At 38.2% G+C, this 72089-nt stretch overlaps 1 protein-coding gene across 1 annotated transcript; it reads left to right on the plus strand.

Annotated features, from left to right (window-relative positions):
* The first annotated feature begins 37478 nt into the window (after positions 1-37478).
* LOC107795071 (pyruvate dehydrogenase E1 component subunit beta-1, mitochondrial-like) lies at positions 37479-51290 on the plus strand. Its single transcript, XM_016617639.2, has 15 exons — positions 37479-37605; positions 37972-38050; positions 38130-38198; positions 38288-38368; positions 38478-38504; positions 38618-38680; positions 38776-38862; positions 40027-40152; positions 48182-48315; positions 48401-48473; positions 48554-48619; positions 49410-49448; positions 49554-49678; positions 50132-50246; positions 50950-51290. Exons 2-15 carry the CDS (start codon positions 38000-38002, stop codon positions 51028-51030), a joined length of 1137 nt encoding a protein of 378 aa, XP_016473125.1. The 5' UTR covers positions 37479-37605; positions 37972-37999; the 3' UTR covers positions 51031-51290.
* The last annotated feature ends 20799 nt before the right edge of the window (positions 51291-72089 follow it).

Below are 72089 nucleotides of genomic sequence, written 5' to 3' on the forward strand. Positions count from 1 at the left end.
AAGGTATACGGGCTTCCTATAAAAACATTCCATCGTTATAGGTGTGGAATGCAAAGAATAGGGACTTCCTTAATGGGCGAGGAACTTAATAAGGAGAGTCTCTCGGCTATGCGGGAGACAGTGTCAAAGCTTACATCTGAGCTAGAAGCGGCCAAGGAAAGAGAAAGGCTTAGAGATGCTCAATTCCTTGGTATGCAAGCTCAGATCAGAACTCTCCTTTATAGTGTAGCTTTTCCGTTGTCCCAGTCTCGTGAGTCATCGCCAGAGGCTCGACCTCCACGTGATCGTTCCTCCCATCCTCCTCGTGATCGTTCCTCCCGCCATCCCCGTGATCGTTCTTTTCGTCCTCCACAAGACTGTTCTTTATACCATCTTGTAGATGAAAGTTCATCAGATGGTGATGATGTTGTAGAAAACACCCCTTGACCAATACTTTGATATACTTTGAACTAGACTAATAAAAATAGTTTTGGATTAGATTGAACAATTTTGAACTTGTTGTAATTAGTTTTTGCTTGGTTTTGGATTGTGATGCTCAATTGAACTTTAATTTGTTAGTTTTAAAGTATTAATTGGATGTTTGGTTGTTGTTGTTGTTGGATATTTGGTTGGATTTATGGTGAATTAGGGATTATATGTGGTGAATTGATGATTATTATATGTGAATTGGTGGTATTGGTATGCTGTTTTTATTTAGCAAGTGGTGTAGCTACCAAAACACACATTTTTTGCAAAAATTAAACCCACAAAACTAACCAACTTTGGTCGGTAAATAAAAAAAATTAAATTGCACATTACGGACCAATGTTGGTCGGTTAATGTAGAATGAATTCCCAGAATTCAACATTACCGACCAAGTTTGGTCGGTTTTCTGCCTGCACTGTCTAGTTTACCGATCAAAGTTGGTCGTTATTTTTAAATTTTAATTATTTAAAAAATATATATTTTTCCAGTACCGACCAAAGTTGGTCGGTTTTTTTAAATTTTAATACTTTATAAAAAAAATATTTTCCAATACCGACCACAGTTGGTCGGTAGGAAAAATTAATAAATTTAATACACCGACCAAGTTTGATTGGTAAAATTAAATTATTAAAATAATATTCCGACCAATTTTGGTCGGTAAGTCAATTACATTGTCAGATGGTCGTGTAGAGCATACCGACCAACTTTGGTCGCGTTTTGGATGGTTATTGGCCATTACCGACCAACTTTGGTCGGTTGTTTTGTACGGCTTACCCGGATTTCTAGTAGTGATATCATGTGCATTATGTGAGGTAAGGTTTTGTGATGACATGATAGGCCATTTTGAATTCTAGCCCTTTTTCCGTGTTCCAAGTTCTTGATTAGCTCCGTTTAGTATTTCTCGATTTGCATGCGCAATCCGTATCTTTTTCCGAAAAGATGTTATGTGAAAATTTGAAGAAAACATGATTTTTAGCTTTAAAAATGACTTGAGTTGACTACGGTCAACATTTTATGTAAACGACTCTGGATCAGTATTTTGACAATCCCGGTGGATCCGTATTGTGATTTTAAACTTGGGCGTATGCTTGGAATTGAATTCGGAAGTCCCTAACTTAATTTGACGTGATTTGTTAAAAATTGTAACTTGAAGGTATAAAGATTTCCTAGGTTTGACCGTAGGTTGACTTTATGGCTACCGGGTTCAGAATTCTGTTTCGGAACTTGGTATAGGTTCATTTTACTATTTAAATCTTGTCTGCAAAATTTGGTGCAATACGGATTTGGTTTAATAGGATTCGGACGCTCGGTTGTGAGTTTGGAAGTTCTTGAGTTCTTTGAAAATTTCATGCATTTTGATATTCGATTTGTAGTTCTAGATATTATTTTGGTGTTTTGATCATGCGAGTGAGTTCTTATGATATTATTATACTTGTGTTCATGTTTGGTTTGGAGCCCGAGGGGCTCGGGTAAGTTTCGGATAGGCTACGGACCATTTTAAACTTAGAAAAAATTAGGTTTTTGACTTGTGATGACCCAAAATGTCAACTCTAAATTTAATAAGTAATTCTGTATTCTAAGACCTCGAAAAGCACCATTTATCATTCCTCGACTTGCAAGCGCAGTCCGTATAATTTTTCGGAAAGTGTTTATGAGAAAAATGGATTAAAATGTAAAATAGAGCTTTAAAACTCAACTGAGTTGACTTTGGTCAAAATTTTGAGAAGACGGACCCGGATCAGTGTTTTGACAATTTTGGTAGGTCTGTATCATGATTTGGGACTTGGGCGTATGCCCGGAATAGAATTCCGAGGTCCTTAGCCCGAGATAAAGAATTTTGATAAAAAATTAAAAGATTGAAAGCTTAGTGATTTTTAAGCAATTACTGATGTTGGATTTATTGACCCGGGGTCTGTATTTTGGTTTTGGAGCCCGGTAAAGGTCCACAATAATATTTATGACTTGTCTGCCGAATTTGGTGAGAATCGGAGTGGATTTGACGTGATTCGGACGTCCGGTTGTAAAATAAATATAAGTTTTAAAGTTTTCTTGAAAATTTCCTTTGATTTGGCGTCTGATTCGTAGTTCTAGGTGTTATTTTGGCGATTTGATTGTGCGAGCAAGCTCGTATGATGTTTTAGGACTTGTGTACATGTTTGGTTTGGAGCCCCGAAGGCTCGGGTGAGTTTCAGATGGGCTACGGAATGATTTCGGACTTAGGAAATTTGGTTTTCTATAGACTTCACGCTTCTGGTGTGTTCTTCTTCGCGTTCGCGAAAGTACTCTCGCGAACGCGAAGAGCAAATTGGGGCTGGCATGTTTTGTGCTTCGTGTACGCAACAGAGTGAACGCGTTCATGAAGGCTTGAGGTACAAAGCTTCGCGTTCGCGATCGAAGCCTCGCGTTCACGAAGGAAAAGAGGCTAATCAGGAAATTGCCTTCGCGTTCGCGAAGGGCAGCTCACGTTCGCGAAGGCCAAGCCAGGCAAGCTTCGCGTTCGCGAAGTAGCCCTCACGTTCGCGAAGAGTAAAATTGGGCAGCACAAACTTTGTGCTTCGCGAACGCGAGGCACTGACCCATTCGCGAAGGGTAGAAATCCCAAAAACAAAACTTAAGTTCTGGAAATGGGGTTTCGACCCATTTCCAACAATTTCCAATTTTTGAGCTCGGGTAAGGCGATTTTCACGGAAAAATATTTGGATAAGTGTTTCTTATCCTATATTGATTATATTTCATGATTTCATACTCGTTTATATCATGAATCCATGAATTTATGAAAGAAAAATCAGTTTTTTATAAAATCTTCCAAAAACGAAAATTTAAGATTTGAAGGTCCATTTGACATCGGAATTTGATAAATTTTGTATGGTTGAACTCGTATCAGAACAGATGTTCGGATTTCGTAAGTTTTCCCGAGATTTGAGATGTGAGTCCCACTGTCGAATATTTTAATGAATTTTGAATTTTTATCCGAAAAATTAGTAAATTCATATGGAATTAATTCCTATTGTTCGTATTGAATATATCGAATTGTTTGTGAATTGATTTGAAACTTTTGGAGATAAATTTAAAAGGAAAAGTTGTGGTTGAGTAATTGATTGGAATTTGCAAAGCGAGGTAAGTGTCGTGGTTAACCTTGACTTGAGGGAATAGAACCCTAAAATTATTTATTATGTGAATTGCATGTGAACGACGTATAGGCGAGGTGACGAGTATCTATACGTTGTCGAATTAATTATTTGCATAATTATTTGAAAATCATAAATCATTTTAAATTATGAATGAATTATTATATTAATTGTTTCACTCATAATTTCTTATCAAATATTAATTCTTGAATTCCTATAATAACTGGTACATGCTTATTTGAATTATGTGTATTAATTGCTACTTGACATTTAGCATATTAAATATTAAACTGCCTATTTCCTCCCTGATTTCCATACTAAATTGTTATTTGTCATTATTTGTTTCATAATTAAATTATAATTATTGTGTGCTTGTTGTATTATAATTTTATATTAATTGTTGAATTTATTGGGGTAATTTCTTCTATGAGAATTGGTAAATGAATATATTGGAGGATCGGGTTGCACGCCGCAACAGAATTAATTGAAATGAATATATTGGAGGATCAGGTTGCACGCCGCAACAAAATTGATTGAAATGAATATATTGGAGGATCGGGTTGCACGTTGCAACAGAATTGACTGAAATGAATATATTGGAGGATCGGGTTGCACGCCGCAATATAATTGAATGAAATGAATATATTGAAGGATAGGGTTGCACGCTGCAACAGACTTATTAAAAAGTCTATATATATACTTGATAAAATAATTATATGAGAGGTTGGAAAATGAATATATTGTGGAAATGGGTTGCACGCTGCAACGGAAATTGATTGAAATAATAATTGATTATGACTGCTGAGTTGGCTTCAACTATTAAAAATGAGTTACCTGATTTATTTCTATTATTGTTGTTTTACTAATATTGCGTACAGGTTAATGTGAGTGACCCGCCTTAGCCTCGTCAATACTTCGTCGAGGTTAGGCTCAGCACTTACCAGTATATGGGGTCGGTTATACTGATACTACACTCTGTACTTCTTTTGCAGATTTTGGAGTTGGTCCCAGCGGCGTACCATAGACTTGCTCGGATTTCAGCTATTCGGAGGAGACTTGAGGTATAACTGCACAGCGTCCGCAGTTCTGAAGTCCCCATCTATTTTACTTTAGCTGTGTGTTTGTTTTCAAACAGCTTTATTTTATTCAGACATTTATTTGTATTTATTCTAGAAGCTCGTACACTTGTGACACCAATTCTGGGATGGTATTTAGACATCATTGTTTTTATGGATTATTCACTATATTTCAGAAATTTACTTCCGTAATTTTTCTTTGTTAGTAATAAATTTAAAAAAATATTTTTAAAATGGATAATATTATTCTAACGTTGCTTGCCTAGTAAGTGAAATGTTAGGCGCCATCACGGTCCGAAGGTGGAAATTTCGGGTCGTGACATGACTGTTGCTGGTGTCTGGTAATTTGTGTTTCGCGGTCGCAAAGGGGAAATGGGGCTGGGGAGGAGTTCTTTCTACGCAAACGCGAGAAAGCGGTCGCGAACGTGAAGCACTGGATGGATTACTCTTCGCGAATGCAACCGTACTGAAGCGAATGTGAGCCTGGTCTGGCTAACGCGAAGGCCAGGTGGGTGAGACCATCGCGAACACAAAGGCCATTCAGGTCGTTGTGCTTCGCAATCGCGTCAGGTCCCTAACGATTTAAAACATTTCAAAATCAGGATTCTTCTCATTTTTTACCATTTTTATGTTTAAGCTCGGCCTAGAGGCGATTTTGAAGAGGTTTTTCATCCCAACTTCATAGGTTAGTAGATTTTAACTTTTTCTTACATTTCCATAATCACCCGTTGATTTTAACCTTTAATCTATGTTTTTTCATGGTAGAAATTAGGGATTTAGGTATAAATTGGGAATTTTGAGAAAATGAGATTTAGACCTCAAATTGAGGCCGAATTTCGAAACTAGTCATATAACAGGGCTCGAGGGTGAATGGATAATTGGGTTTTAGTCCGAATCTCGGATTTTGACCAAGCGGGCCTGGGATTGACTTTTCTTGACTTTTTCCAAAATCATTAAAGATTAAGTCTTTTTCACTAGTTGTTAGTTTCTAAGAATATTTTGAATTATTTGAACTATATTTTGGTTAGATTTGATTGATTTGGAGGCTAATTCTAGAGGAAAAGTCACGGTTGAGCATTGATTTGGTTGCGAAGTGAGGTAAGTGTCGTGGTTAACCTTGACTTGAGGGATTAGGACTTGTTGGTCTATTCACAACGTGTTTTATGTGTGGGGATAACGTATATATAAGGTGACGAGTATCTATGCGTTGTCAATTGGTTAAATCATGCAGGTGAAAATTATTTCTTTGTATTAAATTGTTTTGTTAATCATGTTATCCATGCTTAGGTTAGATTATTACTTCTTTAAATTATTCGTTTCATATTTATTGTTTATTTCAAAGATGTTGTATATTTTGAAAGTTGAGTTTGATTTCGTGGCACTATATTTGAAGTGAAATTATTTCCCGCCTTGATTTTTATTATTCGAATTTGTATTGTTGCTTGGTGAGGAAGAGAGAGAAGCACGAAAGGTGTTGTCGTGTCTTATTTGCATTCATTATCATATATTGAGAGATTTGAGAGTAAAAGCACAAAGGGTGATGCCGTGCCGGTAAGTAAAAGCACGAAGGGTGATGCCGTGTCATTCATCTCTATTTCATTGCCTTGTTTGGTTTTTGGTTTTGGTGATTTACTTGGTTACATTGTTGTTTATTTCGGTGGACGTTATTTGGTGATTTCATACTTGCAGTTTCCTTGATATCTCCCCTTTTTCATGTTCCCTCCCAGTTAATATCTTATCGTTCTACTTGTTATTTTGTTGATATATATATATATATATGTACAAGGTTTTTACGTAGGTGTCTTGCCATAGCCTCGTCACTACCTCGTCTAGGTTAGGCTCGACACTTACGGAGTACATTGGGTCGGTTGTACTCATACTATACTTCTACACTTCTTGTGCAGATACTGGTATCAGTCCCAGTGGTGCTTAGAGGTGCGTCAGCTCTGATCATTTTCACTATGGAAACTCGAGGTAGATTTGTTAGCGTTCGCAGACCTTGAAGTCCACTTCCATTTCCTACCTTTACTGGTTATCTCTTTCGAATAGTTGTATTTATTTCAAACTATGTTTGTAGACTTCTAGTTGCTCATGTACTTGTGACTCCAGACTTCTGGGAGTAGTCAGTATCACATTGCTTATATTCACACTGGGTTAACTTTGGAGTTTATTTCTCGTTTAATATCATCACTTTGAATTAATTGTTAAAATTAATTAATTTCTTTATTAACATCGGCTTGACTAGCAAGTGGATGTTAGGCGCATTACGGTCCCGAAGTTAGAAATTTCGGGTCATGACAGGTTTAGAATTGCATTATGTTTCATGTCTTGTTAATCTAGAACTTTCCCTGTGTGTGGATCAAACTGAAATAACTAAATGTTGTTGAGTTTGGAGATGATATAGTCATTTTTTGATTAGCCTATTAAGCCTCCTTGCCTACCGATGTGATGATTATCTTTAGCTATCCCTTTTGTGTCTATAATATTTTTTTTGGTACCCACATTACAAGTTGATACCTTTTTTGTTCATAATTAACTCATTGTTTGATCCTTTACTTTCGAAGGTACATTAATTGCAAAAGATAAGCACTAGAAAGAGTAAGAAAAAAAGGGTATCTTTTGAGTGGAACTAAAGAAAGAAAGATGGATGCACATGTATAAGAACAATATCTTCACTAGCTAAGAAAGGAGTAATATATATATATATATATATATATATATATATATATATATATATATATATATAACAAGATGTCCTATTTCTCTTAGTTCCTTCCGAGTTACCCTCAAGTTGAAACTTCTCCTTAGGGTTGTGCATAATTTGGTATACCGAATTACCGTACCGAAACCGAAAATTTTGATATTTGGTATTCGGTATGGTATTTGATTTAATTTTAAAATAAATTGGTATTAGGTATGGTATTTGGTATTTTAAAATAAAATACCGAAATACTGATACAGTACCGAAATATATATTATATTGCACAATACATATATTATTAATTATAACATAAATATAAAAAAAATCTAAAATTTTACTTTCCTTTATTCTCTAAGTTTATCAATTAACTCTAAGCAAGTAACAAGACATTTCTAATGATCAAATGTATTCTTTTATGTATAGTTTTCTCTCTTTGGGTTGATATTTGTGAGTTTTGGACAAAAATTTATGTCAACAAACGTTTTTAGTTTTGTACTTTTGAGTACTTTAATTAAGAATATTACAGCCTCTGACTCTACATACCAATTAGTATTCAAACCGAATAAACCGAAGTTACTGAACCGAATAAACCGAAGTTACCGAACCGAATAAACCGAAATCGAAAGGAGAAAAACCGAACCATACCGAATTTAATTAGGTACGGTATTGGTATAGCATTTTAAGAAACCAAATACCGAAAATACAGAACCGAAATGCCTAAATACCGTACCGTACCGTACCGACCGACGAACACCCCTACTCCTTCTTTCCAGAACACCCTGATCCTTACCCAAAGCTCACAACAAGAGATCCTATCATAAACTACACCGCCCTAAGGCCCATAAGTTGTTGTATTCCCTCTTAAGCACCCGAAAAGTACCACAACCAAGATACCCACTCTGAAGAGACCTTCTATGAATTTAAAGTTGTTCCTTTTACCTTTCTGATACTGAAATGTATAATCCATAATAATACAGAAATACCACAAGTCACGGCATCATCCAATGCAAATCTCAGATCTTAGCCATATAGAAATCCGGAGAAATCCTCCAAATGCCATATATAAATCTTGAACTCTTTAGAACCTTCTCGAGTGTTATCCTCTCTGCTCAAATCTCAATAGCACTGCCCAAACGGGCCGAACGACGTATGCCCCATTAGCACAATAACACCCAAATAAGTAATCCACACTCCTAAGCAACTGAGTGAATCCCTTTTCTTAGTACATTACATCCATCACGAATAGTAACCCTAACCATTCCCAAGACTTCCATATATCAATAAGGTGTAATACATCATGCATCCAGAAATTTTCTTGCTTAAGTCATCCTTAAAACCAACCTCTGCAAGTCATAACCGATCCATAAGTATGCCTCAGACCGAAACCAATACAACACATAACCATGCAATCAAATCGTCGATGTTAGACTTCCTCACTTGGCTCAAAGCCATAGAACAAAACATCTGATAACTCACAATACCCATATTCTATTACTGCCATAATCCCGCAGTGAGATTCAACTAAATTCTTCACAATCTCATGCAACCCAAACCATAAAATACCTCAAATCATCTACTAAGCTCGCATTCATCCTCATGATAGTCAGGTCAACTTTCTCAACCAATCCATACTCAAATAGCAACACATATAACCCATTGGTAGAAAGAAACCCTCCACACAACATCATAAAGATCACACATCTGTAAATTACCCTACGGGTGATAACTCACCTTCTTAGCCTCAAACTGACATCTCTCTATACCCTTTCATAGCCACAACTACTACGTAATCACTTAATCTTCCTGAGTCTGAACTCATCAACAAGAAATGAGATTCTACTTCGTTCTACAAATAAACATAATGAAAGATCCCTCAACACGATCATAACTCGAGACTGTACAACACATCAAGACAAAAATAAAGCATCCAATAGTCCTTTTTACATCCCAAGCAACCCTTCTCGTAACATCAAAATCATCTGAACACATCCCGCAGTCACATAATACACATCATATAGCTATCCAACCACTCACTGAGTCGCTAGTCCCACTCATAGGGACACCACCGGAAATAGAAGTCCAAACTCACATACTCACATAACTGAAATCGCCTTGCCCAATCTGTGGTCAAAACCCGGCCTCACGTCCTTCAGACTGGCCCATCACCAAAACATAGAAAACACATCTTGCACCTCATTCATGGAATTGCAAGTCGTCGATGCACAGCTTATATTGAATGCTCACATACGCAAATGAGTGAGTGGAAGGAATTCAAAGATACACTTTAAGCTGAATCAATGTCGCACGATAAGGAAAGAAAGATGGAAATTTTATCCTAAATGCCATGTAGCCTCTCGAATATAGGTATGGACGTCATCATACCGATCTGCAAGACTCTACTAGACACTTGCTCATGACTCGTAGAACCTATGAACCTAGAGCTCTGATACCAACTTATCACAACCCAAAATTTAACTAGTCGTGATGTGTCACGACCCAAAATCTCACCTGTCGTGATGGAGCTTATCTCGATACTAGGCAAGCCGACACTCTCAATAAACTCCCATATCTTTTGAGTTTGAAAACATAATATCTAAATTTAGCGGAAGAAAAACTCACAAATACACACAAAACCCGGTGTCACTAAGTACATGAGCATCTAATATAAATACAAGTCTGGAAAATACGATCTATAATAGTCTGAGACCAAATACAGTAAAACAAGGAGATAGGGAAGGAGAGCCAAGGTCTGCGTACACGGCAGATACCTCAAAATCTCCTGAAAATCAACTGCGTGAAATGATTAACACACGCTATGTCCGGGAATACCTGGATCTGCACACGAAGTGCAGGGTGTAGTATGAGTACAACCAACTCAGCAAGTAACAATAATAACTAAGGAACTGAAGATAATGACGAGCTACACAGTTACAGTTTGTTTTCAGTAATTTCACCAAAGAATAGACATGCTTCCAAATCCGGCAGTTTAAGTCAAATCAATTTTTTATACAGTTCAATTTCATGTAATCCTGATATAAAACCTTTCAGAGATTTCACAACAATGACAGATAGAAATCAAGTGCAATAACAAATGCAAAGCAAGTACAGCCTCTCAGGCGACAGTCACTCAACTCATCACAACAGCTCAACCACTCGGCTCTCAGCTCTCAGCACTCACACTCAATGGATACCCGCACTCACTGGGGGTGTACAGACTCTGGAGGGGCTCCTATAGCCCAAGCGCCATAATCCGCACGGACAACTCACGTGCTGCATGGACAACTCACGTGCTATAATATCCTGCACAGACAACTCACGTGTCATATATCCTTACCTCACCGACAGGCCCTCGGCCTTACTCAGTCCTCAACCTCTCTAGTCTCTCGGGCTCTCGGAAATCACAAAGATCAGCCCAAACAAAGATAACATAGTAAATCAACAAATATCAAGAAAGACTGAGGTATGATACACAAGTAAAATCATGACTAAGTACAAGACAACACTTAGCAAATAATTAAACAAGTACGCGACCTCTGTGTGTCCCAACAGTACTATCACATAGCCTAAGCATGATTTTTAACTTGTTTATAGTCAAATTTCTTCAACACAAAGAGAGCTTATAGCTAACAACAGGTTATTCAACTTTACAGTTTCACGGAACGGACCAAGTCACAATCCCTTCGATGCACGCCCGTCACCTAGCATGTGCGTCACCTCCAAAATAATCACATAACACAAAAATTAGGGGTTTCATACCCTCAGAACCAGATTTAAAACTGTTACTTACCTCAGAGCATGAAATTCTTTACTCTGCTATGCCTTTGCCTCGCAAATCGGCCTCTGAATGCCTCGAATCTAGTCACAAATAATTCGTTACAGTCAATAAAATTTATTGGAATTAATTCCATAAGAAAATACTAATTTTTCATAAAAATACAAAATTTAGCTCAAAAATCGCTTGTGGGGCCCACGTCTCGGAACCCGACAAAAGTTACAAAATCCAAAAGCCCATTCAACCATGAGTCTACCCATATCAATTTTACCAAAATCCAACCTCAACTCGACCCTCAAATCTACAAATCTTATTTCCAAATTTTTAAGTTCCAATCTCCGATTTACACCTCAAAATCATATAATCTGGTCGGATTATTCGATGATAATTCAATATTATGGAGTAGAAATGATCACAGGGGACTTACCTCAAGTTTTCCTTGAAAGTATATCAAAAAACTCGCCTCTCCTCAAGCTCTAATTTGTCAAAAATGGCGAATGGGACGAAGTCCCTATTTTTATAATTCTGCCCAGACTGCCTCGGTTTTGCCTCGATCTTGGCCTTCGATTTTGGCCTTCGATCGAGGTTCTCGATCTTGGGTCTTGATCCTGGGGCTCGATCATGGCCCTCGATCCTAGCCCTCGATCATGGCTCTCGACCCTGGTCTTCGACCCTGCCTTCGATCGTGGCCCTCGACCCTGGGCTCGATCGTGGCTTCGAGCCACATCCTCGACCCTGCCTTCGACTATGGGCATCAACCCTGGGCTCAATCGTCCTTGATTTCGGGCTCGATTTTATTTGTGCTCGATTTATTTGGGCTCCATTCTGGGCTCGATTTTCTGGCAGAAGAAATTTCCAACATAAGGAAATTGCAGCAGCTGTTGTAGTTCCATTTTTGATACGTTAACCATCCGAAACTCATCCGAGGCCCTCGGGACCTCTACCAAATATACCAACAAGTCCTAAAACATTATACGAACCTAGTCGAATCCTCAAATCACCTCAAACAACGCTAAAACCATGAATTACGCCCCAATTCAAGCCTATTGAACTTTGAAACTTTTCATTTCTACAAACAACGATGAAACCTATTAAATCACGTCTGATTGATCTCAAATTTTGCACACAAGTCATAAATGTTATAACATACCTATTAAAATTTTCAGAATCGGATTTCTACCCCGATATCAAAAAGTCAACCCCCGGTCAAACTTTTAAAAAATTTAACTTTCGGCATTTCAAGCCTAATTCCTCTACGGACCTCCAAAAAAATTTCCGGACACGCTCCTAAGTCCAAAATCAACATACGGAGCTATTGGAATCATCAAAATTCAAATCCGAGGTCATTTACACATAGGTCCATATCCGGTCCACTTTTCTAACTTAAATTTTTCAATTATGAGACTAAGTGTCTCATTTCATTCTGAATTCCTTCCGGACCCGAACCAACTAACCCGATACATCATAAATCAATTTTAAGGCATAAATTGAGCAATAAATGGGGAAACGGGGTTATAATATTCAAAACAACCGGTCGGGTCATTACATGATGGCACCTAACTCAACCCGCTAGGTAAGCTAATTAACAATAATCCAATTCAAATGAGATTTACTGATAAAATAAATGATGAAATAGCTGAACTTTTATAGAACAACCCAAGGACTAGTAGTACAAATCATGAGCTTCTAAGACTTAGAGTTTACAAAGCTGGTATGAAATAAATACATCATCTGTTTGAAATATACAAGAACAGATTAAAATTCCTAAAGCTACCAAGAACAAGAGGCAGTTATAATCGGAACGCAGGTACATTTTCAATGACATCTCCCACCATACACAGCAATGTCAACTCCAAAATGTGCACGCAACATGCAGAAGTGTAGTATGAGTACGACCGATCCCATGTACTCAATAAGTAACAAACCTAACCTTAGGTTGAAAGCAGTGATGAGCTAGAAAAATGGTTATAGTCAAACACCAATAGTAAAGAACAAATCGTAACAATATAATGAAAGAAGTACAAGTGCTAACTCAAAAGATATTATGCTTATCTCGTTCGCAGTTATGGAAAACTATACATGCTTTTCAGGTATAACAGTAAAACCCAAATCTTTTACCGAAATCACCAAAATATGAGTATATCAGAAAAACTGTGATTTTTCCCAAGCTTTCAACAACGGATAAGATATTTTATTATCAGAAAGCATGAGGAAAGTATATCTCTATACATACATGTCAATATGCATGTCAAGTTATCAATTACCATATACCGTCTAGCATGAGGAATATACATCTCAATGCCTATATGTCAAATGTACATGTCAAATCATGAATGTCATAATACCGTATAGCTTGAGGAAGAATGCATCTATATGCCTACATGCCAAGTATGCATGTCAAATGAATGATTTCATGGTGATATTTCCAGGTACTCACACCCTCAACATACTCAAGTTGTTTGTCTCATTTGCCCACTTCATCACACATACAAAATCACTCAGCACCGTACAGGTGCCTGGCTCAAAAGCCCCTCACCAAAGTATGTGTATATATATCATTGTGCATGCGCTCACTGCTAGTATGTCAGACTCCGGAGGGGCGGATCCTGCACAAGCGCTAATATAAAGCATAGGAACCTGCTACGACACGCAACCCGATCTACAATAATAAATAAGCCAATAAGGCTTGTTGCGGCTGTGACATGCATCCCGATCCACAATAACACTCACAACACGACTCTTAGACCCTCCTCAGTCATCAATCTCTCAAATCTCAAGAGCTCACATTCTCGTGCCACTCAGCCCAAATAATAATATGTGATTTAGCGATGAATGATGAACATATACTGAGATATGATATGCAAATAAAGAATTATGACTGAGTATATAATTACAGTTAGAGCAGATAACTCAAAACAATAGAAATAGCCTCATTAGGTCTCAACCGAATAAGCACATAACCTAAACATGATTTTTAACATGATTCACGGCTCATATAATCGAACAAGTATGGAGAACATGGATGTAACAAGATATAACAACAAAACAAGTCTGGTCATAGTCTAATAGTCAACTAGAATCATGATTTTCTTAGTGCACGCCCACTCGCTCGACACCTAGCATGTGCGTCACCTCAATAAATCTCTTATAACATAATTCCCAGGGTTAAATACCCTCAAATCTAAGTTTAAATATGTTACTTACCTCGAACAAGCCAAATCCAATATCGAGCAAGCCAAATAATACTCTAGAAATGTCATATTGCACGTATCGACCTCCGAACGGCTCGAAACTAGACAAAAGCAAATCAAAAACATCAAATAATGCCAAAGAAAATAAACCCAATCGATAAAGGTGAATCTTTAATCAAAAGCCTTAAGTCAAAAAAAAAGTCAAACCCGGATTCGCACCTCGGAACCTGACAAAACTCACAAAATTCGATAACTCATTTAATTACGAGTCCAGCCATATAAATTTCACTTCAATCCGACTCCGAATCGATATTCAAAAATCAAAAATTCACTTTAGGAAAGTTTAGAAAAAAACCCTAATTTCTCTTTCAAAATCACCAATTAATTACCAAATATAAGAGTACTTATATGCACTGCCCAGTGGTACTCTACGCTATCGCAGTAGTACCGTCGCGATCGCGATGCACAACTATTACGCTTCCACAATTAACACTATATGTTCGGGCACAAGCCTCGCGAACGTGATGCACAAAGCTGACAAAACTATGCAAACACGAGAACAACATCGCGAATGCGAAGAGGAAACCATCATCCTGCCCAGCTTAGCCCAATCACTACGCGAACGCATAGAAGCAGATTCGATCACGATGAAGACCAGTCCTAACTTTACGCGAACATGTTCATCCTTACGCGAACATGAATAAGAAGTAAACACCCATCTCCAGGAGTCACTTCGCGATCACGTCCTCATCTTCGCGATCGCGAAAAACAAAGAAACACCAACAATGAGTTATACCAAAACCATCCGAAATGATCTGAATAACGTCCGAAACTCACCCGAGCCCCTCGGGACTCCGTCCGAACATACCAACAAGTCCCATAACATAACACGGACTTACTCGAGGCCTCAAATCACGTATAACAAATATCAAAACCATGAATCGCACCTCAAATCAAACTTAATGAAGTTTTGAACTTTCAACTTCCAAAACGCGTGCCAAACCATATCAAATCAACTCGGAATGACCTCAAATTTTGCACATAAGTCCCAAATAATATTTAAAAGATATTTCAATTCCCAAAACCACAATCCGAACCCGATATCATCAAGGTCAACTCCCGGTCAAACTTATGAAAATTTCAAACCTTCAAAATGCCAGCTTTTGCCAAATAGTGACGAAACCTTCTGAAAACCTCCAAATGCAAATCCGGGCATATGCCCAAGTCCAAAATCACCATCCAGACCTAATGGAACCATCAAAACTCCAATCCGGGGTCAAATATATAAAAGTCAAATTTGGTCAATTCTTCCAACTTAAAGCTTCCTAGTTGGGAATCATTTTTCCGAATCAATCAAGAATCACCTGAAAACCAAAACCGACGATTCACACAAGTCATAATACATCATATGAAGCTATTAAAGACTTCAAACAGCTGAACGGAATGCAAATTCTCAAAACGACCGATTGGGTCATTACATCTCCTTGCATCGCGAGCACTAGGACCTGCGCCTTAGGCTTTTCCTACTCGACTTGAGCTTGGACTAAAACGTCTCCTACACCTATAAGTACATCCTAAACATGATTTTCACATAATGTTTAACCTAGGGAGAGCAAGGAACAATCATGGAGCTTGAAGTTCATCTTTTCTTCCGCCAAATTTGGTAATTTTTATTTTATTGGATGCTTGGTCGTTTGACTACCATATCTATATGAATCTAAAATTTACGTTGTAGAATTTTGGTTCTTTTATTATTAGTGATGTTTGGATATTGATTTTGATTTATTTAATTATTTTATTTATTTAATCTTTCTCTTAATTATTTGATTGCTTGATTTGCAATTAAATACTATCTATGATAGAGTTGAACCCGGGAGAGAAAATTCTAGATTGCAAAGAGAATTGAGTAAAGCTTATTTTTGATCTCTTGCCTTGAGAAATAATTTTGCGGTTAAGATAGGCTTATACATAACAGTTTTGCTTAGTTGAATATCGTGCTCTTTATTCATTCTTGGTAGATTCAATTCCATAGAAATATTAGCATGACATATCTTAAAGAGGCGAGTCGTATTATGGGAGCATGCTAGTCATATGTAGGATCATGTCAATTAGTAAATCAGATAAATTAAGAAGTTGAAGTAGTTGAAGAACACAATAGGATTGTTAGATAGCACATAACTGTAGTTTTTATCACATTGATAACATAAATATATGCTCTTTCTCTGTTTAAAATTTATTTTTATTTTTAATTTAATTAGTTTAGAGTAAAATAGTTTTGGGTTTAATCCTTGTTTAGATAATTAGGATAGTCTAATTTAGTTAATAGTTTATAGCAACTCGTCATGGGGATGATACTTTATTTATCACTTTATTACTTAATGATCATGTATACTTGCGTATGTATGACCGCAACAAATATGCAACTAAAGATAATTCAAATGTTTATATTTGTATAATAATTAGTAATTATAAAATGAGATTTATGTAATTTTATTTAGAATATTAAATTTATTTTCTTATTGCACCTTGAATCCTTCTTAATAATTAATCCTAGTATATGGATTAATGTATGAGTTATCCCAAACGTATATTATTTTATGGGCATTTTTCTTTTTATGGAAATCACGAATGATATCAAAATTCATTATTAGATTGTTGATCGTTTATATATTTATTTAATCTTTTATAATCACGGAAAACGCAAAATATTCACTTCTAATTAACGAACCAAAAGTGAAAATGTCTCATTAGTTTACAACTAGATAAAGTTTTTTTTTTATATTTGACTTTATCTCGTTGGTATTTGATTTGATTTGGCACGCTTAAATGACTATATGCCATGGCTCATTAGTTTACAACTAAGATTCAGCAAGGCAAAAGGTATTTGCTAATTGATCAATAGTTAATATGTAATTGATCAAAGTGTTAATGGGTTATAAATGATTGAATCGTCTAGGCCACATTCATAGTTATCGAGGGACGACCATCTTATTTACCACACTAATTATCATGGTTAGGTTAAAGAAAGTGACTTGTTAAAAGAGAACGGGCCAAACGACCTCTGCAAATACAAATAAGTATTGGCTGTCACAACCCAAATCTCACCTTAAGGCGTCGTAATGGCACATAATCTTTAAGACTAGATAAATCAATCACTTAACAAAAATTAAAACACCTAAATAAGATGTAATAAGACTGAATTAATATGACAGTGGAAATAACATTAACATAAGCCCAAAATAAAAAATCATAATCCAGCATCCCTAGAACTAGGTAGTATAGATTCATGAGCTCTAACTAAATACATAAAAATATCTCAAAATACAATAATGTTCGAATATAAAATTAACAGTATCCACATAAAGGATGAGACTCCAAGGTACTACGATGGTCATGCAACTCTACCTTGAATTTTCGCGATCATTGAATACTCTCACTCCCTAGGTCCGCTACCTCCAACACATGGATCTGTACAAAGATATACAAAAGTATAGTATGAGTACACCACAATCAGTATCCACTAAGTATCAAGACTAACATCGGTGAAGTAGTGATGTGGTTCAAGTCATATGATACTCACTAGTCAAATAACATGTAAAATATATCAATAACTAATAACAAAATATGTAATGAAAAAACATTAGCAACAATCTCTTTAGAACATGTAATATCAACTCAATGCAAGAAAAGTCTAGTATTGACAACAATTCATCAAATAGAAACATAGATCATACGGCACCTTGTACCCACTTTTTTTTGTCCCAATAACAATATCCAACCTTATTACTCTGTGCCCCCGACACAATAGCAATATCCATCCTTATTGTTCCATGCCCTGGCACAATAGTAACATCCACCTGTAATGACCCGGCCGGTCGTTTTGAGTGTTTTAGATTCGAACCCCTATTTATTATCTCCTATATGCTATATTATGATTATGTGACTTGTCGGGGTGTTTGGTTTTGGTTTCGGGTGAGTTTCGGAGTGAGATGGGACACATAGTCCCTAAGTTGGAGCTTTAAGTTGAAAGAGTTAACCGTAGTTTGACTTTTATGTAGACGACTCTGGAATAGAGTTTTGACTATTTCAATATCTCCGTATGGTAATTTTGGACTTAGGAGCATATCCAGATGTTGATTTATAGGTCCGTAGGTTGTTTCGGCGCGAATTGGCGAAAGTTGAAAAGTTGAAGGTTTGAAAGGTTGGAAAGTTTGACCGGGAGTTAACTTTATTGATATCGGGGTCGGTCCGATTTCGGGAGTTGGAATAGGTCTGTCATGTCAATTATGACTTGTGTACAAAATTTGTGGCCAATCGGAGTTATTTTGGTATGAATCGGCATTAGTTTTGGAATTCGGAAGTTCATACGTTCCATAGGCTTGTATCGATGCGTGGTTCGTGATTCAAGTATTGTTTGATGTGATTTGACGCTTCGAGCGTGTTTGTATGATGTTTTAGGACTTGTTGGTATGTTTGGTTGAGGTTCTGAGGGGCCTTGTGTGTAATTCGGACCATGTTCGGCGTATTTCGGAACCTTGAAGATTGTCGAATCCACTCGCGATCGTGAAGAGTAGTTTGGCACTGTGGGAAATGTTCTCTACACGATCACAAGAATAGGTCTGCGATCGCGGAAGGTTGGCTTTCAGTGAATTGCGAACGCGTGAAGGAGGTCGCGTCCGCGTAGAAGGATTAGGAGGCTGCAGGTTCACACGTTTTTGTTCATCGCAGTCGCGTGGTGTGTTCCGCAATCGAGTAGCTTGATGAGGCAGTGTTTCGCATTCGCGTGTGGTCTTCAGCGATCACAGAGTGTTATTTTGGACAGCAATATTTTTGTGTTTTGCGAACACGAGGCATTTTCCGCCTTCACGGAAAAGGATCGAACCACTGGCAGAAGAACTTAAATTGCAAAACGAGGGTTCTATCTCATATTTCATAATTTGGACATAGAGAACTCGGTGTGAGGCAAATTTTGGGAGATTTTCGGAGAGATTATTGGGGTAAGAATTTCTAACTCGGTTTTGGTTAAATTACACGAATCTATTGTTGTTTTTATCATCTAATTAGGGATTTGCATTGGAAATTTGGGGATACTTTTGTGAAACTCCTTAGGCTAAATTTGGGGATTTGAAAAGCGATTTGAGGTCAGATTTGAGTAATTCTTCTATTTTTGGACTCGTTATCGAATGGGTATTCGAATTTTATAATTTTGGTCGGGTTCCAAGACGCGGGCCGAGTTGACTTTTTGAGTTGACTTTTTATTTCTTTGCAAATATCGTAATTTTATTGTTCGAATTAGTTTTCTATAGTTTATATTTATGGTATGAGTTATTTTGGCTAGATTCGAGCCATTCGAAGTTGGAAAATCGAGGAAAAGGCCTACTAGCGGATTAATTTAGCGTGATTTGAGGTAAGTGACTTGCCTAACCTTGTGTGGGGGAATTTTTTCTTAGGATTGATATTGTTTGTGATAATTGTGATGTGTGAAAGCCGTGTACGCAAGGTGACGAGTATGTACATGGACTAAATAAGGAAATTACCGATTTTAGCTATGTAGATTCCTTTCATGCCGTAATTGAGTTATCTTAACATGTTATAGTCATTATTTCTAGTCTATTTTGACATATCTACTTGTCTTATTCTCTTACATGCTAATTGCCCTTCATGTCTAATTGAAGTTCTTGTTTCCTTATTCCGTATTCATTATTTAATCGTTGAACTATTTAATTGAAGTTGTTAAATTGTGATATATCTTGTTGTTGACATTGGTATTGAGATATAAAGTCTGTGATTCACATTGAGGAAAAGTGTTGTGAAATACTATTCTGCTGAGTTGTTCATTTTGGTTGGTATTCTTGAGACTTTTGTGTACATTATGGTTGATCCATGGGCTTTTTACTGTGAATATACTGTTATTGTTTGATTTCTCTGACAAGTTGTGTTATTGGGCACTTGAGGTGTGATTTGTGATACGTTGTGATATTGATACGTATTCGGTGGTATAAGGTTTTGGGGTTGAAACGCATGCGATGAGATAAGGTGGGCTTGATAAGCGTGGCTAGTATGGGAACTACTAGAAGTCATGCGGTGTGATAAGGTGGGCTAAAATGCGGGATGCTATTTCGAAAAAATAATTTTCAAAACTAAATGTAAAGGCTCCCGCGGTGATATAAGGAAAGATTGTGATTTATTCTTGTGATTTGAGACTAGGAGGTTGTACCTCGGTAGTGACTCTTGTTGGAATTTCTCTATTTTTGCACTTGTCTTTGGTTGTTGTTTCCTTAGTATGTTATTAATTATTTTCTTCGTGTTGCACTATTTGCTTAATTCCATGTAGCTAACCTTTATATACTATTGTTGTTTCAATTTTATTACTGTCATTATTATACTGCCTTACACTTGTTCAGTCTTTTATTTATTCCAGTATGGCCTTGACCTGACCTCGTCACTACTCTATCGAGATTAGGCTTGGCACTTACTGGGTACTGTTGTGGTGTACTCATGCTATGCTTCTCCACATCTTTTTGTGCAGATTTAGGTACCTCCTACCAGTCCGAGTATCAGTGATTTGAGTCCGTGCGTGGAGACTTCAAGGTATACCTGCCAGCGTCCGCAGGCCTGGAAGACCCCCTCTTCCTAGATTATTTATTTCATTATCCTTTATTTGCCATTAATGTATAGAGATATTCGGTATTACTTCATAGAGCTTGTGATTTGTATTTCGCCGGATTTTTGGGCAATTATGTATATACTTTTGTGGAGATTTTCTTTATACTAGTTGTTGGATTTTGAGGCTTTAATCATTATTTCAGTTATTTCTACATGTTTGTTAGATTTACCTTATATTAGAGATTGGGTGCCGTCACGACATCCTACAGAGGGGAATTGGGGTCGTGACACCACCCTTATCGCTCTGTGCCCCGTCACAATAGCAATATACACCCTTATCGCTCGGAAATATCAATGTCCACCCTTATCGCTCGAAAATGACAATATTCACCCTTATCACTCCAAAATATCAATATCCACCCTTATCACTCTATACTCCGATATAATAACAATATCAACCACAATCGCACGATAAAAACCTCGTGCCAACAGCCAAACAATCCTCCCAACATGTGCACATATGCAACTAAAGATAATTTAAATATTTATATTTGTATAATAATTAGCAATTATAAAATGTGATTTCTGTAATTTTATTTTGAATATTAAATTTATTTTCTTAATGCACCTTGAACCCTTCTTAATAATTAATCCAAGTAAATGGATTAATGCATGAGTTAACCCAAATGTATATTATTTTATGACCATTTTTCTTTTTATAGAAATGACGAATGATATCAAAATTCATTATTGGATTGCTGATCTTTTATATATTTACTTAATCTTTTATAATCACGGAAAACACAAAATATTCACTTGTATACTTCTAATTAACGAACCAAAAGTGAAAGTATCCTTATAATAATAACTGTAAAACAATAAAGAAAATAAAATAAATGTCCATACATAAAATGGAAATTTAAATGCTCCATGTCTAGAAACCCTTCAAACGTCCCAATATAGCCCACTAGCTCCTCTAACCAAAGGAAAGAAAAAGAAAAGTAAATAGTAAAACCGATTAAACTTCATAGCAGACAATTACAAACCAGAAGAGAGAGAAAAGAAAGAGGGAGGGACGTTCATTCAAAAGGAAGAGGAGTTAGAATTATAGTACTAGTTGATCTCATATTTTCATCATGGCCACCGAAAGGAGATTAGTTTTACTAGTAAACAACTGATTTTGTCTATTTTGGGTTCTCTTGCGAATCCTTTATATGAATATATTAAGTTTTTTTTAGATATTTGTAACAACCCGACCGATTATTTTGTAATTGCATCCCGTTTTTCCTTTTGATTCCTCACACATGTGTAATTTAGGTTTTATGACTTGCGGATTGATTGGTTTCATTCCGGGAAGATTTTGGATTGATTTAGACCGTTTGGTTCTTGACCTAGAAGCTTAAGTTAGAAATATTGACCAAACTTTGACTTTTGTGAAAACGACCTGGGAACGGTATTTTGATGGCTCCGATAGCTTTGTATCATTATTTTGGACTTGGGTGTATGCGCCAAATCGAATTCGGATGTCTGTAAGTTGATTTGTGTTCTTTTGCTTAAAATTGGCAATTTGAAGTTTAGAAATTTGAACGTAGGTTGACTTTTAGCTATCAGATTCGGAATTTGGTTTTGGGATTTGGAATAGGCCCGTTACGCTATTTAGAACTTGTCTGCAAAATTTGGTATCGTTCGGAGTTGATTTGATAGGATTCGGGCTCTTAGTTGCAATTCTAGAACTTCTTGAACTTTTCTTTGAAATTCATGCGTTTTGGTGTCCGACTCGTAGTTCTAGATGTTATTTTTGTGTTGATCCAGTGAGTGAGTTCGTATTGTATTTTTAGACTTGTGTGGATGTTTGGTTTGGAGCCCCGAGGGCTCGGATGAGTTTCTGACGTGTCACGGAATAGTTTGGACTGAAAATAGAACTGTTGGTGTGCTGATGCCTCAGGTGTAGCAGTTGTGAATACCAGCATCGCAATTGCGATGATATCAGGAGGGTCTCACGTGTCGCAATTGCGATACCTGGGTCGCAATTGCGAATAGTGTCAGGAATTGGGTAGTTCGCATTTGCGACAAAAGTGTCGCATTTGCGAAGAGGACAGGTTTCGCAAATGCAAAGCCAATATCGCCTTTGTGACTTCCTCTTATACTGTTAGTGGCCGCATTTGCGAGGATTTCTTCGCAATTCCGAGGGTTCGCAATTGCGAACCCATGTCACAATTACGACAACTGCAACTGGACATAAGGGCTGAAAAGTCAGGATTTAGTCTCATTTCTCACATTTTTGAACCCTAGACTCGGTAGGAGGCGATTTGGAGAGGGGATTTTCATTTACAAATATTGGTTAAGTGATTCTAATCAATTTTCAACTATTCTTCATGATTATATCTTAGATTTAACATCAAATTTATGTGAATCAAAGAGGAAAAATTGGGAAATTTTAACAAGTTATTGAAAAATAAGAATTTGAGTTTTGAGGGTCAATTTGGACTCGAATTTGAAAACTAATTACATATATAGACTCGTGAAGCTATGGGTAGTCAGAATCTGATCCGGATTTTGACAGGACGAGCCTGGGGTTGACATTTATTGACTTTTTAGGAATTTTGTAAAGATCAAAGCTTTATCTATTGTAATTGTTTTTCTTGCATTGGTTGATGATATTAAGTCACTTTTTGTTAGATTTGAGCCGTGTGGAGGCCAATTTTAGGGGAAAAGCTATTTTCGAGGGTTCAGTTGGCCTAGTTGAGGTAAGTATCTTACCTAACTTTGTGGGGAGGGGGGAACTACGCCTTAGAATTTGGGATTGATTGTGCAATTTGTTTTATTTGAAAGCCGTGTATGCAAGGTGACGAGTGGGTACACATGTTATATGTGGTATTTGACCAGTTTATTAGACGATTTCCATGCCTTTAATTGAATTGTCATATCATGTTATAATTCTCATTGTTAATCTAATCTTACATATGTTAGTCTATCCTTACATGTTTTATTTGACTTTGTTAACACTTGTTCTGCCTCTTACTTGATACTTTGCTCTTAAATGCCTTAGTTAAAGTTATTGTCATCCTTATTGCCTTGTTATGTCTTTAATTGTTGGATTACTTTTACCTGAAGTTGCTATTTCGTGGAATACCTTCTTGTTGAGTTATTAGTATTGAAGTTGTAAAAGTCGTTATCATGTTGAGGTAAAGTTGTTAATTGTTGAAATATCGTTCTTGTTGAGTAATTCATAGTCATTTTGTTATTATTGAGATTTTTGTACACATTGTGGTTGAGCCATGGGCTAGTTATTGTGGGAATATTGGTATTGTCAATTTTTGGCAAGTTGTGGCATATGGGCACTTGTGGAGTGAGCTGTTATTGTATTGTGATATTATTGTGCATGCGGCAGTATAAGGATAGGGGTTAATATACATGTGGTGGCATAAGGTGGGATTTATGTGCGTGTTGCTAGTAAGGGAATTACTTGAAGCCACACGGAGATATAAGGTGGGCTAAAGTGCGTGTAACTATTTTGGGGAAAATGTTTTCAAAAACTACATAAATGTAAGGCTCACACGGCGGTATAAGGAAAGATTGTGATTGAAATCGAGAAATGTGAATATGATGCGGTACCTCGGTTGTGATTCTTGTTGTGCATCTCATGTTGAAAAGAGTTATTGGTTGAATAGTTTCTTGTTGTTTTTAATCTTCCTTGCCTTGCCAATTTTGTCCGTATTTGATTATTTGTGGATCACATTATTTGCTTCCTTATTGTTGTATTTATGCCTACAATTCTGTCATTAGTTTACGTTATTAAATTGCTTCGTTATCATTCATTTCTCCGCTTTCCATTACTTCTTGTTATTATATCTTTGATCTGTTTATCACGTCATAGTAGGTGTCTTGACCGGGCCTCGTCACTACTCTACCGAGGTTAGGCTTGATATTTACTGGCTACCATTATGGTGTACTCATACTACGCTTCTGCACAGTTTTGTGCATATCCAGGTACATCTACCCATGCCAGACACTAGATGTTGATTGTATAGCTGCTGTTGGAGACTTCAAGGTATACCTGCTCGACGTCCACAGGCCTCGGAGTCACCTTCTGTTTTCGACATTTTACGGTTCATTTCTTATTTCAAAACAACATTGTATTACGAGCTTATGACTCTGTTCCACTAGGTTTTGGGGAAGTATTGGCTATTGTACTGTTGAGTTTTATTATAATAGCGTTAATGGTTTATTTTGAGGCTTTAGTATTATCTCCACTATTTCTCTATGATGTTAGGCTTACCAATCTTAGAGACTAGGTGCCATTACGACATCCTACAGTGAAAAATTAGGGTCGTGATAAGTTGGTATCAGAGCTCTAGGTTCATAGGTATTACGAGTCAAAAGCAGGTTTAGTAGAGTCTTGCAGATCGGTACAAAAGCATATATACTTATCTTCGAGAGGCTACGGAACTGTTAGGAAAATTCCACTTCTTTGATTCCTTATCGTGCGAATTGGTTGACTTCGAAATCTGAATCTCTGTCTTTCTATTCTCTCACAGATGATGAGGACACATACTGCTGGATTCGATAATCAGACACCAGCGCCCCCTGCTAGAGCCGCGAGAGGCCAGGGCAGGGGTAGAGACCGAGGAGGGTCACATGGTGCAGCTAGAGCACCTGCCCAAGCTGCAACTGAGGAGCCACCAGTAGCTCCAGTTGGGGGGCAGGCACCCTCGGTGCCTGTTGTCACCCTTGCACTTTAGGAGACCCTAGCACATTTTTTAGCATGTTCGGTACTCTAGCTCACGCGAGGTTGATTCCACTTGCACGAGCCACATCTCAGGCTGGGGGAGGAGCTCAGACTCCCGCGGCCTGTACTCCAGAGCAGTGGATCCATGTCGATTAGGTCCTAGAGGTGATGCCAGTGCACTCTGTCGTTTCGGTTCAGCCCGAGGTTAGGGCAGTGGCATGAGAGGAGGAGCAACTTAGACTTGAAAGGTACAAGAAGTATCATTCTCCTAGTTATAGTGGCCTAGCTTCAGAGGATGCATAGGGTTTTCTAGAGAAGTGCCATTGTATTCTCCACAACATGGGTATTGAGGAGACGAGCGAAGTTGCTTTTACTATATTCCAGTTATCAGGAGCAGCGTATTAGTGGTAGGGGGCTTACGAAGAGGGTAGCCCAGCCGATGCAGCTTCACTTACATGGACTCAGTTTTCAGAGATGTTCTTGAGAGAGTTTGTTCCCCAGACCCTTCGGGATATAGGGCGCACAGAGTTTGAGTAGCTGCGCCAGGGTACTATGACAGTGTTAGAGTATGCCATCAGATTCTGTGAGTTGTCCAAACATGAACCTACCTTGGTTTCTACAGTCAGGGAGTGAGTCCACCAATTCATCGAGGGACTCAACTACGGTATTAGATTCAGCATGGCTCGAGAGTTGGAGATAGATACCCCATATCAGCAGGTGGTAGAGATCGCGCGGAGGGTAGAGGGTATGCGGGGCCATGAGAGAGAGGATAGGGAAGCCAAAAGGCCTCGAGGTACTGGAGGATTTAGTGGTGGCCATGCTGCAGCTACAACCGGTCATGGTAGAGGCTTTGTGAGATGTCTAGTTCATTCAACACTTCCATCTTCTAGTGGTGCTCCTCTTAATCCGAGGTCCTAGGTTGCCTACTTTGCTCAGCCACTATCTAGTGCACCTCCTGCATGGGGTGCCTTCAGTGGTCAGTCTAACTGACCAGGCCAGAGCCAGTTCTAGCAGCCACACCCACCGAGAGCTTGCTTTGAGTGTGGTGATACCCGGCATATGGTGAGGGACTGCCCCAGACTCAGGTGAGGTGCACCTCCATAGACTACTTAGGCTCAACGGATTCCACCTGGTCCACAAACTTCACAAGCCATGGTTGCTGCTCTAGTTTCCACTCCACCCGCACAGCCAGCTAGGGGTGGGGATAGGCGGGTAGAGGTCGCCCTAGAAGGGGAGGCCAGACCAGATTTTATGCTTTTTTCGGGTAGGACAGAGGCGATCGCATCAGAAGCAGTCATCACAGGTATGGTTTTGGTTTGTCGTAAGGATGCATTAGTCTTATTTGATCTGGGATCCACTTAGTCATATGTGTCATCTTACTTTGCTCCATATTTGGATATATCTCGTGATTCCTTGAGTTCTCCTATTTATGTGTCCACGCCTGTAGGAGATTCTATTGTTGTGGACCGTGTGTATCGGTCGTGTTTAGTTGTTATTGGTGGTTTTGAGACTAGATTTGATCTATTGCTACTCAATATGGTAGACTTCGATGTTATTTTGGGAATGGACTGGCTGTCACCCTATCATGCTGTTCTAGATTGTCATGCCAAGACTGTGACACTGGCAATGCCAGGTTTGCCGCGGTTAGAGTGGAGGGGTGCATTGGATTATGTTCCTAGCAGGGTTATGTCCTTTATAAAGGCTCAGTGGATGGTTGAGAAGGGGTGTGATGCATATCTAGTCTTTGTGAGAGATGTCACTGTTGATACTCCTACCGTTGAGTCAGTTCTGGTAGTGAGAGACTTCCCAGATGTATCTCCAGTAGATCTTCAGGGCATGTCGCCCGATAGAGATATCGATTTTGGCATTGACTTGTTGCCGGGCACTCAACCCATTTCTATTCCACCCTATCGTATGGCACCAGCAGAATTCAAGGAGTTAAAGGAGCAGCTGCAAGAGTTTCTTGATAAAGATTTCATTCGGCCTAGTGTTTCACCGTGCGATGCTCCGGTTCTGTTTGTGAAGAATAAGGATTGTTCTATGCGGATGTGTATTGATTATAAACAGCTGAAAAGGGTTATAGTGAAGAACATGTACCTATTGTCGCGCATTAATGACTTATTTGACCAGTTTCAGGGTGCCAGAGTATTCTCAAAGATTGATTTGAGGTCAGGGTATCATCAGCTGAAGATTCGGGATCAGGATATCCCGAAGACTGCTTTCAGGACTCGGTATGGTCACTACGAGTTCCTTGTGTGTCATTTGGGCTGACTAATGCCCCAGTAGCATTTATGCACATGATGAATAGTGTATTTTAGCCATATCTTGATTCATTCTTCATTGTGTTTATTGACGATATATTGATATGCTCCCGCAGTCGGGAGGATCATGAGAAGCATCTGAGGATAGTTCTCCAGTCCTTGTGAGAGAGGAAGTTATATGTAAAATTTTTAAAATGTGAATTCTGGCTTGATTCGATGGCGTTTTTGGGTCATGAGGTGTCGAGTGAGGGGATCAAGGTAGATCTAAAGAAGATTGAGGCAGTTCATAGTTGGCCCAAACCATCTTCAGCTACTGAGATTCGGAGTTTCCTTAGTTTGGCCGGATATTATCGCCGTTTTGTAGAGGGTTTCTCATCCATTGTTGCACCTATGACCAGATCGACCCAGAAGGGTGGTCCTTTCAAATGGTCTGAGGAGTGTGAGGCGAGCTTTCAAAAGCTCAAGACTGCTTTAACTACAGCCCCAGTGTTGGTGTTGCCTATGGGTTCAGGGTTTTACACTGTATATGGTGATGCGTCGCGAGTTGGACTCGGCGCAGTGTTGATGTTAGACGGTAGGGTGATTGCCTACACATCTCGGTAGCTGAAGGTCCATGAGAAGAATTATCATGTCCACGACTTAGAATTGGCAGCTATATTTCATGTATTGAAGATTTGGAGGCACTACCTGTATAGTATTCCATGTGAGGTCTATACCGACCACCAGAGTCTCCAGCATCTGTTCAAGTAGAAATATCTTAATTTGTGGCATCGGAGATTATTAGAGTTGCTTAAGGACTATGATATCAATATTCTGTATTATCTATGGAAGGCCAATGTGGTGGCCGATGCCTTGAGTCGAAGGCAGAGAGTTTGAGCAGTTTAGCATTTCTATTGGCAGCATAGAGGCCACTATCCATGGATGTTCAGGCCTTTGCCAATCAGTTTGTTAGATTGAATATTTCGGAGCCCAGTCGAGTTCTTGCTTGCATGGTTTCTCGGTCTTCTTTATATGATCGTATCAGAGAGCGTCAGTATGACGACCCCCATTTGCTTGTCCTAAAGGACACGGTACAGTACGACAATTCCAAGGAGGTTTCTATTGGAGATGATAGTGTGTTGAAGATGCAGGGCCGGTTATGTATGCCAAATGTAGATGCGTGATGGGAGTTGATCCTTCAGGAGGCCCACAGGTCATGGTACCCTATTCATCCGAGTGCCACTAAGATATATCAGGATTTGAGACAGCACTATTGGTGAAGGAGAATAAAGAAAGATATAGTGGAGTATATGGTGTGGTGCCTAAATTGTTAGCAGGTGAAATATGAGCATCACATGCCAGGCGGTTTGCTTCAGATACTTGAGATTCCAGAGTGGAAATGGGAGTGGGTTACCATGGACTTCATTGTTAAACTCCCACAGACTTTGAAGAAATTTGATGATGTATGGGTGATTGTGGACAGGTTGACCAAGTCGGCTCATTTTATTTCGGTGGTAACTACCTATTCTGTTGAGCAGCTGGCTCATATCTATATCCGCGAGATTGTTTGTCTCTACGGTGTGCCGCTATCCATTATCTCCGATCGAGGTACGTAGTTCACATTGTATTTTGGAGAGCTGTGCAACGTGAGTTAGGCACACGGGTTGAGTTGAGCACATCATTTCACCCCAAACGGATGGGCAGTCCGAGCATATCATTCAGATATTAGAGGATACGCTTCATGCCTATGTTTTGGATTTCGGGGGTTCTTGGGATCAGTTCTTGTCGCTTGCAGAGTTTTCCTACAAAAACAGCTACCAATCGAGTATTCAGATCGCTCCTTACGAGGCCCAATATGGGAGGCGGTGTTGTTCTCCAGTTGGTTGGTTTGAGTCGGGAGAGGCTAGGTTGTTGGGCACAGATTTGGTTCGAGATGCCTTGGAGAAAGTCAAGTTGATTTACGATCGGCTTCATACAACCCAGCCTAGACAGAAGAGTTATGCCGATCAGAGAGTTCGTGATGTTACATTCATGATTGGAGAGAGGGTTTTGCTATGGGTTTCACCCATGAAGGGTGTGATGAGATTCGGGATGAAGGGCAACTTGAGCCCTAGGTATATCAGTCCTTTCGATATCCTTGAGAGAGTGGGGAAGGTGGACTACGAGCTTGCATTTCCACCTAGATTATCTATAGTTCATCCATTGTTCCATGTTTCTATGCTCCGGAAGTATTATGGTGATCTGTATCATGTTTTAGACTTCAGCTCAGTCTAATTGGATAAGCATTTGACTTATATTGAGGAGCCAATGGCTATCTTGGACAGGAAGGTCCGGAAGTTGAGATCAAAAAATATTGCTTCAGTGAAGGTTCAATGGAGGGGTCATCTGGCTGAGGAGGCAACCTGGGATACCGAGCACGACATGCGGAGTCGTTATCATCACCTTTTCATTACTTTAGGTATGCATCTATGCACGTTCGAGAACGAACGTTTGTTTTAAGAGGGGGAGAATGTAACGACTCGACCGATCATTTTGTATAATTGCGCCCCGTTTCTCCTTTTGATGCCTCACACATGTGTAATTTAGGTTTTATGACTTTCGAGGTTGATTGGTTTTGTTTCGGGAAGATTTCAGGTTGATTTAGATCTTTTGGTTCTTGACTTAGAAGCTTAAGTTAGAAATGTTGACCAAACTTTGACTTTTGTAAAAATGGTCCCGTAATAGTGGTTTGATGGCTCCAATAGCTTCGTATCGTGATCTTGGACTTGGGCATATGCCTGGAATCGAATTCGAAAGTCCGTAGGTTAATTTGTGTTGTTTTGCCGAAAAATGGTAATTTGAAGTTGAGAAGTTTGACCGTAGGTTGATTTTTGGCTATAGGGATCGAAATTTGGTTTTGGAACTTGGAATATGTCCGTTATGCTATTTATAACTTGTCTGCAAAATTTGGTATCGTTTGGAGTTAATTTGATAGGATTCGGACGCTTAGTTACAATTTTAGAAGTTCTTGAACTTTACTTTGGAATTCATGCGTTTTGGTGTCTGATACTTAGTTTTAGATGTTATGCTTTTGTTTTGATCGTGCGAGCGAGTTCGTATGATACTTTTTTGACTTGTGTGATTGTTTGGTTTGGAGCTCCGAGGGCTCGGATGAGTTTCAGACATGTCATGGAATGGTTTGGACTGAAAATAGAATTGTTGGTGTGCTGATGCCTCAAGTGTCATAATTGCGAACACCAGCATCACAATTGTGATCCTAGCAGGGGGTCTCAGGTGTCGCAATTGCTATACCTGGGCCGCAATTGCAAATAGTGTCAGGAATTGGGTGCATTTGCGACAAAAGTGTCGCATTTGCGATGAGGACAGGTTTCGCAAATGCAAAGCCAATGTCGCATTTGCAACTTCCTCTTAGTCTGTCAGTTGCCGCATTTTTGAGGATTTCTTCGCAATTGTGACAACTGCAACTGAACATAAGGGCTGGAAAGTCGGGATTTAGTCTCATTTCTCACATTTTTGAACCCTAGACTTGATATGAGACAATTTGGTGAGGGGATTTGCATCTAAAAATATTGGGTAAGTGATTCTAATCAATTTCGAACTATACTTCATGATTATATCTTAGATTTTACATCAAATTCATGATTGAGGAAAAAATGGGAAATTTTGTCAAGTTTTTGAAAAATGAGAATTTGAGTTTTGAGAGTCGATTTGGACTCGAATTTAAAAACTAATCACATATATGGACTCGTGGGGTTATGGATAGTCGAAATCTACCCTTGGACCTGGGTTTTAACCGGGCAAGCCCGAGGTTGACTTTTTGAGAATTTTGTAACGATCAAAGCTTAATCTATTGTAATTATTTTCCCTTACATTGGTTCATGATATTAAGTCACTTTTTGTTAGATTTGAGCCGTGTGGAGGTGAATTTTAGCGGAAAAGCTATTTTCGAGGATTGAGTTGGCCTAGTTGAGGTAAGTATCTTGCCTAACTTTGTGGGGAGGGGGGGAACTAACCCTTAGGATTTGGCATTGATTGTGCTATTTGTGTTATGTTAAAGCCGTATACGCAAGGTGACGAGTGGGTACATGGGTTATATGTGGTATTTAACCGGTTTAGGTTATTTAGACTATTTCCATGCCTTTAATTGAATTTTCATATCATGTTATAATTCTCATTATTAATCTACTCTTACATGTGTTAGACTACCCTTACATGATTTATTTGACTTTGTTAATACTTGTTCTACCTCTTACTTGATACTTTGCTCTTAAATGCCTTAGTTGAAGTTATTGTCTTCCTTATTGCCTTGTTACATCTTTAATTGTTGGATTACTTTTACTTGAAGTTGTTATTTCGTGGAATATCTTCTTGTTGAGTTATTGGTGTTGAAGTTGTAAAAGCTGTTATCACGTTGATGTGAAGTTGTTAATTATTGAAATATTGTTCTTGCTGAGCAATTCACATTCATTTTGTTATTGTTGAGATTCGTGTACACATTGTGGTTGAGCCATGGGCTAGTTGTTATGGAAACATTGGTATTATCGATTTTTGGCAAGTTATGGTATATAGGCACTTGTGGTGCGAGTTGTTATTGTGTTGTGATATTGATGCGTATGAGGCGGTATAAGGATAGGGGTTAATGTGCATGCAGTGGCATAAGGTGGGATTTATGTGCGTGTTGCTAGTAAGGGAACTACTTGAAGTCACACATCAACATAAGGTGGGCTAAAGTGCGTATAGCTATTTCGAAAAAAATATTTTCAAAAACTACCTAAATGTAAGGCTTACGCGGCGGTATAAGGAAAGATTGTGATTGAAATCTAGAAATATGAATACGAGGTGGTACCTCGGTTGTGATTCTTGTTGTGCATCTCATGTTGAAAAGAGTTATTGGTTGAACAGTTTCTTGTTGTTTTATTCTTTCTTGCCTTACCAGTTTTGTCCGTATTTTATTATTTGTGGTTCCCATTATTTTCTTCCTTCTTGTTATCTTTATGCCTGCAATTCTATCATTAGTTTACGTTATTAAATTACTTTGTTATCATTCATTTCTCTGCTTTTTATTACTTCTTGTTATTATATCTTTGATCTATTTATCATGTCCTAGTAGGTGTATTGACCTGGCCTCGTCACCACTCTACCCAGGTTAGGCTTGAAACTTACTGAGTACCGTTATGGTGTACTCATACTACACTTCTACATATTTTTGTGCAGATCCAGGTACGTCTGCATATGTCGGATGCTAAAGGTAGATTGAGTAGCTGCTTTTGGAGACTTCAAGGTATACGTGCTCGATGTCCGCATGCCTCAGAGTCACCTTCTGGTTTAGACATTCCACTATTCATTTCTTGTTTCAAAACATTATTGTATTACGAGACTATTAGTACTTTCTTGTAGAGCATATGACTCTGTTTCACCAGGTTTGGGGGAAGTGTTGGCTATTGTACTATTGAGTTTTATTATAATAGTGTAATGGTTTAATTTGAGATTTTAGTATTATTTTTACTATTTCTCTATGATGTTAGGCTTACCTAATCTTAGAGTTTAGGTGTCATTACAACATCCTACAGTGAAAAATTGGGATTGTGAGAATATTTGACTTTATCTCGTAGGTATTTGATTTGATTTGGCACGCTTAAATGACTATATGTCATGGTCTCATTAGTTTACAGCTAAGATTCAACCAGGCAAAAGGTATTTTATTAATTTATCAATAGTTAACGTGTAACTGATCAAAGTGTTAATGGGTTATTAATGATTGAATCGTTTAGGCCACAATCATAGTTATCGAGGGACTATCTTATTTACCACACTAATTATCACGGTTAGGTTAAAGAAAGTGACTTATTAAAAGAGAAAGGGCCAAACGGCCTCTACAAATACAAATAAGTATTGGTTGTCACAACCCAAATCCCACCTTAGGGTCATAGTGATATCTAATTTTTAAGATTAGGTAAACCAATCACTTAATAATAATTAAAACACATAATGAGATGTAATAAGACTGAATTTAATATGACAGTAGAAATAACATTAACATAAGCCCAAAATAGCAAAACACAATCCAGCATCCCTAGAACTAGGTAATATAGAGTTATGAGCTCTAACTGAATACATAAGAATATCTCAAAATATAATACTGTTTGAGTATAAAATTAACAGTATCCACATAAAGGATGAGACTCCAAGGGACTGCGACGGTCATGCAACTCTACCTTGAATCTTCGCGATCAATGAATGCTCTCACTCCCTAGGCCCGCTGCCTCCAACACATGAATCTGCACAAAGATGTACAAAAGTATAGTATGAGTACACCACAATCAGTATCCAATAAGTATCAAGACTAACCTCGGTGAAGTAGTGATGAGGTTCAAATCATGTGATACTCACTAGTCAAATAACATGTGCAATATATCAATAACTGACAACATAATATGTAATGGAAAAACATTACCAACAATCTCTTTAGAACATGTGATAACAATTCAACGCAAGAAAAGTCTAGTTTTGACAACAATTCATCAAATAGAAATATTGACACATGGCACCTCGTACCCACATTTGTTTGTCACAATAATAATATCCAACCTTATCACTCTATGCCCCGATACAATAGTAATATCCACCCTTATTGCTCCATGCCCCGACACAATAGCAATATCCACCCTTATCGCTCTGTGCCCTGATACAATAGCAATATCCACCCTTATTGCTCTGAAATATCAATATCTACCCTTATCGCTCCGAAATGACAATATTCACCCTTATCACTCCGAAATATCAATACCTACCCTTATTGCTCTGAAATATCAATATCCACCCTTATCGCTCCGAAATGACAATATTCACCCTTATCACTCCGAAATATCAATATCCACCCTTATCGCTCCGTACTCCGATATTATAACAATATCAACCACAATCACTCGGTAAAATCCTCGTGCAAACAACCAAACAATTTGTCCATCATGTCCACATTTGCCATAATCACAACAATTTAATAAACCAAATCATCATCAAGAGACATACACTCATAATTTGTTAACAAAGAGCACAAGGACATGAAAATTATCAAATGCAAATAGGGGCATAACATATAAAGCATGGTTAAATGAGAATGATCAAATAGTCATAAAGTGATTCACAAATTTCATATAAAAGCTCATTATTACATTAAGGCATATTAATAGCCTACGGTCTATTCAAGTCAAAACCACACATAGTGTTCGTATACATGCTCGTCACATCATGTACATGCCACTTAACACATTATATAATTCAACAATTAGGAATAGCACCTAAGGGGTATTTCCCTCACACAAGGTTAGGCAAGATACTTACCTCAAACAAGCTAAATCAGTCCACTAATAAATGCCTTCCCTTTAAAAGTCACCTATGTCTGGCTCAAATCTAGCCAAAAAACGACTCAATAACATCAAACAACGCAAAAGAAATCAATCCCAAACGATAAAGTCCCAATCTTTACTCAATTTTCAAAAGACAATAAAAGTCAATCCCGGGCCCACACAATCAAAACCCGAGTCAAGGAGTAGATCCCGATCACCCATAATCCCACGAGTCTACATATGTGATTAGTTTCTAAAACTGAGTCAAAATAGACCCTCAACTCCCCAGTTTTATTTTTTCAAAATACAGTAAATAATTCCCAAAAACGCCTTCCAAATTCCATGATTTTGGGTGTGAATATCCATGAGAAATTAAGATATAATATCAAAATTAGGTGAAAATCACTTACCCAGTAGCTTTGCATGAAAATCCTCTTCAAAAATTACCCCTCAAGGAGTTTAGGGTTCAAAATATGATAAAATAGGTATAAGTCCCAAAATACTCAGCTATTAATCAGCTGCAGATGTCGCATTTGCGACCTCTGCAAATGCGACACTAGACTGGCAAATGCGAACCCAGTCTGCCCCAGCAAATGTCACAAATGCGACCCCCAACTTCGCAATTGTGAAGCTCCCTACTGCCAGCCAATGTAGCAAGTGCGATAAGGTGTTCGCAATTGTGGCCCTTCGCAAATGCGAGCAGACCTTTGCAAATGCGAGGTCTATAGCACCAGCACAGCTGAAACTTCTCCAAACAACTCCAAAACCAATCTGAAACTCATCTGAGCCCCCTAGAGCCCTACACCAAACATCCACACAAGTACATAAATCTCATGTGAACTCGCTCGCAAGTTCCAAATATCAAAATTACATGAACACCAAAACGCATCATGCAAGCTTTAAAACTCAAGAACTTCAATATTCACAACCAAAAGTCCGATTCCTACTAACCCAACTCGGAATGAGATCAAACTTTGCACACAAGTTTCAAATGACAAAGCAAACCTATTTCAACTCCTAGAACAACAATCCGAACCCGATAGCCTTAAAGCCAACCCATGGTCAAACTTTTGAAATTTCTAAACCTTCAAATTGCAAACTTTCGGCAAAAAGAGCCAAATCATCATAGGAACCTCCAAATTCAAATCCAGGCATCGACCTAAGTCCAAATCACCATACAAACCTATTGGAACCATCAAATCACCAATCCGATGTCATTTATACAAAAGTCAAACCTTGGTCAACTCTTTAACTTAAGCTTCCAACAATAGAGCTAAGTGTTCCAAATCACCCCAAAATCTTCCGAAACCAAATCAACCATTCCCGCAAGTCACAAAACAACAACTAAGTACGCGGGGAGCATCAAATAGAGAAACGTGACTCAAATAGAGAAACGTGACTCAAATACGCAAAATAATCGGTTAGGTCATTACATTAGTTATTTGGTTGTAGAGGTGTTGTATCATGCTCCAATAGACTAAACAAAAAAGAAAAGAAGAAAAAAAAAGGCTTGCCGAGTTAACTATACGTATGGATGCATTTCAGTTTTATCTTTACTATGATATATCTACTTGTTGATATTTTGAATAATGATGGTTTTAGACTTTTAGTTATATGTCAACCATTCACGGAGCTATACGGCCAAAGAAGATTCAATTGAGTTCCTTTCGCGAAAAATATATCATGTATATAAATTAAAGTAGTTTTTATAAATATAAGAAAAAATTGGAAGTAATAAAAACATATAGAAATTGAAACAAACTACAGCCGACTTTGAAAGGGAGTGATATGAAATTTTTAATCCCACCACGTAATACAACTACAACAACAACAATAATAATCCAATATAATCTCACTAGTAAGGTATAGAAAAGGTAGTGTATACGCAGACCTTATCCCTACCTTAGGGTGAAGACTGTTTCCATTACACCCTCGACTCCCACCAAATAATAATCTAAGTAAAAAAGAAAAACAATACAATTTGATTATGCTACTACTACTATATTCCTTAAAAAAATATTGTCCACTAACTCTTCACAGGCGCCGAGAGCGAGTCAAAATTGTAACGCTCCAAGGATCTTATATTTCGTCCCCTCCTTAAGGCCGCCAATTGGAGATTATTTCACGGGTTATTATCACTTTTAACCATCAGAAACTATTTTCATCTGTAACAAAAAAATGTATAATTTAAAAATATATAAATTTTATATATTTTTACTATACAGCGGCTGTAAAGAAAGTAGCTTTTGGCCATTTTCTTATTGTCTTCTCCTCTCTCTCTCCCTATCGCAATCAAAAGTATAACTTTTATTCACTCTCTGCTTCTTTCTGCCATAGCCAACAACTAACAGGTTCGTTTCCCTCCAACCTCCCACCCCCTTAAGAAAATCCAACGTAAAATTTCAGCGATTCATTGAAATTTATCGATATTTTCTTCTTCTTATGTAGATGTATATAATTTTGCCTGCTTGTTCGTGTGATGATCGTATGAGTGTTTTTTAGATCTATCTTACATTGACTTAATTATTTGTAATTTTAGTCCTTTTAACTAAATTTTTGTAGACTTTGAATAATTGGCACGAGTGCTCGCTTTCTTATTACTCCTACTGAATCCTGGTACAAACAAGACAAATAAAGGAAGAATATAGGTTTGATAAACCTATTTTTTTCCACTGATTTAACCTATTGCGTGATGATATGTTTGTGATTTTTATTAGGTTTTCTCTCAGTTAAGAGGAAGTGGATATGTCTGGAATTATAGGTCGAAAAATGACCAGCAGAGCCATTTCTGCTTTGGTGAGTATGGAGTTAATTTTTTTGTAATAGATTCAGATTTCATTTTCTGAAAATTTTTGAACTGGGTTTCTGGTTTCAGAATATAAACCAGTTCTTGCGGGAAAGCAGGGTATTTACATCTAGAACTTACTCGTCCACTGCTAAAGAGGTGATTTCTTTTTCCTTTAATTTTGTCATGCAATATTTTTATTTAATGTTTAGTTTTTTTAATAGTGATTGCTTTAAACATCTTTGCAGATGACAGTGCGCGACGCTCTAAATTCTGCTCTTGATGAAGAAATGTCTGCAGATCCTAAGGTCTTTATAATGGGGGAAGAGGTATAATTGTGGCTTTTTAAAAGGTTCTTAAAATGCATTGTATAGCCCTTCAATGTTATTTTTTAAATCTTGATCAATAAAATATATATTCTTAATTCTGTTGACTTAGGTTGGTGAGTACCAGGGAGCCTACAAGGTTAGATATCTTGCACAATCTCAATTGTTGCACTAATCTCCTTTATTCATCACACTTGATAATCTATATTTTATGCCTGAGTTTTATTTTTTTTTGGATTATAAATCTCCCAGATTTCAAAGGGGCTTTTGGATAAATATGGTCCGGAAAGAGTTCTTGATACACCGATCACTGAGGTTGCTCCTGTACACTAATAATCAAATAGATGTTCCTTGGCTCTCCGTTGAACATATATGATGAAGCGCCTAAAACGTCTTACGTTCTTTCCTAGGCTGGATTTGCTGGAATTGGAGTTGGTGCCGCTTACCATGGACTGAAGCCTATAATAGAATTCATGACATTTAACTTTTCCATGCAGGTTGGACTTTTTTTCTTGTTAAACACTGTTTTTCTTTTCTTAGTGATCTACTGAATTATTTGTCAAAGATGTAAAAGTCATTCACATTGTCGTTGAATGAACAAATGTAGCACACAACTATATCAGTTCAATGCATCCATTAGTATGTTATAGCACCTCTCCTTTTTTTTTTGGTGGTGGTGGTGGAAAGTGGGTACATCTGTGGGTGTTTTTAAGTAAGATTTAGGATAAACAGAACTTGCAAATAGGATTGGTTCATGAATCAAGATTAGTGCGGAGTTATTTTCTAGTATGATGTGGTGTAAGTTGTTCTTTTCTTTGTTTTGTTTTTTTGCTGATTGAATGAAATGTGTTGCTAATACAAGCAACGAAATGCTCTTATAAAAAATGATTTAAAAAATAAAAGCAACAAAATGCCAAAGGGGGAGGAAACTTAAGTTATAGTCTTTGAGGACAAAAGATTCTGTCTTGGTATTTCAGTTCTGAATTCGTCAGACCACCTACACTATTGAAAACAAACTGCTATTGCTTTCTCTTCTGTGTATTCGTGTTCTCTTAGGGAATGGATGCCAGCTATTGCTTTCAGCCACTGAAATGCAAGCAACAAGCAGCTGCACTGTAAGGAGGACACAAATTTTAAGCACTTAAGCTAGAAAGTTAAAGCAGGGCACTTTTTACATTTGAGGTTGATAACAACTCGTCAAAATCACAAAGATGTCTCTTTTCGTCATCTTCAGCTTTATAATGCGTGACACTACAACTAATTCTTGAGTAGCTGTGTTGGTAAATGGGCTATACTATTAAATACTTAAATGGCCTTATGGTTTTTTCAGTAGCTCTAATTTATTTACAAATAAGTATAAATGTTTTCTTATTACTGTTGTTTTGCGAGCATTGAGATTTTTTTGTATTTTCTTATCTAACCAAATTGACATGCTGCAATTTATTCCCTCTCTTTGTACAAACATGTGTCTGTAGAGCTTCTAGAATAGCATATGACAACGGCATTTCTGTCTGCAAATGTTGGCATGGATTTTGGTTAAGTCACTGCAAGTGGAAAATCAGTTTTTATATAGGATTTGTAATATTATCATGACTTTTGGGGTTATTTATAGCACTTGTCCTTGAGTACAAGCATATAACCTTGCTGGTGCTTATTTGCAGGCAATCGACCATATTATTAATTCTGCCGCAAAATCCAATTACATGTCTGCTGGTCAGATATCAGTGCCAATTGTTTTCAGAGGTCCTAATGGTGCTGCAGCTGGAGTTGGTGCCCAGCATTCTCAGGTATGTCTATGAACTGAAATGGGGCGTGCACTCTGTTTTGTTGGTGCTGTTGTCAGAGTTCATTAAAATTAAATGAAGTAAGCTTAAGTATCATGTTGTTACACTGTTATAAGTTACTCCCTCCGTTTCAATTTAGATGATGTAGTTTGATTTGACCCAAAGTTTAAGAAAAAAAGAAAGACTTTTAAAATATGTGGCCTTAAAAGCTTAAGGGGCAAAAGCTTTTTGGGGCCATAATATTTGCGTGGTTATAAAAGTTTCTCATTAAGGATAAAGTAGGTAAAATAAAAAATTTAAAGTTAAATTGTTTCTAAATATAGAAACGTGTCATTCTTTTTGGAACGGACTAATAAGGAAAGTGTGTCATTTAAATTGAAATGGAGGAAGTATTACATTTGATCCTCTGTATTTATCTCGTCTTGGTGGTAAAAGTATGCTATATAAGCTCATTGGTTTCCAGATTGATCTTTTTTTTTCTTTGTATGCGGCAATAGGCAAGAAATAAAGGGAACTTTTCATCTAAGATTCGTTAAGATTGTGTTTTAAGCGTTGCCTTCAGTTAATCAATTACAGAGAACACACTTGAACCATCATTTGAAGCACCATCAGCTAATTGGCTGCTTGGTTTTAGGGACTTATCAGGTTGGCAGGCACTAGCTTGTGAATGAGGATGCTAGAAAGTTAGTTGGAAAAATAACATCTGGCTGATATGATAATGGAATTTTCTCCTTTCAGAGAGCTATATTTGTTTTTCCAAGAAGGTCCCAGATTTCTCTTTTTGTACTCTCACAGCAATTAGTATGAGTAAAGTAGAGAGAGTTAGTTAAAGACAGATTGGTAAGAGATGAGAGTGTGGGGAATGTTGGGACAGGGATAAAAAGTGTAATTCCCGGTGTCATAGTTTACCTTTCTATCTTCCTCTCTCGTGACGTCCCCTAAGCTCTTCCTTCCTCACTTTTCACCCTACTGTTTTTTGAGGCTTCTCTTCTACTATCGGGAGTCGTATGGGTGAGGAGGTGAGCTCTAAGCATATATACATATATAAGTCTGGGTAAGCGACCATTGGCGGTATGGGTAGCAGCTACTATCATTATACCAGTCTAAGTTGTTCGTGGAGGTAGGTCTCTAGTGTAAGTAACTCTTTGGTAAAGCGCTATGGAATTCATATTGGGTATTTGAGTTTTAAAAGCTGAAAACATATACTGGATCAAGTAAATATGCAAAACGCAAGGTAGGAGAGTAGATATGCTTTGTTAGATAGTTAATAGTTGTGTAAATAAGTATAGTCCCACATGGAATAGGATTAGTGTATGTATTGTGTATTGTTATGGGGTCCTTGTATTATAGTTAAACATCAATAATATATTTTTCTCCCGTGATTTCTGACATGGTATCGAAGCTATAGTGAGAAAATACTTGCTGTGCAATCTACCAGCGATTCCGGGAAGAAAAAGTTCACCGTGCAACTTTCCAGTGGCTGTTTGCATCAAAGTCAATATTTATCAGTGTTGTGCACAAATCAACACCACCACAAGGTCCGCCTTAGTCCCGCGACCTAACCCTATCAAACCCCACCGGAAAAATCCTCCCCACGCGCCGGACGGATAGGAAATTTTCCGGCGAGATCTGTACACGCGCCGTGCGCGTGAGCCCTCTTCCGACCAGATTCCGACAAAACTCCTTCAGGACAGCTTACTTGCACAGTGATTCCGAGTCCAACTGTACTATTTCCTACAGATGCCGACAACTTTGGAATTTTTCGGCGAGCTGCGGTAACCTTTACGACGTGAACATCATTCTGTCCACTTTGAGCAGTGCTTTCTGGAATTTCCTAGTTCTGTTGGGATCTCTTTTGAAGCTATTCTCCTGACTTCTTGAAGTTGATTACGGATTTGGTCAATTAGAATTTACTTCAATCCAATAATGTCTTTCAATTTAGATGCTTTTGGTTCCATAAATAGTGGAGTTGGAAATTCAGCTTTTATGATTACTTTTGAACCCCTATTTGGGAGTTCAAATTATTTAGCTTGGGCTTCATCTTTCGAGTTGTGGTGTAAAGGTCAAGGTGTTCAAGATCACTTAACTAAAAAGGCTAGTCAGAGAGTTGAAAAGGCCAAAGCACTTTGGAAAAAAATTGATGCTCAATTATGTAGTATCCCGTGGCAATCCATTGATTCCAAGTTGATGTCTTTGTTTCGTCCATTCCAGACATGTTATTTAGTTTGGGAAAAGGCTCGCAATTTGTACGCTAATGACATATCTCGTTTCTATGATGTGATATCGCGGATGACAAATTTGAAGAAACATGAATTGGATATGTCTACTTGGGACAAGTACATGCAGCCATGGAGGAATTTGAGAAGTTGATGCAGTTTCTGCTAGTATTGAAAAGCAACAAGAGCAATGACAAAAGATGTTTCTAGTTCTTACGCTAACTGGACTTCCTAATGACCTTGATTCAGTACGCGACCAGATTTTGGTTAGTCCGACTATCCCTACAGTTGATGAAATATTATCTCGATTACTTCGCTTTGTTGCAGTGCCTAGTCACATAGTGATCTCATCACAGATAGTTGACCCTCTATTCTCGCATCACAGATAAATGAAAAATCGGGCATCTTAGACTGGAGAATAGACGAGAAGGAGGTCGTTTTGGAAGGTCTCGACCCAAGTGTTCTTATTATAATAAGCTTGGACACACACGTGAGGTGTGTTACTCTTTGCATGGTCGACCACCAAAAATGCTCATGTTGCTCAAACTGAGACTGTAGGTAACCAGGGTTTTGTTTATCTGAATGGGAATATAATGAGTTCTTTCAGTATTGAACAAGTAAGCAGAAACCTCTACAAGTAGCCTTTGTTGCTCAGACTGATACTTTTGTTGCTGGTAATTCCTTTGCTTGTGTTTCCTAGTCTACTACTCTTGGACCGTGGGTCATGGACTCAGGCGCCTCTGATGATATTTTTGGTAATGGTTCACTTTGTCAAGTATTGTTTATTTATAGTCTCTTCCCAATGCTACTCTAGCTAATGGAGTCCAAACAAAGGCAAAAGAAGTTGGACAAGCTAATCCCTTATCCTCTGTCACATTAGATTCTATCCTTTATATCCCTGACTGTCCTTTTAATCTTGCATCTGTTTGTCGATTGACTCGTGCCCTCCATTGTGGTATATATTTTATTGATGACTCTTTTATTATGCAGGACCACAGTATGGGACCGACGATTGGCACATGGCGTTACTCACAAGGCCTTTACTACCTTAACTCACCCAATCCCTCCACAACATGTCCAGTTACAGATCCTCCAGATCCCAGCCACAGGAATACCACTCTAGACTTATCGTTGTCGTCCGCGTCCAGCATCAGGCCCAGCCGATTCACGTCCTGCACCTGACCGTGCTCCTAACTTGTCTCCTTCTAGTCCACCGGTTGCACTTCGGAAAGTTATATGGTCCACACTTAATCCTAGTCCACATTATGTCGGTTTAAGTTATCATAGTCTGTCATCACCCCATTATACTTTTGTATCTTTTTTGTCCTCTGTTTCCATCCCTAAGTTTACAGGTGAAGCATTGTCTCATCCCGGATGGTGACAAGCTATGGTTGACGAGATGTCTGCTTTACATATGAGTGGTACTTGGGAGCTTGTTCCTCTTCCTTCAAGTAAATCCACCGTTGGTTGTCATTGGGTTTATGCCGTCAAAGTTGGTCCGGATGATCAGGTTGATCGACTTAAGGCCTGTCTTGTTTTCAAAGGGTATACTCAGATATTTGGGCTCGATTACAATGAAACTTTCTGTCCCTTGGCTAAAATAACATCAGTGTGCCTTTTTCTATCCATGGCTGCTGTTCTCCATTGGCGTCTCTATCAGTTGGACATTGAGAATGCTTTTCTTCACGGTGACCTTGAGGATGAAGTTTATATGGGGCAACCACATGGTTTTGTTGCTCAGGGGAGTCTAGTAGCCTTGTATGTCACTTGCGCCAGTCACTTCATGGTCTAAAGCAGTCTCCTCGAGCCTGGTTTGGTAAGTTCAGGACAGTTATGCAAGAGTTTGGCATGACTCGTAGTGAAGCTGATCACTTTGTGCTTTATCGACATTCTGCTTCAAATTTCTGTATATATCTGGTGGTTTATGTTGGCGATATTGTTATTACCGGCAATGATCAAGAAGTTGAAGCAATATCTCTTTCAACACTTTCATAGTAAGGATCTGGGCAGATTAAAATATTTTCTAGGTATTGAGGTCGCTCAGTCTAGCTTAGGTATTGTGAACTCACAACGGAAGTATGCCTTAGACATTCTTGAGGAGACATAAATGACAGGCTGTAGACCTGTTGACACTCCTATGGATTCGAATTCTAAACTTCTGCTAGGACAAGGGGAGCCAGTTAGCGATCCTGCAAGATATAAGCAGCTGGTTGTTAAATTAAATTACCTCACAATAACTAGACTTGATATTTCCTTTCCTGTGACTGTTGTGAGTCAGTTTGTGGATTCTCCCTGTGATAGTCATTGGGTGCAGTTGTCCGCATTCTTCGATATATAAAATCAGCTCCAGGCAAAGGGTTATTGTTCGAGGATCTAGGCCATGAGCAGATCGTTGGATACTCAGATACTGATTGGGCAGGATCACCTTTAGACGTTCTACATCTGGGTATTGTGTTTTAGTAGGAGGTAATTTGGTGTCTCGAAGAGCAAGAAACAGAATGTAGTTGCTTGAAATAGTGTAGAAGTAGAATATCGAGCAATGGTTATGGCAATATGTGAGCTAGTTTGCATCAAACAGTTGCTCAAAGAGTTGAAATTCAGTGAAATCAGCCAGATGGAACATGTGTGCGATAATCAAGCTGCTATTCATATTACATCAAATCCAGTGTTCCATGATAGAACTGAACACATTGAGATTGATTGTCACTTCGTCAGGAAAAAAGATACTCACAGGAGATATTGCTACAAATTTTGTGAAGTCAAATGATTAGCTTGCAGATATTTCACCAAGTCCCTCACTGGTCCTCGTATTTGTTACATATGTAACAAGCTCGGTACATATGATTTGTATGGGTCGGCTTGAGGGAAAGTGTTAGATAATAGGTAGTTGTGTGAATAAGTATAGTCCCCCATGGAATAGGATTAGTGTATGTATTGTGTATTGTTATAAATTGAGGTCCTTGTATTATAGTTAAACATCAGTAATATATATTTTTCTCCCTTGATTTCTCACATGCTTAAAGATACTATCATTAAGTGAGAGAATTACAAGTGTTACGACTAACGAGTAACGACCAAATTACAGCTGTTTGCTTTTATCTGTCTTGTGGCTTCATTGGTGTATGCCTTGTAATGCCACCGAATATCAGTGTATATTGGTCATTATTAAATGTGGCAAAATGGATAAAATTTATAAGTATCTGCCCTTATTATCCGCTCAAAAATGGGTTGGATAGCTGATCCACTAAAAGGGGGTCAAATATGGGTAAACCCATATTATCCGCTCAAAAAAATGGATAACCCGCATGTCGAAAATGGATTTCACCCATTGATGATCCAGTTGGCACATACTTGGTTGACTTTTTGGAATTGATCCTTTACAGATTTGCCATCTTGGGCACCTCTGCTATTGGGCTTGCCGATTAAAATGCAAAAGTCAAGCTTTTGTTTGTTTCTTGTTTTTTTCTTTTTCTTCTCTTATGTTTTTTCTTTTTTGTTCTCATTTTTGTCATAAGCTAAAGTCTAGCTCTTAACTGGGTGTAATTCTTTGATGACAAATTTTCTTCTATTTTTTTCCTTAAGCTAATCTTTTTTTCTTCTTCGTTTTCATAATTTTTTGATTTATTCAGATAAAGAAGTTTAAAAATAAGAAAATGCCCCGTACATTTTTGGGATATCATATTCTAATAATATGTATTAACGTGGCTCTGCATCTGAATTTCAAATGAAAGCGTTATTGAACAAGCTAAGTTATTATCTATATTACTAATCTCTGGGCACACGCCTACTCCATATAGGATAACCCATATTTCAAGTGTTCATCATAATATTTAAAGGACACAAGAAGTTGTACTCTTTTTAACTTTGGCTATAAAATTGATGTCGATTATGTAAATAAATTATTAAATACATCATTATCATTGAAGAAACATGTGGATATTATTACAAAATAAAAAGTTAAGTTTCAAGTGTACTAACTAAATGTTGATCATGAGTAATAATATTAATTTTGATTTCAAGATCGTTATTAAAGCATCTATATAATACAAAGCAAAGAGTGATCCAATCTTTGGCAGAGATTACCTTCTTCCTTTAAATGAAACACCTAAGAAAATGGAGTTAACTACCTAACACTCCCCCTCAAGCTAGTGCATACAAATCATATGTACCGAACTTGTTACATATGTAACTAATACGAGGACCAGTGAGGGATTTGGTAAAAATATCTGCACGCTTATCATTCGACATCACTATGAGTCATGCCAAACTCCTGGATAATTGGGTTGAACATAGTAAACCAGACTTGAGGAGACTGCTTTAGACCATAAAGTGACCGGCGCAAGCGACAACAAGGCCACTAGACTCCCCATGAGCAACAAAACCAGGTGGTTGCTGCTAAACAAAAGTTGGCCGAAAAGTCATCGGAGAAATATGAAAATAGTGAGACTAAGTCGAACTCTAAACTACAAAATAGGTTCTAAAACACCACCAGAAAACATAAACTTTTCTGGAAATTAGTGTTCACGCCGGAAAACCACTGTTTATGTTGGAAAAAGTGCATTGTTCTTGCCGGAAAAATAAAAGTTGTCAAAATTTAATGTAATTTATATAGGTAGGTTCGGAATCACTGGACGAGTAGGTTGTCTTGAAGAAGTTTTGTCAAAAAAGTGGTCGGAATGGCTCACACGCGCCGAAAAAGTTACTGTAGCTCCTCGAAATCTGTAGGAAATTGTACTGGCGGACTCGGAATCACCCCACGAAATAACTGTCCTAAAGAAATTTTTGAAAATTCTGGATGGAAAGTGCTCACGCGCCAGCGTGTGAGGGACTTTCTGCCGGAGCGATTGACTGGTGTTTGTCGCCTGACTTCTCCGAATAAGATAGTAGTGTTGGTTTTCGTACAACACTTACCAATAAGGAGATGACGCAAATCAATCTTGAGTCGTCAACCGGAAAGACGCACGGTGACTTACTTTTTTGTTCCGATGGATCTGAGATTTCTGGGGTTTGGTCGCACAAGGGTTTCATATCTGATGGTGGTACTGGTATATGCATTGTACCACTGTAGCAGTGATGAACCCTGGGAACAAGACGAAGTTGCCGGAAAATTGCACGGCGACGGGATCTTTCTTCCCGGATGTCGCTGGAATGCAGCACAACGATAATTTTCTCACTAAAGCTCTGATACTATGTGAGAGCGCACGAGAGAAAAATTTATTTTTTAAGAATGATACAATGAGCCCTATATATAATACATATCCTACTTCTACTACATATGAGACTAGGATATATCCTACTTCTACTACATATGAGACTAGGATATATTCTACTCCTATTACATATGGGACTAGAACATATTCTACTCCTACTACATATGGGACTAGGATTATTTGCACATAACTATCTAACAACCAGTATTGTCAAAGGCTGCGCTTAAGCCCTGAAGTGAGGCGCAAAACATGTTGAGTGCTTCGTCTCGCTTAGCGGGCGCTTCAATGTCGTTATCAAGGTTCTAAGGCATACTTTTTCTTGCCGATGAGTGTAATCCTAAAGAGGCGACACTAGACAATTGATATTTCACTTTATCGTAATTCTTTTTCAATTTCTTTGTCCATATAGTTATTCATGCTTATAATTATTAGTCTTGGACTACACATTTTTTCTCCATTTGGGTCTTTCTTCATTAAAGCGCAGGCTTTATTTAAGCTTTACGCTTAAACACCCAACGGACCTTAGAGTTTCTTTGCGCTTTTCATTGTTGATAACACTGATTATTGCCGTATATTCAATATTCCTTTCATTTATTACTTATGCAGTGCTATGCAGCATGGTTTGGTGCATGTCCAGGATTGAAGGTGCTTGCTCCATACTCTTCTGAAGATGCCCGTGGCCTGCTCAAAGCTGCTATCAGGGATCCAGATCCTGTTGTTTTTCTGGAAAATGAGTTGCTGTGAGTTACTTTACTGATTTACTTATTCGAAATCTGGTGTTTAGTTATCATAATGTATCATCGTTGTGTGATTTGCATGATGCAGATATGGTGAGTCTTTCCCTGTTTCAGCTGAAGCTCTTGATTCTAGTTTCTGTCTTCCCATTGGAAAAGCCAAGGCAAGTTCTACCATGTGTATCATATGTTTCTTTGTATCATTGATATGTGGTATTGTTCCTTATATTACAACCATTGGCAGATAGAACTTGAAGGAAAAGATGTGACAATTACCGCTTTCTCAAAGATGGTCGGCTCTGCTCTTAAGGTTTGTCTGGCCTTTCTACCTAGCATTATTTGGAGCATTTCTGAAGGAATTCCAGCATCAGCCTTTTTGAAAATATTTTAATGTTACGCTGATAATTGATTCCTATTGAATTATATGTGAATAAAGATAGCCAGTGTATATGCATCCGAATATATGTTTAACAAGTTGGTAACAACTAATGAACCACGCGCATATATACATATGGGGAAGCAATCCTAGTTCATGTTAATTTTTAATGCTGCTTGATAATTATGGGGACTGTTATCGAAGACTTGAATTATGTGACAGCTTTGGACTGTGACTGGTGTCTCTCTTTTGTATGTGGGGATATGTAACTGTGACCATAGCAATTCTCAACTATCAGAAAGCCCATGGGTTTTCAGCAGCTAGTTTGCTCTTTGTTAGGTTGTGTGATGAAGTGTTTATCTGTATTTCTGAGCTCTGAAGCTTTAGATTCTCAGCATACATGCCTTTAACATTTGTCTAATCCTCTCCTACAACTTATGTTCAGTGGCAGATGCACAGTTTATGGTACAGGTTTGCAGAACCCAGTAGCTTTGGCTAGATCTTATTTGTGTCGAGAAATCCATTAAATATGTACATACTTGGGGTCATTAGAGCCCCTAAACTTCAAATTCTGAATCCGCCTTTGCTTATGATCTGCCTTTTCAGCAGGGAGAATTTCATAAAAAAATTTGCTTGATTTGGTGATATTGCATTAAAATAAATGGATGACACTGTTTTTAATGTTATCACCAATTTCCTTATGTGTTAAATCTAAATTTTATAGGCTGCTGAAATTCTTGCGAAGGAAGGAATTAGTGCTGAGGTAACGTGTTCGGATTTTGGTTTTGGTTTAAATCTTTAGTCTATGCTTACAAGGTGTCTTTCATTTTACTAGTTTCCTTTAATTCCTTTTTTTTTTCATGTACAGGTTGTAAATCTGCGCTCAATCCGACCGCTTGATAGATCCACAATTAATGCATCTGTCAGGAAAACCAACAGGCTTATAACTGTGGAAGAAGGGTTTCCACAACATGGTGTTGGCGCAGAGATCTGGTTGCCTTCTTTATAACAACCTTAGTTCCCTATCCTCTTTCTATATCTATTTCAGATACTTCCCCCTCCCCCTCCCCACAAAAAAAACAGAAAAAAAGATGATACTTCCTCTGTTTCAACTTTCAATTTATATAACATACTTTCCTTATTAATCCGTTTAAAGAAGAATGACACATTTCTATATTGGAAACAATTTAACTTTAAACTTTTCACTTTATCCATTTTAGCCCTTGTGAGAAGCTTTTATAGCTACACAAATGTTATGGCCCCGCAAAGCTTTTACGTTTTAAGCTTTTAGATCATAAGTTTTAAAAGTTTTCTTTTTTCTTAAACTCCGTGCCGAGTCAAACTGCATCATATAAATTGAAACGGAGTAGCTAAAAGAGCTTTTGTTCCATTTTATGCCTGCTTTGTCGAAGAAACTTACTTGATTGCATTTTGGTCTTGCATTAGTGCATCTGTGGTTGAAGAAAGCTTTGAGTATCTTGATGCACCAGTTGAGAGGATTTCAGGGGCTGATGTTCCTATGCCATATGCAGCAAATCTCGAAAGGATGGCTGTTCCTCAGGTTTGTAGTTGAAGATCATCTTCTTTTTCTTATATTGGAAATAGGTGTATTTTGTTAGGGCTTGGCCAGTTTTTGTGTGTTGTCTTGAATTTGGTTCTATTATGACTATTTTGATAAAAATGGAAAATATGGCCATTAAGTGGGGGAAGAAAAAGAAGTGACCCAACATGATTGGGCATTCTTTCTGGTCTTTGTATATGATCACATCAATCAATGATGTAGAAGGTTCAGTGTCTGATGCATTCTGATAAGCAAATCAGCTGTGTACTGATATACCTCTGAATCAGTTGGCCACGAATGGCATTCTTGCATATATCAGAGGACAATTATTTTCGACGTACTCCAGGAGACCAAGCTCAGGGTAAATAAGGCTGCTATTGTCATACGGAATAGGTGTAGTGTACCAGTCGAAGAAAAGAAGAAAACAAATAAGAATTTAGAACAAATTATTGAATCAGTAGGAGTATATGCAACTTATCGAAGTCTATTTTATCAATTCCAGAAAAAGGGTCATAATGATACATGCACATATTAAGGTTCTTGAAAGTTAAAGAAGGTATAAAATGTGTTATTGGTGATAGACATCGGATATCCCAGAAGCTCATGGGGAATATTTCTTCCCATTGATTATTGGTTGAATTGCATGTCCAAGCTGATGATACTTTTTCCATTTCCTTCTGAGTATTTGAAGTTGATGATGCAGGTTGAAGACATTGTTCGAGCAGCAAAGAGGGCATGTTATCGATCAGCACAAAAATCAGTTCCTATGGCCGCAACTGCTTAGGCCCCTCCAGCACTTGCTTGTTCTAAGCATTTTATTTCATTTTGTGGATAATGATTCTCTATCCGCCATCTCCGGGAAAGTTGACCATGAAACAACAAGACCGACTAACTGAAGTGGCAAGCTACAGTTAAAATCATAGAAAATAATTTTTGCTGGTTCTTTACTTTTTTCTCTTTCCTCTTTTTAGTGATACATTGGTGAATGTTTTTGTAAGACAATCATGCGAATTGTTAGAAGATAAAGAAGGAAGTCCACATGCATTTGTTAGTTGTTTACCCGTAAAAAGGTATAAATGAATTTGTATACGTAATTTATAGACACGTGGATTAAGATGATCTGATTAGTAAAATTACAAAGAATAAATAAAACAACAATAACAACAATCCAGTAGAATTTTACTAATGGGGTCTGGGGAGGGTAGTGTGTACGCAGACCTTACCCCTACCCCAAAGAAGTAGAGAAGCTGTTTCTGAAAGATCCTCGGCTTAAGAAAACAAAAAGACAAAACATCAAGAGGAGACAATATTAGTATCACCACAACAATCATAGAAAAAATAGGAACACCATGAAATGCAGAAGAAAGATGCAAAGCAAAAACGATAGCTAGTAAATAGGACATGCACTGAAAAGCGAAGTAGTAAAGCACAACATTGTCACTAGCTATCCTAGACAAAAACCCTACGTGGCTAGTCCCACAATGGTACGAAGTAAGCTAAGACTCAACTACATCCTAACCTAAAACTCTAATACTCGACCTCCACATCTTCCTATCAAGTGTCATGTCCTCGGAAATCTGGAGCCTCGCCATATCCTGTCTGATCACCTCTCCCCAATACTTCTTAGGCCGCTCTCTACCTCTTCTCGTGCCCTCCACAACCAGCCGCTCACACCTCCGTACCGGAGCATCTAGGCTTCTCCTTTGAACATGTCCGAACCATCTAAGCCTCACTTCCCGCATCTTGTCATCAATAGGAGCCACGCGTACCTTCTCCCGAATAACATCATTCCTAATCTTATCTATTTTAGTGTGCCCACACATCCACTTCAACATCCTCATTTCTGCTACTTTTATCTTCTGGATATGTGAGTTCTTAACGGGCTAACACTCAGCCCCATATAACATGGCCGGTCTAACCACCGTTTTATAGATCTTACCTTTGAGTATTGGTGGCACTCTCTTGTCACATATGACTCCAGATGCTAACATCCACTTCATCCATCCTATCCCAATACGGTGTGTAACATCCTCGTCGATCTCCCCTCCCCCCTGGATAACCGAACCAAGGTACTTGAAGCTGCCTCTACTCGGGATGACCTGTGATTCAAGCCTCACATCCACGCCCACTTCCCCTGGCTCAGCGCTGAATTTACACTCCAGGTATTCCGTCTTCGTCCTGCTCAACTTGAAACCCTTAGACTCAAGAGCCTGTCTCCAAACCTCTAGCCTCTCGTTAACACCGGCTCGCGACTCATCAATCAGAACTATGTCATCAGCAAATAGCATGTACCATGGCACCTCCCCTTGAATATGGTGTGTTAACGCGTCGATCACGAGGGCGAATAAGAACAGATTGAGCGCAGAACCTTGGTGTAACCCCATTACAACCGGAAAATGCTCAGAGTCGCCTCCTACTGTCCTAACCCGAGTCTTAGCCCCATCATACATGTCCTTAATCGCCATAATGTAGGGAACCGATACACCTTTTGCCTCCAGGCATCTCCAGAGAACTTCTCTAGGAATCTTGTCATACGCTTTCTCTAGGTCAATAAAGACCATGTGCAGATCCTTCTTCCTCTCTCTGTACAGTTCCACCAACCTCCTAACAAGGTGTATAGCTTCTGTAGTCGAACGACCCGGCATGAACCCGAGCTGGTTGTCGGATACAGACACTGTCATCCTTACCCTCACTTCAACCACCCTCTCCCACACTTTCATGGTATGACTCAGTAATTTGATACCCCTATAATTGTTACAACTCTGGATATCACCTTAATCGCCAAAATAAAGATATTTTAAGAAAGAACAAGCTTGTATTTCAGACTATAGAAATGAATGAAAGAGAGAGAGTAGCTTGTTAGTTCTTGTTTTTCGTATTTCTACAATGAGTACAAACGATGCTATTTATAGTTAAATCTGAGGATAAAAGATCCTTAAATCTCGACCTCTTAAAGATGAATAAAAGTCCATATTGATGATGGCATAACGTTGGGGGTGATGCTGAGATTTTCTGTAATGACTGTCCCTTTAATGTTGGTTTCTCCAACCGATACCTTGCTTTCAAATTTATTTCTCTAATCATTGTATCCCCAGAATTCGCATAATTCCAGTCATATGTCTTTATCTGATATTAGCTAGATGCTCACTCATCTCCACTCTGTCATCACTGCCACGTGTGCGCTCGAGAGACGTCTACCGATAAAATCTAAATCTACCCAATACAGATAGTACCCCTACTTTCCAGTGACTCAACTTGATGTGACCCAAAAGTAGATTAGACCTTCTCTTTTTTGTCACGACCTAAAATCCACCTAGTTGTGATGACATCTAACCCAACCCGCTAGGTAAGCCAAGCAATAGTCAACCTAAATTAATGAAAATAATAAGAATTCAATAGGTGAAATAACTGAATTTCTATACAATAATCCAATGATTGGTAATACAAGTCATGAGCGACTAAGATTTAGATTTACAAAGCTGGTATGAAAATAAATACAAAATCTATTTGGAATATACATAAACAGAATACGAATCTAAAACTCGAAAAAGTAGGTACATCTTCAATGCCAACTCCCGCCATACACAGCAACATCAACTCCAAGATCTGCACGCAAGGTGCAGAAGTGTAGTATGAGTACAACCGACCCCATGTACTCAATAAGTAACAAACCTAACCTTAGGCGGAAAGCAGTGACGAGCTCAGAAGAAGGCCATCGTCCAACATCAATGATCAATATCAACACATGATATGATGATGACAATTGAATAAAACAATTTAAGAGATATCATGTTCGGCTCGTTCACAATACGAAAAATTAGTCATGCTTTCCCAAGTATATAATCAAAGCCCAAATCTTTCTCCAAAATCACTATAGCATGAATTTAATAAGGAACTGTAATTTTCCAAATTTTCACAATAGATAAGACATTTCATTTACTATCTAGCATGAGGAAAATACATCTCTATGCCTACGTCTCACATATACATATCAAGTCAATAACACCATGTTACCATCTTGCATGAGAAAAATACATCTCTATGACTACATGCCAAATATACATGTCGAGTTAATAACATCAAAGCCAAGCCACCAAGTATACTCACACTAAGCACGCTCACGGTGCCTGGCACAATTGCCCCTCACCATCAACATACACACAATCACACTCTGCACTGTACGAGTGCCTGACACAAATGCCTCTCACCGAAGCACATATATATCTCTGTGCCTGCGCTCACTGTGGATACCAGACTCCGGAGGGGCGGATCCTTACCCAAGCGCTAATCAAGAATCAATATCACATAGCCCAGCATGGGCCTTGGTGTACGCGTCGCCCCTAAACAATACCACTTAGCCCAACGCGGGGCCTGGCGTATGAATTAACTAAGCACAATACGGGTCCTCGACACAAGTGCCACCTCACTATCAATTACCACGGATCTGTGGCCTACATCATTCATCAATTTGCTCAAGTCTCCATATGCCAACATCTCACAGAAACATAATCCAATTATACAATACGGAATATCACAATATGCCATAAATTCAGCTCAAAACTCGTGTCACGTGCAAAAACACCAATAACATGTCAGATAACATATCAAAAGCGCACTGAGACAGAGATATAGCATGCGGATATGACAATCATGACTGAACAGTAAGACTAAGGATAAGGAAAATAGCTCAACATGGAAAAAATAGCCCTATCATGTCTCAAACAATTAAGTAGATAGCGTAGACATGATTTCTAACATGAACAATAACTCATGTAGTCATATAAATGGAAATAACATGATACCAAATAAGCATGATAGAAAAACACGGTATATTATAGCCTAAAAACTACCTAGATCATGAATAACCCGATGCATAATAAGTTGGTATTTTACCCACTTATCTCTTCTTTAATCTTAGACTTTTGTTATGTTTACTTGATAAAATAGTGCATTTATTGTAGTTTACTTTTATTTTACATGTTTATGTGATTTAGAAGTGAAACCAAGTAAAAAGAAGTCAAAATGGAGCTCAAATGAAGATATAATTTCTGCCCAGTGAATTACCCTTCGCGAACGCGAAGGAGGACCACGAGTGCAAAAGTCAACTGGTCAAAAACCCTTCGCGAACGCGATGGTTTGAAAAATTGGGCGAAGAGAATTTCAAACCATCACGTTCGCGAAGGTTTTTTGACCAGTTGACTTTTGCACTCGTGGTCCTCCTTCGCGTTCGCGAAGGGTAATTCACTGGGCAGAAATTATATCTTCATTTGAGCTCCATTTTGACTTCTTTTTACTTGGTTTCACTTCTAAATCACATAAACATGTAAAATAGAAGTAAACTATAGTAAATGCACTATTTTATCAATTAAACATAACAAAAGTCTTGGGCAGAGTAAACCTTCACGAACGCGAGAAACCTTCGCGAACGCGAGAAACGCGATAAAATAGTTTATCAAGCAAGAAACTATTTTATCAAGGCTTTGCGTTCGCGAACGCGATGGTTTGAAAAATTGGGTGAACACGAACGCGAAGCCTTGACTGCAAACGCGAAGATAGACTCGGCAGAAAAAATTGGGCGGATTTAGAAATTCATATTTTTTGGTCCCAAATCATTTACTACTTAACCCGGTTCATTTGGAAGACATCTTTGGCAGTCTTTGGACAAAAACACAAGCTTGGAGCTAGGTTTCTTGCACACACACTTGGGAGTTGAAGATATGAAGATTTTGGATGAGATTTGCTTACCCATTTTTACTCATTTCTTCAATTCCTTGATTTGTATTGAATATCTAAGTGTGTAGTATTTATTTCAATATCTGAATCTTCTTTAAGGGAATATTCATATTTAAAGTTTGGATTAGATATTTTGTTGTGCTTATGTATTAAATGAGTTTTATTAATATTGAAGTGAGTTAATTATTTCTTTAATTATTCTTGTTCTTTAATATTTCTAAAGGGATTAGATAACCCTAGGACTCGCCTATTAACTTTGAATTAATCTTAGAAGAGGTAATTTGGGGTTGGAAAAGATTAATTAACAAGAACTTGAGGCGTTAACCCTCACTTTATAGATTCTACCTAGGGATAAGATTGAACTACTTGTAGCATATTCGGATACACTTAATCTCTTAATTATTTTAGGGATAATTCAATTAGGAAGTCTTATTAGTTTTCGAAAGAAGCTAATATAGAATTATCATCCGAGGCTAATTAACTTGAACTCGCTCATATTTGTAAAATTATAAAATATATTGGATCGTTACTTGAGTGTAATTCCCCGTGTATCCGTGCTTGTAGCCATTGATCATTTTATTTTCTTTCTAGGTTAGTTTATATTTTTACATTTAGACATAAATATTTTCTCAAAATCATTATTAGTGTTTGGCTTAGCATAATAAGCGATAATTCTCTTACATGCCTAATTGCCTACATATTGTTCTCTGTGGGATTCGACCCCGACTCATAGTTGGGTAAACTGTATTGTATGCGATCGTGTCCACTTACTCTTTGAGGAGTGGGTTTGGACGTCATCAGTGCATGCACACACGCCCGTCACCTAGCTCGTGCATCACCCCAGCATATCTTAAATATCATATTTCTCACGTATAATTACCCTCAAATCCAAGTTTAGATATGTTACTTGTCTCGAGCAAGCCAAAATAATACTCTAGAAATGCCATCCTGCACAAATCGACCTCCGAACAGCTCGAAACAAGTCAAAAGCAACTCAAAAACATCAAATAATGCCATAGCAAACAAACCCAAACGGTAAAGGTTGAATCTTTAATCAAATACTCAAAGTCAACCAAAAGGTCAAGCTGAGCTCACACCTCGAAACCCGATAAAACTCACAAATTCCGACAACCCATTCGAGTACGAGTCCAACTGTACTAATTTCATCCAATTGCGACTTCGAATTGACGTTCAAAACTTAACTATTCACTTTAGAAAAGTTTAGAGAAAAATCCCCGATTTCTCTTTTAGATTCACCAATCAAATGCCAAAGTTAAAAATGGAATCATGTAATATAATCAAGCCTGAGTCAAAAATACTTATCCCAATCCAAATCGTGAAAATCACCTCAAGAATCACCCAAATCCGAGTTCCCAATCTCAAAATGTGATAAAAATAACTCAAAGACCAAAATAAGTACGTATAACATTGCTCCAGGTAAACCCTTAGCGATCGCGGGACCAGCTTCGCAATCGCGAAGCACAAACTTCACTACCCATAGAAAACACTCCGCGTTCGTGGCACATACCTCGTGAACGCGATGCACAACGATGCCAACCCTTCTGAACAAAGGTCCAACTATATCCATCCCCCATTTCATATATGGCCGGTGATACAATTGAATGCAAAAGTTTAGCCGACTGGTGTACTAACTGAGTGTAATGCTGACATTTAACACACTTTTGAACAAATGATTTAGTATCTTGCTCCATTCGGAACCAATAGTAACCAACTCTCATTAAATTTAGCACCAATGAATCTACTCTGGAATGATTGTTGCAAACTCCTTCATGAACTTCCCTTATTAGATGATCAGCATCCCCGAGACGTAAGCATTGAGCTAACATACCCTTAAAAGATCTCCGATACAACTATCCATCAACAAGACAAACCTTGGAATTTGTTTAAGTACTGTTGCATATGCTCTTCTTTGGAGTAAAAAATTCCATATATCTGATTGACCACCAACAGGGAATCACACTTTACTTCAATCACCTCGGAGCCTAGTCCCCAGGCTAATTCAAGTTCTGCAATCATAGCCTCATACTCGAATTCATTATTAGTTAAAGGAATAGTTCTTATGGCCTACCTTAGGATTTCTCCAGAATGAGTACTTAATACTATCCCCAAACCTGTCACGCCCTAACTTGGGGAGGCGTGGCTGGCACCCGATGCTGTACTAGCCCGAGCGAACCCTTCTGTAACTTATTTGTTTTTTTCTGTAACTATCATGGGCCAACATGGCCACAACTCATAATGTATAACTATAAGTGGGCAAACATTGTATCAATGAACCATCGTTCTTAAAACATGAGTACATATGGGCCGTCAAGGCCTCTAACATACTGTACAAAATGAACCTCTGTCTACAAAGCCTCTAAGATTATTTGGCATCAAATGAGACAGGGTACCGGCCTACCTATAAGTCTGTAGCAAAACTCTGACACGATGACTCATAGACTCGGCTGCACTCCGAATGAGGTGGAGTCTTACTGATCCTTCGCTGAATGCTAATCTCGTCTACTATGAGGGCTCTTCAAATTGATTATCTATACCTGCAGGCATGGATACAGCGTCCCCAACAAAAGGACGTCAGTACGAATAATGTACTGAGTATGTAAGGCAGAACTGAAACATGACAATAAGTCAATATTAATTAAAGACATATAAGAATCAACCTGAATCTATAAAGTTCCACCGTATATGCATACTTATTATACTTACATATATAATGCTTTTCTTTGAGACTATTTCTATTATCCATATCGTATGATGCATAGCTGCCCAACTAATCAGTGGTAACTACCCGATCGGCCGTAGCGCGGTGGTAAATGCATGACTGCCCGAGCGGCCATAGCTCGGTGGTAAATGTGTAACTGCCCAACCGGCCGTAGCTCGGTGGTAAATGCATGACTGCCCGACCGGCCGTAGCTCGGTGGTAAATGTAGATGCATATCTGCCCAACCGTCCGTAGCACGGTGGTAAATGCATGAAGATGCATGTATCACTATATTATAAACATTAACATCTTGCTATCATGGTCATGTGGTCCCTTGTGTGGCACTAATCCATAAATACCGGGTATTATAACTCGGACCATATTTTATCTCAAAATGACAACCTTCGACGAAACTCATTTTCTTCGATTCGCTTACCCTCTCACCTTCACGAATTTACTTATCACTTGCTTGAAATAACATAATACTTATAATCTCCAAATAATCTTGTCCTTGAACTGATGTTAATTATCTTACGACAAATTCATCGTACAATACTACAAGGTGTAACATCGTCGTAATATAATACTGCAGAGCATAACATCATCGTAATATAATACTGCGGAGCGCAAAAATCATCGTAACACTGTAGGGCGTAACAAAACCGAACCCTTTCACATTGGATGCACCATCCATAAACAAGGTCCAAACTCCGGACATAGTCCCTGACACCAAACCTGCTTCTTTTGTAGCTCGAGTCATCATTCCCGGACTAAGTCAGCCACGAAGTCAGCCAAAACTTATGACTTGATTGCAGTCCGCAATTTATATTCAATATCAAACTCCTTAATTTTGATTGTCCATTTAGCCAATCGACCCGACAACTCAGGCTTATGAAGGATGTTACGCAGGGGAAAAGTCGTCGAAATGGCTATTGGGTGACATTGAAAGTATGATCTAAGCTTTTGAGAGGCAGCTACGAGAGCCAGAACCAACTTTTCTAGGTGCAACTATCGAGTTTTCGCACGTGATAACATTTTACTAACGTAATAAATAGGGTATTACGTACCTTCTTCTTTCCAACCAAAACTGCACTTATTGCCACTTTTAACACCACCAAATATACTAACAATTGCTCTCCATCATTTGTTTGGACATCAAAGGTTGACTGAACAAGTATTTCTTCAAATCCTACAATGCTTGTTGGCATTCCAATGTCCATGCGAAGTCATTCTTCTTTTTCAATAATGAAAAAACCCTGTGACACTTTTATGAGGATCTAGATATAAATTTACTAAGGGTTGTCAATCTTCCGGTCAATCTTTGCACTTCCTTTATGCTATTCGTATGATCAGGAATATCTTCTATGGCCTTAATATTGTCCGGATTTACTTCAATTCCTCGTTGTGATACCAAAAAACCGAGAAATTTTCCGGACCCAACTCCAAAAGATTATTTCTCTGGGTTAAGCTTCATATTGTACTTCCTCAAGATGTCAATTATTTCTTGTAAATGACTCAAATAATCCCCTGTCATCAATATAAACTTCCATAATTTTCCCAATTTGATGTTCAAACATCTTATTCACGAGCCTTTGATAAGTGGCTCCATCATTTTTAAGCCCAAAAGGCATCACATTATAACAGTAAGTACCAAAATTAGTAATAAATGAAGTTTTTTCTCGATCCTCCGGATGCATACTTATTTGATTATATCCGGAATACGCATCAAGGAAACTCATCAACTCATGCGCCACCGTGACATCAATCATTTGATCAATGTTCGGGCAATGGAAAAGAGTCTTTACGGCAAGCCTTATTCAAATCTTTAAAATCAATAGACACTCTAAATTTATTGTTCTTTTTTGGTACTACCATTATATTAGCTAACCAATCAGGATATTCAACTTCTCATATTGAACCAATATTAAGCAACCTAGTTACCTCCTTCTAAACAAACATGTTTCTGACCTCAACTATTGTTCACTTTTTCGGCTTTACCGGAGAAACATTGGGTGTCCAAGCTTAGCTTGTGAACTATCACTTCGAGTGGAATACCTATCATATCTAAATAAGATCACACACAACAATCAATATTAGCTTTAAGAAATTCAATAATTTTGCATCTTAGTTGGGGGCTTAACCCCATCCCCAGGTAAACTTTTCTTTTAGGAAACTCAATGAACAAAATGACTTATTTGAGTTCCTCTGCGATTGATTTTGTTGCATACGTATCTTCTGGTACCTGAAAAGATTTGGGTACCTGGTAAATATCCGATGTCTCATCCTCAACATTGTATTCCCCCGGTGTTGCGACCGGAATTGAATTGAGAGTTGGCATCGGAATCTGTAATTGCTATTTTTTAATCCCAACTTCCTTGCTATTAGATAAAGTAACCGCGCAATCATTTCCTTAGCAGTGGGTTGGTCACCTCTATTTTGCTTGACTCTATCCAGTGTTGGGAATTTTAACAACTGGTGGTAAGTTTACGGAACAACTTTCATATCGTGAATTCATGGCCTATCGAGGATCACATTGTACCCCATATCTCCGTCTACAACTTCAAATAACATTTATTTCATCACTCCCTCAGCGTATATAGGTAGCAAGATCTCTCCCCGAGTCGTCACGCTTGTTAAATTGAATCTAGCCAAAAGCTTTGTTGCCGGAACGATGTTACCTATCAGCTTTGCTTACTCTAGGACTCTTAATTGAATGATATTAGCCGAACTACCTGGATCAACCAACACACGCTTAATTTTAAAATTTAAAATATCTAAAGATAATACCAGAGCATCATTGTGTGGTAAAGTAAGGCCGTCTGCATCTTCCTCTGAAAGCAATTTCATCATTCTCTGGCACTTCGTGGATCCTATTTCCATGAGTGACTAATATCTTTATCTTTCTTGCAGCTGAAAGTGTCATAACATTCACTTCAAGTCCTCCGAAAATCATGTTTATTATGAGCCGAGGAGACCCTGTTGATTTCGCCGGTTTCGTTGCATCACGACATTTGCCGTAATTATTCTTAGCACGATCACTCAAGAACCCCATAAGATTCCCATTCTTAGCAAAATTGCTACAAGGTGCCGACAGTCCCCAGTCCCTATGACCATGTGTACCATGAAATTCACATCACAAGTTAGCATCTCTTTGATTAGGGTCCTCCTTCGGGAACCTTCCTTATTTTATGTTCCTCATGGCAGAAACCAACTCTGCCAAGCTAACATTGAAATTGTAATCGGACAACTTAGGATAGTTTGAATCTCGTGACCCAGATGGCTCTTTATCTTGCAAACTTCTGCTACTTTGTCCACGGTCAGTTCTCCTATCCGGTCCAGGTCTTTCCAATGACTGATAACCTCTAATTCCACTTCATTACCTTACCTAAGAATTATATCTTTCATTTGACACATATGGTCAAAATGGCTCCTAGATGACCTCCAGTCCTTATCGATGTCATTTTTGACTTTCTAGTTTCCAATCGTGGTTACGAACCTTGAAAGATGCAATAGAAGCCAACCGATCATCTTTAATTCTAATTTTTGATTCATATCATTTATGGACATCAACATGTGGTTGCTTAAATTTCCAACAAGATTTCGTTTAGCTTCCTTGAGGGATTAAAGCTTAAAGGATTAAGGCCTTTGGTAAATACTTCCGCTGCCCATTCATCAGGTACCGCCGGTAATAAAATTCTCTCCTTTTGGAACCTGATCACGAATTCTCGAAGTAACTCTGAGTCTCCTTGAGCAATTTTAAAAATGTCTGCTTTTTGGGCTTGAACTTTCCTTGCTCCAGCATGAGCTCTGATGAAAGAATTTGCAAGCATTTCAAAAGAATCAATTGAATGTTCCGGTAAAGGTTAATACTATGTTAAAACCCCTTTCACTAAGGTCTCTTTGAATTTCTTTAGCAAAACTAATTTGATCTCGTGTGGAGCCAAATTGTTTCCCTTTATAGAAGTGGTGTACATTGTATTGTGCTCTTGCAGATTTGATGTTCATTGTATTTTGAAATATCCGGCATCTTAAACCTCTTTGGGATCAATTTCGGAGCCGCACTATGTTTGAAAGGCAACGGTATGTACTATTTTGAATTTGGGCCCTTTAGGGACGGCGGTGCCCAGAATCTGATTCATCTGAGTGCGCATTCTTTAGCATTTTGATCCATTCAAGCATTTATATCTCTCATACACCTTATTAGTTCAACCTTGAAAGGATCACTTGTGTTGTTTTCATTTCCAAACCCATTGCCTGCACCACCTACCTTGTTGTTGTCCGATATAAACTCTCCTCTTTAAGCTACATTACCGGTTTCTAGAACCGTTTGATTTATAGGCACACCAGGAGGGGTTCGAACTCCACTATTTGAATTTTTGAAGCCGCCAATATTGATTGTTGAAGCTCAGTCATTATCCGGTCCTGTCTTAAGATATGGTTCATAATTTTTTGTTGTTGTGCTCTCAAAATTCTTACGGTGTCGGCCACGAGCTCATCATCCAAATCATCAGGATGGGGCTCCTTGCATGCCGAGTATTCCTTTCCACCCGGCTTGGAGTTGATTCATTATTGTAACGACCCAACCGACCATTTTGAGCTTTAGCATTATGTTTTGTAGTTTGAGGTCTTGATTTGCTTCATATGATGTATCACGGCTTGTATGACTGGTTGGTTTTGATGTTTGAGAGGTTCGGGATTTGATTTTGAAGATAAATCTTCATATATAAAAGCTTTAAGTTGAAGAGTTGACCAAGACTTGACTTTTGTGTAAACGGTCTCTGATTTATGTTTTAATGATTCCAGTAGGTTTGTATGATAATTTTGGACTTAGACGTATGTCCGGATTTATATTTGGAGGTTCCTAGGTTGATTTGTCTCTTTTTGGTGAAAGTTGGCAATTTGAAAGGTTTAGAAATTTCATAAGTTTTATGGTGAGTTCACGTTGTGGGTATCAGGTTTGGATTTTTGTATTCTAGGACTTGCAAGGGGTCCATTTTGTCATTTGAAACTTGTGTGCAAAGTTTGGTTTTATTCCGAGTTAATTTGGTAGGATTTGGACGTTTTCGGCGAAGTTTGAAGGTTTGAAAGTTATTTGAATGATGTTGATCTTCGATTCTTGTTTTTGATGTTTTTATGATTTCGAGATTTCAGATAAGTTTGGGTAAAGTATTTGGACTTGTTGGCATGTTTGGAGGGGGGCCCGAGGCTCTCAGGTGAGTTTTAGGGTGGTTTCAGACCTTTTTAGGTCCTTTTCAGTTGCCGATTTTTGGCTACAGGGGTGTGAATCGCTCGCGGACCTCTGGGCCGAGTTCGCGAAGAGTAAATTGCTGTTTGGATCTTGTGAATTTGTAATGACCTGGCTAATTGTTTTGAGCATTTGTATCCCATTTGGTTGTTTGAGGTCTTGAGTAGCTTCATATGGTGTATTATGACTTGCGTGTATCGTCGGTTTTGGTTTTTGTGTGATTTCTGATTGATTTGGAAGAGTTGACCAAGTTTGAATTTTATATATTTGACCTCGATTCAGAGTTTTGATGGTTCCGTTTGGTCTGGATGGTGATTTTGGACTTTGGGCGTATGCCTGAATTTGCATTTGGATGCTTCTAGAATGTTTTGGCACTATTTTGACGAAAGTTGGTAATTTAAAAGTTTGGAAAGCTCATAAGTTTAACCGGGAGTTGACTTTGATGTTATTAGATTTAGATTGTTGTTCCGAAGGTTGGAATAGATTTGATATGTCATTTGGAACTTGTATGCAAAATTTGGGTTCATTCCGGATTGGTCAGGCTTGAATCGGACGCTTGTTTCAAAGTTTGAAGTTTATGAACTTAAGAGATTGATTTTGATCGACGATTCATGGTTTTGATTTTATTACGTGTGATTTGAGGCCTCGAGTTGGTCCGTATTATATTTTGGGACTTGTTGGTATGTTCGGACGGGGTCTCGAGGGGCTCGGGTGAGTTTCGGGGTGGTTTCAGACCATTTCTAGGCATGGGTGTGAATCACGATCGCGGGCCTTTGGGTCGCGTTCGCGAAAAGAAAATTGTTGTTTGGGCCTTGTGAATCGCGATCGCGGAAGCCATTCTCGCGATCGCGCAGAACAATTTCTACTGTCACTTGCAATCTATAAGGAATTTTGAGGTAATCTAAAAATGAAAGTTGTCGCCCTTTGTTTCTAATTTTCAGTACATCAAACCATTTGTCATTTGGAGTTATGTATAAAAACATATGGCTGATACACTACAGCCTATCTGGGAAGAGTTTGGGAAGGGTTAATGGAATTTTTTCATCGCGATCGCGCCATTTGTGCTGGTCAATTTTGGAATCCCGATCGCAAGGTTGAGCGTGATCGCAAAGAAGGACCACTAGCAGTGCATTAAAACATCAAATTTCAGGATTTTGAGTTTATTTTCTTCACATTTTGAGTTCTTGGAGCACAAATAAGGCAATTTTGGAGGGGATAAACACCCTTATCTTGAGGTTAAGTAATTTTATCTTTATTTTGATTGTATGTTTTATTTTTTCATGGATTATTACACCTAAATCAAGAATTTGAAGAGAAGAAATTTGTATTTTTTGACTTGAACTTAAGAGAATAAAATTTGGGATTTTGAACATGAAATTGAGGTCGGATTTAGATGAAACTTATATGGTTAGACTCCTATTCAAATGTGTTATCAGAATTTATGAGTTTTGTCGTGTTCTGAGATGTGGACCCGGGTTGAATTTTTGGTTGACTTTGAGTATTTGAATAAAGATTCGACCTTTATCGCTTGAATTTGTTTCTTAAGGCATTATTTGTTGTTTTTGAGTTGCTTTTGGCTAGTTTTGAGCCGTTCGGAGGTTGATTCACGCGGGAAGGCATTTCTAGAGTATCGATTGGCTTGCTCGGTGTTTGATTTGGCTTATTCGAGGTAAGTAATATATCTAAACTTGCATTTGAGGGTAAATATCTATGAGAACTATGATATTTGAGATGGGTTGAGGGTGACACACATGCTAGGTGACAGGCGCGTGTGTGCGCACCAAGGTATTCATGATCCGGGTAGTTCTTAGGCTATTATATGCCTTGTTTTGCTATCATGCTTCTTTGATATCATGTTTTCTCCATTTATGTGACTACGTGGTATATTATTCATGCTAGAAATCATGCCTTAGGGCTTTTTTCGCTATGTTGAGCTATTTGCCTTAGTCGTAGTCATACTGTATAGTCATGATAGTTCCATCCACATGTCACATCTCTTTCTCTGTGCACTTTTGATATGCTGTGTCATATGATATTGGAAGCCTTGTATGTGGCACGAGTTTGAACTGTATTTGAGACATATTGTGACAGTTCGTGTTATATAGTTGGATTGTGTTTCTGTGAGATGTTTGCATATTGAGACTTGAGCGGATTGTTGACTGATGTGGGCCATAGAGCCGTATTAATATGGATATTTGAATCGGGTTGTATGCTGCAACGATTATATTGATATTGAGGTGACGTGTATGCCAGGCCCCATATTGGGCTAAGCTATACTGATTTGAGGCTACACATGCACCAGGCCCCACTATTTGGGCTATGTGATTATGATTAGCGCTTGGGTAGTATTTACCCCTTCTGAGTTTGACATGCTAGCAGTGGGTGCATGCACAATGTTATATACTCGTGCTCGATGATGGGTAATTATGCCAGGCACCCGTACAGTGCTAAGTGTGTTTATTTTGATGGATCCACGGTGATATTGTTTGGGGAATTTTAGCCAGGCACCTGGAGTGTGCTAAGATTGTGTGTGCTTAATGATTCCACTGTGAAAACCGATTTCTTGACATGTATACTTGACATGTAGGCATAGAGATATACCTTCCTCATGCTAGATCATGACATGACATTTGATTACTTGACATGTATATTTGACATATAGGCATAAAGATGTACCTTTCTCATGCTAGACGGTGATATGCCAATTGATTAGTTGACATGTATACTTGCCATATAGGCATGGAGATATAATTTTCGCATGATAACTGGTAAACAAAAAAAAGAGGATTATCTGATGTTGTAATTGGGAAAACATAGTTCTTTCAATAAACTCATGTTTAACGGATTTCAGTGGAAGATTTGAACTTTAACTGTTATACTTGAAAAGCATGTTTACTCTCCCAAAACTGTGAACGAGCCGAGCATGGTATCCCTTAAGTTGTTCATTATTATTGTCTATTTTACATTATTATGAATTATCATTGGCTATTGATGTTGGAATCTGACCATTGTTTTGAGCTCGTCATTGCTTTTAACCTGAGGTAGGTTTCTCATTTATTGAGTACATGGGGTCAGTTGTACCCATACTACACTTCTGCACCTTGCGTGCATATCTTGGAGCTGATGTTGCTGTGTATGGTAGGAGCTGGCATCGAAGATGTCCATGTGTAACGATGATAGCTGACACTTGTCCTTGGTAGCTTTATGTTTTAAAATTCTGTTTATGCATATTTCAGACAGATGGTGTATTTATTTCGTACCAACTTTGTACATTCTAAGTCTTAGAAGCTCATGACTTGTACTAACAATCCTTGGGTTGTTGTATAGAAACTCAGTTATTCCATTTAATAATTCCTATTATCTCATTTGAATTATGTTTACTTCTATCTGGCTTACCTAGTGGGCTGGGTTAGGTGCCATCATGGCTGGTTGGATTTTGGGTCATGATAGAATTGTGATCGCGGTGGCCTTTATGCATTCGGGCAGAAGAAATTTCTATTATCGCTGAGCTGACTTCCAGAGGTTATATCTTGCAATCCATAAGGAATTTAAGATGATCCAAAAATAAAAGTTGTAACCTTTTGTGTCTAGCTTTCAGAAAATCAAATCGTTTGTCATTTGAAATTTTGTATAGAAAGTAATGGCCATTATACGAGAGGCTGTCTCGAAGAGTTGAGCAAGTTTGTTCGAATTTGTTCATCGTGATCGCGACAGTTCTTGGCCGTGGTTGTGATGGGTAAAATCGTGCTGGGCATTTTGTGAACCGCAATCATGAGGTTGGTGACCACAATCACGAAGAAAGAGGTCTGGCAGTGGTATTTAATGTCCAATTTTGGGATTTTGTGTTCATTTTCTTCACTTTTTGGGTTCACAAGTAAGGCAATTTTGTAGGAGTTAAACACCCGAATCTTGAGGGTAAGTAATGATTTCTTTGTTTTGATTATATATTTTATTTTTCCATGAATTATTAAACCTAAATCAAGGATTAGAAGAGAAGAAATTGGGGTTTTTTTTGACTTGAACTTAAGAGAATGAACTTTGTGGTTTTGAACATGAAATTGAGGTTGGATTTGGAAACCAATTATATATTTGGACTCGTATTTGAATGGGTTGCTGTAATTTGTGAGTTATTTTGGGTTCCGGGGTGCTAACATGGAGTTGACCTTTTGGTTGACTTTGAGTATTTAATTAAAGATTCGACCTTTATCGTTTGAGTTTGATTTCTATAGTATTATTTGATGTTTTTGAGTTGCTTTTGGCTAGTTTCGAGCCATTCGGAGGTCGATTCGTGCGGGATGGCGCTTCTAAAGTATCGATTTGGCTTGATTGAGGTATATATCTTATCTAAACTTAGTTGAGTCACTAGTTGTCTAAGTTATTTGTGATAGCTACGTGCTATGGGTGGTGCACATGTGTGGGGTTGAGCCCATTCACGTGCACCGGGGTATTATTCATGCTCGAGGTAGTATTTAGGCTATGATATGCCTTGGATTGATGGATAAGCTTCATGCTGTGATGGTTCTTATATTCATACCCCTGCTGTGAGCTAGTTGAGCCATGTTTGAGGTTACATAGAGGTTAATTTCCTAATTGAACCTGATAATTGCTACTTTCGTGATGTAATTGCCTGTTTTGAGTTTTGATAGTACACGTTGCACATGCATACACCCTAGCATGTCACTTATACCAGTCTAGAAGTATGAAATTTGATATTCATTGATCATGTACATGTATTCTTGTATATATGCTTTCTGTGTGATATAGATTGGACTGATAGCATGTGAACACGTCGTGCAAATTGTGATGTTGAGCCTGTGACCACGCCGGGCAAATTATGATGTTGAGCATGTGAACTTGATGTGCAGATTATGATATTGAGCATGTGACCATGCCAAGAGAATAATGATATTGAGCACGTGACCACGCCTGTTGGATTGTGATATTGAGCCTGTGACCATGCCGGGCGGATAGTGATAGTGAGCACATGACCACGCCGTGCGGATTGTGATATTCAGCTTGTGATCATGCCTGTCGGATTGTGATATTGAGCCTGTGACCATGTCGGGCGTATTGTGATATTAGAACGTGATTTGTCTGTGCATCGTGTGGATATGGATCCATACCCATAGAGTTACCCTCTCATGTTCCTTCTTGATAGTGTACACGCGGTTCCAGGAAATCTGATTAGTGGTTTGGTTCGGTTATTGGAATTTTGTGGAAAAGCTAGCCAGTGTTTGATTTGGTTATTGCATTTCATCTTTACTTGCAATATCCTTGGTTGTTTTACCTAATTTATTTGAATATATTCTTTATATGTTGGATTGTTGACAGAGCAGAGTACGTTAAGTTATTGTGTGCAGTAAGGTGGTTTATCTGTGATTCATGACTTGATCATATTATTATTCTGTACTTGTTGGAATTATGAATTGTACAGGTGAATAGCGAGTATCATTTATAATTCTTGCCACTATTACCTTGCTGAAGTTAGTTATGATACTTGCTGAGTACATGTGGTCGGTTGTACTCATACTACACTTTTGCACCTTGTGTGCAGATCTTGGAGCTGAGATGCTGTGGATGACGGGAGCTGGCAGTAAAGATGTATCTACTATCCAGATCTACCATTTTTCCTTGGTAGTTTTAGACTCTTACTCTGTCTATATATAATCCAAACAGATGTATTTATTTTCATACCAAGTTTGTAATCTAAATCTTAGAGGCTTATGACTTGTACTACCAGTTATCTTGGTAGTTTTCACTTATTGATTTTTTATTATTTTTCATTAGAGTTGTGTTTGACTGCTATTTCGCTTAGCTAGCGGGTTGGGTTAGGTATACCTAGTATAAGAACAAAGTAAGAGACTACCAAGAAAGCAAACTTAATTATAGACACGAAAGTTTTCCTACAAAAGGGATGGCTTCACAACCTAGTTAGGATGGCTTGCCAAATAGGGGCTGGCTTCGACAACCCATTAGGGATGGCTTGCCAAGTTACACAAACAGTAAATTTGCTTATAGTAGCAAAAATATTTCTACAAAGGGGTAGGCTTCACAACCCTTTAGGGATGGCTTGCCAAGCTACACAACTAAGAAAACTTTTGTACTATAATCAACTTTAGCTGTTCTAACTCAGAAAACTTTCGTACTATAATAAGCTAACTTTCTTAGAGTATTCTTATTCTATTTTCATACAAGTACTGGCCTTTCCATCCATTCGAAAGAAAGAGCAAGAGAAAAATTTAGAAGAAACTCATATGGAATATATCACAAAGATTTACAATGTTTACTAGCTGATCCTACAACTACTACATTACCTCCTTTATATATGGCTAGTAGATTATTACAAGAAAAACTTATATTATAAAAATAAGCCTATCTTATATGGATAACCTATCTACAAGTGGGTCCCTTTTGACATGTGAAGGACCTTAGGCCAAGCAACTAATATATACTAAAAAGCTTCTGAGAACATGTGAAAGAGGTGCAATATACATGGTAAAGCATGTGGAAGTAGGTGGGAGCATGCGAAATTAGGGTGATCCATGTGACAAAGAATGTGGAAGTATGTGAAAGTGGCCCCCAGAAAGTATGATAATATGTGAAATTTTGTCTTGGTATGGGTAGATGATTTTTAGGGTTTTTTGGTAGGTAATGTGGGATTAAGGTGAGATTAGCAAGGATTTAGGTTTAAATCCTCATGATTATCTGGCATTGATTCTTCTAGACTTCTTTTCAAAGATCTCGTGTAGTAACACCCGGATCTTAGTGATCCTGCTTCGTTGTGTTCCTTCTCCTTTGGATTGTGAGATGTAATATATAACTTTAACCTGGCGATGTCATGAGTGATTTTTTCTTGGATGACTTCGTAAGGGGTCTGATATTCTTTTGCTGCTTCTCGGACTCGTCCCCAGTGAGGATGAGTGCTGGTATATTCCAGCTTGCCCATTCATTTGGCCATATTTCTCTCAGATAAACTTATTTTGCTGGAAGATAGTTCTTTGTGCTTCACTGTATTCTTCTTCCAGGGATAAAATGGAAACAGAAAATTTCCACCAGAATGATACTTCTGCTTGCGCCTGGACCTTTCCATTAATAATCTTCATTGGCCTATGGAACATGAATATCTTTGTTTTGTAGGAATCATTAAAACATTATATCCAATATCGTCGAGGCTTGAAACATAATAGAAATACTTTAAGAGCAGGTTCAATATTGTCAAAATCCTTGAATACGTTGCACTTGAATTCTATGAAAATATAATATTGATGGCATTAGTACCAGAAAAACCATTAACGTAACTGGGGAAAACCCTTATCTTGTTCCATGAATATATGGAAGAATGGATATTCTAGATTGACTCCGTAGGACTTAAGAATGGATCCTCCATGTTGTCGGAAAACCTGGAGCTCATAATAAGTTCTTCTTTCTATTATGATTGATAGATCAAAGGGATCTATGAGATTGAACAACTCCGGTGGGTGACCCATTGGCTTTAATGAAATGGTTCATGGTGCATTTGAAAACATGAAGATCTGGTTGTTTAGCTTTTGTTTCGGCTTCATTTTCTCTGGTGAAAATCTCTTTGAGAATTCTTCTTGTCTGGATAGAAAATCTGCGAGAACATTATCCTTTCCTTTCAGATGCTTGACTTGGAACTTGTATGGAGAGAACCATTGGGCCCATATGAGAATATGAGGATTGGGAATATTTTTTGCATTCATGTGGATCATTTTTGGGAAGACCTTCATATCCATTTCTATTAAAAATTCTGTATGGATAAGGAAGAAATTGAATTTTTTAATCCCATTCTTTACTACAAGAATTTCCTTGAACGTAGAGTGATAATATTGCTCGGTATCTTTGAACTTCCCATTAATGTATCCACATATTTTTCTCTGGCCAACTTTTTCTTCAAACAGAACAACACTCCAATGTTCATTGCTGGCATCAGTTTGCAATATTTTCTTACCTTTTAAGGGGATGTAAAGAGACTTGACATCTTTGGATATCTCCTTTATTTTCTTGACTGCTTCATCTTGTTCCTTCCCCCATGACAGAGCATTTTTCTTAAGCATCTTTGTGAATGAAGAAATGTATGTAGAGATATTTGGGATGAAATCTCTTACATAATTTATTATACCTAAGA

Source organism: Nicotiana tabacum, chromosome 24 (assembly GCF_000715075.1).
Source record: "Nicotiana tabacum cultivar K326 chromosome 24, ASM71507v2, whole genome shotgun sequence".
Classification (NCBI taxonomy): Eukaryota; Viridiplantae; Streptophyta; class Magnoliopsida; order Solanales; family Solanaceae; genus Nicotiana; species Nicotiana tabacum.

Coding starts and splice junctions, on each gene's coding strand:
- LOC107795071 (XM_016617639.2), top strand. CDS start 38,000: ATGTCTGGAATTATAGGTCGAAAAATGACCAGCAGAGCCATTTCTGCT. Junction 38,505..38,617: donor AGTACCAGGGAGCCTACAAG/GTTAGATATCTT, acceptor TAAATCTCCCAG/ATTTCAAAGGGGCTTTTGGA. Junction 48,316..48,400: donor TTTCTGGAAAATGAGTTGCT/GTGAGTTACTTT, acceptor TGCATGATGCAG/ATATGGTGAGTCTTTCCCTG.